General features: G+C 38.9%; 1 protein-coding gene across 1 annotated transcript; it reads right to left on the reverse strand.

Annotated features, from left to right (window-relative positions):
* Positions 1–18,224: 18,224 nt before the first annotated feature.
* Positions 18,225–53,720, reverse strand: RAB11FIP2 (RAB11 family interacting protein 2). The gene is made up of 5 exons (XM_084290660.1): positions 53,287–53,720; positions 41,583–42,025; positions 40,422–40,884; positions 26,697–26,742; positions 18,225–22,938 (listed from the first exon to the last, which is right to left on the reverse strand). The coding sequence occupies exons 1-5, from the start codon at positions 53,637–53,639 to the stop codon at positions 22,711–22,713; spliced, it is 1,533 nt and encodes a 510-aa protein (XP_084146786.1). The 5' UTR covers positions 53,640–53,720; the 3' UTR covers positions 18,225–22,710.
* Between the last annotated feature and the right edge of the window lie 18,369 nt (positions 53,721–72,089).

Consider the following 72,089-nt stretch of genomic DNA (forward strand, 5'->3'; position numbering starts at 1 on the left):
GTGAACACACCACTTATTGACAGCTTTGAAGGCCATTCATCCAATTAAGTATAATGACTAAAAGCTTCATTTGGCCTTCATGCTTATACAGATGGGCTAAGAACAGAGAGCAAGATCCTGATTTCATTTATAACCTTCATAAATATTCAGAGAAAGTCACAAACACCCATGGAGCTACCCCAGTTTCTATTGCTGTGATTAGAGTCAGACTGAGGCAGGTAATGATGAAAAGGGCTGTAAATTGATACCTCTAATACCTTGAAGACTTATTGTTGTGCAATAATACAATCTGTCATCTCTTCTGATTGTTACTAAGCACTTTGCTTCCAAGCACTTTCCTATCAACATTTAGGAGGGGATTTCTTTCCCAAACTATCGTCCAGACCTACAGGCATTTCAGTGACAGATGATTGCAACCACAGCCCTATCTAAGTTACTTCTTGCTTAAAAAAAATTAACACACACACAAAAAAACACAAAACCACCACCAACAAAAACACCACCTACAACAAAAAGAAAGCCGCAAGAAAACAAACAAATAAGCAAAAAGCAGTATTTCAGAGTTTCACATTTTTTCTTTTTCTCTCAGGCAAATCAAACAATCATTCTAAAAAACATTTGTTCAGAGAACTGTCCTGGCTTCAGACATACAGGATCATTTTTCTGAACCCATCTAGGCATCTCTAAAGTCCTCATTAATGTGTCATTTTGTTGATTAATTATTCTAATGGCTGCAAGACATATCTTACTACACGGCACAGCTCAGCTAAGATGCCTGTAAGATAACAGTGTGGCTATTAATGTTGCTTTTGCCCTCACTGACTTTTATCTTTGAACAGCAACAGGTTGCTAATGATATGTGGTTATCGTTTTCGCATTTTGGAACATCAAAAATGCTGACAGACTAAGGTGGCAACAGTTTGTAAGCACTCAGGTAGAACATCAAAGACCTTACTAAAGGTTTAGTACACACCAGCAGTAGCAACAGTTTTAGATCTACCTGTGCCACCATTATAATCGCTTGGAAATCTGATACTGATGCTCACATGACATCCAAGAAATGCTTTTTTGTTAAATGGAAAGCAACATTACAGCCAAATGGCAAAGCAACTGCAAGTGTTTTGTTTCTATGCAGTGCTGAAAAGCCAAGAAGTTCACAACCTTGTAACAGCTGACATTGGAGAATAACTTAATGTTGCCAACAGGTCTTGAGAGAATGCAAAATTATATGTAAATACATCAAGTAAATGTTTTTAAGTGATAGGTCTTCACCCTGTGCAAACAAGTTGCAACAGCAGTATTTATCAAAAGGGTGCCTGATGCAAAGAAGATTAATTGTTTATGCAGAGGCATTCAGTCTGCATTGCAATGAGTGCAAGCATGGACAATAAATGCTTCTAGAAACCACCTCCGTCACGGCAATGACTGTGAATGAACTAAACACAGTGGCAGCAATTTTAAGCATTATTTTAATACCTCCTGCCACTTTGCATTGGTAGTGTTCATAACACTCGAATATATATTTAGAGTTGACACCAAGCAGAGAGAGTAACTGTTACTAAGCAGGCCAGAATTACAACTGCTTTGTAGAGGTGCCTCACACATAAGGATACCCAACAGTGGAAAAACATGCTCTTGTCTGGGGATCCCTAGAAACCTGTCGTCCCAGGAACAAGGCAATTTTTTCAACTTGAAACTAGTAAATATTTATCTTTTCTTGTTATACTACCAGATGTCTACTACTATAACTAAAGTCTGGTAGTGTGGTAGGTGATGCTTCCTGCAAGATGGGCAGGGATCCCAAGGATAGGTCTACTTTGCTTTTCCTGGCTGCTCTTCAGAAGTTACATCTGACCTTCATATTTTCCAAGGTAAAGCAACCATTTCTGCTACTAGGAAAGTGGGACCCAGGGACAATCAACATGCCGATAAAACGCAAATGGATCTGATGGTTTTGAAGTGAGAGTCTGCATTTTGCACAGAATAACTTGGCACATGCTTTGGAGATCTGTAGTGCCACAGAGACAATTCCACAGCAAGGCTTCACCCCCCTGCTCAGCCTGGTCAGCCCCCCAGGCTCAGCTGTGGAGCTGCAACTCTGTTTTGTCATCGTTGCTGCTGTTTGAGACATTTCATTTTGCTTATGAGCTCAGGAGGGAAAGTTCTCCCTGTAACGTTCTCTGCAGCCTTGAAACTAATTAAGCAACAAGACAAGTGGCTTCGCTTTCATCATATCACGTGCCAAACAGCAATGAAGTAAGTACAGTGATTGCAAAACCGCAGTAATACATCCTCCCTGTCTTAGGTGGATCTCCATAAGGGATCCTACATACCGGATAAGGAAGAATAAGAATTATATTTTCTGAGGCTACAGCTTGCAGAGGGCTGAAAAATCTGTCTTCCGATCTTGCACTTGGTTGCAAGTCAGTAAAGCATAATGAGGAAAAAGGTTCAGAAAACTTGTAAAATCATTAGGGGAGTTGTTTTACTGATACATGATTTTGTAATGAAGTTCATGCAGAATTCATACAAAAAAAAAAAAAAAAACACACACACACACACAAAAAAAACAAATCTAAAACAAACAAACAACAACAACAAAAACACATTCCTAGAAAGTAAAAAAAAAAAAAAAAAGCAACATTTTCTAATTAAAACATTTAATTTTGACAACTACACAATGAGGGGAAAAAAAAAAAGAATATTAACAATTAAAGTCTGCTTTCTCTATAGCATTCTAATTCAGGACCTCATTTTCTAAACATTTAATTTGAACAGCAAAAAGAACAGCACTGATTTCATGCATTCTTTTTTTTTTTGATGCTAAAGGTAATCACAAATACAAGCATTTTCAAGAGTGTAATTTAAAGTTAGTGAACACATGATAAAATTTAGAACAATCCCTGCAGTAGAAAAAGAAAAAAAAAAAATAACTTTTTACCTCCTACAGTCCAGAATATTAAGGCAAGATTTATGTAGGCTTTCACATTCTTAAACCAAGTCACACAGCAAAAAAGGACAAATACTAAAGTTAACAGAAAATATTGCAAGTACCAATGCACATGAGATAAAATCATTGATAACAGCAACCCTGTCATAGAAATATAACTCAATGCCTAAGTGCAAAGACTAGTGTCATAAATAAAAATAGAAGCTAAGCTTAGGAGGACCAATCATATTTTATGATATACTAATGCAAAGCACTATATAGCTGTGATGCAAACACCTGCTCCACTTTCAATTGTATGTTCCTTACTGGCCACAATAACACTGCTAACATCCTGTTAAACCTGGGTGACATAAAGTAACTCGAGGCTGACAATATTTAACAAAGACTAATGCAATACCTGAGCTTCCGTAATTTACAGCAGTCACCAGGCTATCTATTTATCCTTCACGATACGTATTAAACTCTGACTGAAGTAATAGTGCATAAGCTATCCCAATAAATTATGTCTGCTACATCAGGGAGACAGAAATGAAAATTAAAAAAAAAAAAAAAAAAGATACAAAATTAAAAAATTTGTCAGAAGCACATTAAAAAAAAAAAAAAAAGTTGTTCTGTTTAATGTTCTTGCCATGAGAAAATCTGCTGGTAGAGTTAATGAGAGATTATCTTGGGCAGAGGGCAGGGGGAGGGGGAAATGTTACGGGAAATGCTTATCTTTTCCAAATCTTTCTTGAGGGCAGTGTTAAAAAAAGGTTGATGTGATTGAAGCTTAATGTCATTACTTGCCAGGGGAAATACAGGATGTTAAGAGGGTGATTAACCTGCCTTCAGAGTGCAAGCATGTTGGCCCTAAACTTCACTCATATTAACTTTTTATCTTCTGAAGTTCTCCTGTACATACGCGCAGGTAAACTCAAAAGGTCAGTTCTGCAGTCAGAGTGCGAGACGGGAGCCAAGAGCTGCAGCTGCAGCCAGAGCTCCTCCGGACACTTTTTGAATCTGAGGAGGGTCAGCTCCAAGTGTTTAGTTTAGATCCGCGCTTAGCTAAAATTAATTGAGGGCAAATTATGACCCCTTCAATCAGAGAAATACAGAGCAATACAGCTTTTCTCAGTGTTTCTTGGGCTTGCACAGAATTTCTTGATGTTAAGAGCAGAATTTGATCTGAACCATTTATTTCTCTGTGCACTTATAAACCAAGCTTTCTGTGTACACGATTTTTATGCTACAGGACAGATCCACTGCCTAGCAGCTATTTTTCAGCAGCCTCCCCCAGCCTGGTAACTAAGACTCATCTGTGATTTACAAAACAAAGTTCTCACCATCAGCTGTTGGAAGTTCCTATTCTGGCTGCCTGGTATGCAGCAGAGCATGACTGGGTGCTGTGCCTTCGCCCCATGAAGGGAAGACATCTCCCAGGAGATTCAGGGAGAGTCCAGCAGCAGGGGCAGGAGCAAGGCTTCCCAGAACATACAAAGCTGAGGAAGAAAGCCCCAGAGGCAAATATAAGCCTGCCAGCTCATGTCTTCTAACACTGTAAGAACAGGCTGTTCCAGAGCGGGCATCGCGACAGCCCAAACCTTGTTGACACCTTGATGTCTGTTGGAACACCAATGAACAGCATCGTTACTCTTAAATTTGTGAATAAGCTTGCTCAGTCTCAGGTGACTCTCCAGAGATGCAAGATTCTTCACCTGCAGGAAAACTGTGTTCGTACCTTCTCCCAGTGCTGGTAGAAAACAGTCTTGTGTTAAAATTATATCAAATTACAACTCTAAAAATGTTAGAAAGATAGGTTTATAAAGTCAAATGCTCCAGAGCTGAGAAATAACAGTGTTAGAGTTTCCTGATTGCTCACATATAATTTTTCCTGCAGGTTTTACTGTGCTCATGTTGAGAGCTGAAATTATACCTCTTGCTTTCTCCCCTTCCTCTCCCAATTACCTAGAGGAGTCAAGCTTTAAAGACTCACATATTTTAGAGACATTTCAAGGCCCTCAACAGTCTTGCAGTTACATATTTTATAGTTATTAACTAATTATCTTAGAGCAGGTGGGTGAGATGAACTTGCCTTGCTGCATCAACAGCTACTGCAGCAGCACAGCAGCCACGCATACTAGGCTTCCCGACCAATGAGTGAAGCAGAGATGTTGCAAGGAAAGGGAAAGGTGCGTGACACATAACCAAAGTCTCTATAGCACTCTTGAGGCAGGTGAGTGAGATCCTGGGGCACTTCACGACCTATTTTGCAGCAAATCCCAATGCCACTGTAAATCTGATGGCAAGAGCCTCAGCTGTGGTTCTGTACGCCTCAGCATGACTTGTCCTTGGTTGCTCTGCCTAGCAGATCAGCATCTTCCCTCCCATCCACAGTACAGAAGATAAAGGTCTATCCTTTCTGACATCTTATTCACTTTGTCATTGTGACTTAACATCTGTTTGTGTCTGTGTAATCATCCCAGGACAGTTACTGGGAGTGTGTGTGCTTGCACCTAAAAATTTGACTGGCCAGGGAAAAAGCATCTTCTTATAAAGCAGATGGTCTGGACCCTGACAGAATCTTGCAGAAGAGGACAGAAAACCTGAATTTCCTACAGCCTGGCCAGCTCTTTAACCACTAATGTGCTCTTTGTCCTGCTCACTTATTTCTCTCCCATCATAAAAATAAATAAATAAATAAAAGGTATCATTTCCATCTTTAAAAAGAACTCCATAAAAATCTTAATTACAGAAGAGAGTCTAGCTCAGTGTAGGCTACGTGTTATTTTGTCCCAGTCAATCAAAATGACAGATTAAATACCTCAACAGTGTTCTTAGACTCACTTGCACCAATGAATAATCTACAGTCTGTTGCAAAAAGCTTTTTCACCTATACCACTAGGAAAATCTATAACCATATGCAAAGAGTGTGGTGCCAATCAAATATTTTTAAAGTGAATCTAGAGAAACAGAAGTGGTGTAATTTACATGCTACAGTGAGCATATATGTTACTTGATTATCAAAACTTTTATTCCATTTGCTGTAACAAAGTTTCCAAAATTGGAGTGCACTCATGGGACCACCTTTTACAAGACTCATTCAGAGACATATCAACAGTTAGAGCCGATTAGGTACAGGAGAACATTGTAGAACATTCACAGTTCATATAACCTAGTATAACAAGTGCCAAACTCTATAATACCTTGCTTTCAGAAGAACAATTCACCCCTTTATACATCAAACAGCAATTTTCTTAACTGCGGCAATTTCGTATGTGATGATAAATTCTCGTGGAAATTAGCCCAATAGTTTCTCAAGAAAAGTAATGCTAAGAAACTCCCTAAGCTTATTGGTGCATCTTATTCAAAATTCATGTATGATTTAAATACTTAAATATACTTATATTTCTTTGAAAAATTGGATGCCTATGCTCCTGATGCTTGCACAGGTCTTCCTCTGCCTGGATTAGTCTCACCGCAGCTCATACGATTTACCATGACTACTTATAATCACTGGTTGAAAAATTGACAGGCAAGGTATTTTTTCCAAGAAAAGTACTTTGTAGGGCTTAAGGAATATATATATTGGTAATCGAATTTAGAAAGTGAATGCACATACATGTAAAGAAAGATCATTGTTAGCTGATGTGTAACAGATCTAGTCCATATTAATATATACGGACTTGATGAAAATCCATGACTTCACTGAATTTTGGATTGACTCCTAACAATTGCAGATCTCAGCCAAATATAACATACTCTTACAATGGTGATTTTCAGATTGGCCCACTTAGGATAATATGCTTCATAAAAACCTAGACTCTAAAACTCATGAGTTCTTTCTAGCTTAAATAGCTCCAAGGAACTAGATTAATTGCAATTTGAACTCTGGTTTACATAAGCCTTTATGATATTTTGAAGTATCATAATAAATCCTCAATTTTTTAATTATTGTACATTAAGCACCCTAAATCTCCCTTAGAAAAAATGTAAGTCCAGCAAAACCAAATAATAAAGTCTATTTCAAAAGGAGATTTGTTCTTTCCTTTTTGTTTTGCTTTCCTTGTGTGAAAATATTGTGCCTTTTTGAACCATGAGTTTTACTTCAGTCCAGTGACTTGGGATTTCAAACATAAGTTACAAGTTATAGCCTAAGCCTGTATCAGTTTACTTTATGGGAGTCCGGAGTGGTTAAACAATGATAAATTCATGATAATATGTAAGGATTAAAAATATTTTCAGTTTAATGACCATCAATACTGTGGCCAAATTCTGCTCTTTTAAACCAAGATAAAATACTTTTAACTTATTTTCATTCAATATTATGAAAACCAAGATTTTGCTTATATGGAAATCAGAGCACAGTTCATGCCCTTCTCAAGCTTTGTTTATATCTTTTCCCCATCCAGATTTTGTTGTGCTCAGTCTTCTGGTTTCAGTTTGAGCAACTGTTGGATTGGATTATTAATGATTTAGAAAGTATGGAACCATTGGATTAGATGTTTTAAATTTAATATTTCTTGCTTTGTTTTCCATTTGTTCACTATGAATTGGTGTGACTAAGAGAAACAACTTTAAAATGTTAAGATTTTCTTTAAATCAAAAATGACTGCATTTCAGTAAATTTGCAATAATCTTTGTTAGTTCTAATTTTGTCATAATCCGTTCAATCATTTAAAATCTAGAAATATCCAAGCCAGTGCAATTTATTTATTTATTTTTAATTTTGAAGAAAGTCAAGTGCTGAGTTAGAAATCCTGGCTAAACATCTGTACTAGCTTGTCTTAAACCAGGTTATGGCAACATGAGCATCTTCTATTATACAAGAATATTTCATCTGCATCAGTTTATTCCACTGGTTCTGATTTGTAATTTGCTCAACCACAACTGAAAAAAAAATAATCAAACAGAAATTAAAAAATGAAAAGGGGATTATTCTCTTTTTCCTATCTGTGTATAACAATACAGTGTAAGAGGAAGAGATCTATCTCTGAAATTATGGAGGATAAGGATGAATGTAAGCAAATTGATTCAATTTTTAAATTAAATACAATATTCCCTTTGTTTAATAATTGAATTTACATGCATTTATATTGTTTTCTTATATATATAGCCTACTTAGGGTAATTTATTTCAGTAGCATCAACAAGATTAATTCCTATATTTTTAATCCATTGGAATTATAGTTTCAACACAAATGGTGATACAATCATTATCTAACATATAAAAAATGCAAAGATAAATATATATATACAAAAAAAATTATACAAGTGCTTCAATAACATACACTAGATATGGTGTACTCTGCTTTCTTCTTGATTGTTATTATTTTGATTTATTTATTTATTTAGTTTACTATTTTGATTTAAATTAATTTGACATAGTTCACAGAAATATTTATTTCCCTGTGGCTTGTAATTTATGGTAGATATTTGTTGACCTTTAGGTAAAAATGATGAATTTCATAGAATTATCCTTTAAAAATAATAATAATAAAAAACAATAAGAGTATTGGCTGTGCTTGGGCAAGCTTTTCCTTATTGCTACCACAATAAAAACATTTGTGTGTAGAAGGTTTACCATTACATGGTAATGTAATGTTCCCTGCTTTATTGCATACCAGAATGTGATTGTCCAAGCTGGTTCCTGAACTTTCTTCTTTACTCAGTGTTCACACTGATCTTATCTTGTTTCTGTTAACCCAACTGCCTTTACCCTCTCTGACTTTTTGATAAATATACATTTAATAGTAACCTTCCACAATTTTAAATTCCTTGAAGAGTATTTTACGTTATTCTAGATTACTGACATTTTTGTCTCTTTAATATCAGTAGATACATTAATAGACTGAATATTCCATTTTTTATTCTCCATTTACATCTGTTTATAGGCCTTCAGTGTTTTTTAATTTTTCTCCTTCATTTTCAATGAGAACTTTATTTGATGATGAGAACTATTATTGATGTACCTAACTGTAGTTAGGTACAGTCCTATCCTTTTTACAAACTGGCACTTGCTAACATGATCCTTGGAGAATATATAATCATACAAAAATATAATATTAAAAAAAAAAAAAGCTTATCGTTGTTCTTATTGCTTCAGTAGTAATTTTGTCACAAACATAGCTTGAATATTTTTGGTTTTATCAGAGTAAAAATGTAAATTTTAATATTGCTTATCATACTGTTCATATTAGTTTGAATAAAGGGTTTCTCCTGGATTCCTAGAAGTCATATTCTCTTTTAATGTACCCATAGAGGTAATACTTATCTGCACACATCTCTGAGTAGTTTTGCAATGTCAGTTTGAATTCCTTATTATCAACTCATTTAGCCAACTAGAAGATGACCTAATCCCTTATCTATCACTCACAAATGTAGTCATGTTAGAATTAGTAAAACAGAATACAAGAATAAAAGATTGAAAACTCTTTTTTTTTTTTTTTTGTTTTGTTTTGTTTTGTTTTTACATCTTAAAAGAAACTACCCAGTTCAATTCTGCATTTTAAGATACAAACAACATGAAGGTTGGTTATATTCTTATGAGGAAGCTATTTAATTGACACACATTTCCTGGTAAGGGGATGTTGCCCAACTATAGGAGTTGACCCAAATTGAGGTCCCTTCCAACCTGAATTATTTCATGATTCTAGGATAAAAATGTCCCTGTAGCACTTGGTGAAAAGTGATGTCCAACATATATTAAAAAATATTTGACTAGGATTTTTTTTTTCCTGTTAACATTTTGGTCATGAAGAAACATTTCGGCCTTCTTGGCTGGACTTGGTAGTGGCCTTATTACACAGACTACTTCTCCTAGTATTGACATGATAAAGATGGATATGACATGATAAAGATGGATATTTAAATTCAAATTTTTCTCCTCTCTCAGGCTGTGCCACTATCTTTTTAGCAATAATTTTCTTTAGGTAAACACAGGAATATCTGAAAAAAAAAAAGTATGCTAAAAGCAACCAGTACAACCTGGAGGCAAACATTACAATGCCTCACCAGATGGTTTCCTGACCCAGTGCGGACACTAACCACTGAGCAAGTAAGAGAGGCAAATGATTTTAATATGAGAGATCCTGGAGGTGAAGGAGAAGCTACTGATGGGAGAAAGAGCTTGAAACAAGATTTCACCTGCCAGCCACAGGAGGGAGAACAGGTGCCTTGGGGGCTAAACAACATCAGAAGATGAAAGCTGGTCCTGGAGAATGACAGAACTTAGGGTTTAGAATTCAGTTCCCATCAGTGATTCAATATTTACAAATACTTTTATTTGCAGAAGATAATACAAGGCTGTTTGGCCCAGTAGAATTATTAAAGAATTAATTTGACAATGATGTCCCACGTAGTCTGCTAATTACACAAAGAGATGGTACAAGAACTTCATACCATGTGCATCAGCCCTGCCCAGTAGCAAGCATCCCTCTTTCAAAAACATTTCAACAATTATGGTAGTAAATTTGTCTGTTCTGAAATTCATTTTCTGGCTGCTTGAAAGAAAAATGCATTGCAAAAGCAACATGTGTTCTTTTCCTCATATAACAAGAATATATTTATGATAACTTAACATTTGTTCAAATGGTGAAAATCCCTTTTAATTGAATAAATTTTCTGAAAAGCTTCCTCGCTACAATAGGTTTATGAGTCATTTATTAGAAAAGGTTGAAGTTTTTAAGAGAATCCAGCTGGAACTTGCCTTGAGCATTGTACAAATGCTTTAGTAAATGCTGATGACTTTTTTCATGTTTGCGTGATTGAAAAAAATACCCAGTAGTTTTGTTTATTAATGCAGAAACTTGCTTAAACATATTCAGAACTGTTTCTGGTTTGATTGAACATAATCTCTCTGTTTCTCTTATTAAGAATGCTTTAATATAAACAATCAAAAATATGAAACCGTCTGCCTCGTTCACATGGAAGTTGAGAACATATAATGGCAGGAACTCTGGCCTTTCTGGGAACCACTGTTTGGCACCACTGCACGCTTTCTAGTACTTTCCAATTACCTGAAGGAACAGATAAAGAACAGAATAAGGACAAGGAAAAGTTAAGTAATTGGAAAAAAACACTTACTTAGCTGTGATGGCATTTGGTTTAAACACTAAGAATATAAAACCAATAAAATCTTCTCTGATTTAGAGAGTCGCTTTCTGTCTCTCAACTGGAATTTATTTCTAGATTCAGAGGTGTTGCCTAAATGTCTTACATGTAAAATCAACACAATACCACAAGGTGCCAAATCCCTCCAAAGTCTCGCGCTGAGTCTGTTGCCTTCACCGAAGTGATGCCCTTACTACACATTCCTGGAAGAAGAGTTTTCCTGTTGAGCTACTGATCTAAAAATGAGCACTTCTGCAAGCACTGCATTTTCCTTTGCCATGATTAAGGGAGAAAAAAAGAAAAAAAAACACTCCTGAATTTCCTCTATTTCTACCTATGCAACCTCACAGATCCTAATGGAGAAAATGAGGCTGTAACTCAACACATGATTTTGCATAATTGGACCCATCTTAAATTACAATCTTCTAGTATTACTAGCCCTGCAGTCTGACCTTGGTTTTAATTTTTAAAAGTTTACTTTGCTAAAATGTCTCTTTCTCAACTTCAGCGATATATTCAAAACAATGACTGAGTAAGCTAATAACTACAAAGTGGGCAAACAACAGAGCACTCATCAAACTTTTTTTGTACTCTGATACCATTTTAAACACAAGGGATATTAGGAACAGAATGTGATTTAAATGTGCTTTGACATGGGAGATGATACGGGGGAAGATAAATGTTTTAAATCAAACTCTATTTAAGATAAGCGTGGCATACAAAGTAGCTACTTGACTCTTGAATTTAAAAGCAGAGTTATTCAGATACATACTTAAATATACACAAGTATATCTGGAAAATATGTTCAATGAGTATTAGTAAAGAAATGCAATATGCTTGGGCAGTATGCTATTTATTATTGTTCTGCAACAAATTTTTACAGCTTTCTGAAGTGCAAAGTCTATACCAATTAGAAGCCAAATTTAAAATACAGGTGAACCAGCTTGTAAGAGTATTTCAACAGCTAATGAAATGGCTTATTCAGAATTGATGTGCAAATCAATGTCTTCAGCTGCTTACCTGTGTGTCAGAGGAAGGATAGGTCTCAGAAAGGAATGGACTGATGCTGCTGCCATCTCTCAAAGATCTTGGGATACAAACACACATTTTTTTTTTTTTATATAAGTTTACCATTAGACAACCCAGAATATTTCCTAGCAACCAGGATTTATATTCATCCCTAAATTTTCCTGTGTTTCAATAAAGCTAATCGCTACTTTGAAAACAGGTGTAGTAAGGGTCTGCTGCCCTGGATCCAAAATAGTCATTAACATAACTGAAAAGTGGGAATAACTGCTAATATTGGAATTTAGTGGCCTTTTGAGCTCATATTGACCTGGCATAATGCCAAAGTCTGACACTAATTTCAAAGTTTGAAGAAAAAAAAAAAAAAAAAGGTTTATTGAGAATTTCACAACTTTCTACTTAGTAAGGGCCTATAGACAAAACAAAAACCCACTTCACAAGTGGATTGATTGTGGTTGTTGGCAGGTTTGCTTCCATCTTTCCTCACAGGTAGCAATAGACAGTGAAAACTCCAGGGCCACAACTAAAATAAACAGATTTTGCACCTGAGGGAAGCAGGGGACGTCAGTTTTCCAATGCCTAAATAATTAATATCCAGCAGTTGAGAGATACAAGTTAATATAATATACTGTGGTTTCAAAGTGTACCATAGAAAAAGAATAACAATAATCCAAATGTCATGCTGAGATCTGCCACTGTACAAACCATAAGGTCTCCAGACAGTTTGCTCAAAGGTTTTCAGATTGACATTGCTGTCCAAGCACCACCCCTAGATCTACCCTGAGAAAAAGGTGATGCTCTTATACCTAAGTCTCTTAATGAGCACAGACTTCTAAAATACATTGAAAGTATCACTTTGCATTTGGGGTTGCAGTGAGTGAGTGTTTCATCTGGCCACTGATGTATGAATAACTCTTCCCAAACCAGACTGATACCTACCCTGTACGGGGATGAAATCGGGGAAGGGTGTTTCCCAGGACATTAAGACCACATATCACAACAAGTGCTGAGTGCTCCTGACCAATGATCACCATTGCACTAAAAAGATTTTACTTGTAGAAAGAGCTCTACCAGCCTAATGTGTCTCCTTCTCAGTCCCTGTTCCTGTGTCAGTCTTTGAACAGAGCAAGGACTCCATTGGCTTTTTGTCATATTAAAATCCACGATTTGTCTTCTGAAGCTGAGTCAAAGAAAGACTCCTATAAAGCAATGAAATACTTAATATTTTATTTAATATTTTATGTATCTGCTAATTGTCCTTTGGGCAAACAGAGAAATATATAAATAAAAACAGGGACTTGCAATTCAAGTAATTTATTTTGGGAGAATATTTGTGTACTTTTCTCCAGGTAATAGAAAAATCTCAGAAATCTGTTCCTATTTGTGTTCACAGCATCTAGCACACTCTTAAGTGTGATGCTTACTGTTGCTAGCCAGTTATTGCCTCCTGTAAGCAGCTGGTTATTGCTTCTCATGCCTGCCACAGGAAAACTCAGCAAGCTCATTCCTCACCTTCTATATTCGGAGTGAGATGCTGTTCCTGTCTACAGCTACCTTATATATTAGCATAAGGTCAATCTTTAATACAGTGCCTATCTAAAAACTGTCTTACTTCCTCTCCTAAAATTAGCGTTTCACTTTTTTACCTAAATGCATAACTCACAGTTGTTTAAAACCATCACAGCCGAATGTTGTTTTTTTTTTGTTTTTTTTTGTTTTCTACTTCTTTGTTCCTGAACACCTTATAATCCCAGGACTTTGAAAAATACCGTGTTTGTGAGAGAGGCTTTGGTTAGGTTTTTCACAGAACTCTTTTCTCCAAAGCTAGCTTTTCTTTATTAACACACATATTCAACTGCAAAGTACAGCCATCTACTCAGTTACATCAGTTGTAGTTTGCAACACTACACAATTCTCAGCTGGATACATGGGAAGGAAAAAAATGGTCTCTTTATTCAGATGAACAGGCTAATACTAATGAATTTAAGCTAAATGTTCACATATTTTACAAATTTTCATCTCCAAACCTAGTAACTTTTCAGACAAGTTAATGTACCATATGATATTATCAAGAAGAGCTACTTTACATGTTAACATGTCTTAGCTAAAGAGCATTGAACTATTTGTGTATACTAAGCCTAAACAGGACCTGCTTATCCCATCCTGATGGATATGCATTTGGAAACCCATCTGCTTATTTGCTTCCCTTCACTTATGACAAGGTAGTTGCAAATCTTCACCTGTACTCAAGAACTTTGTTCCCACCTCGGCTATTCACTATCTTTTGTTCTATTTAGACTGTGGCTTTCAGTCATTCTTCCAAGGCTCAAGATAATTTTCAAATGAGCCCTTTATAAATTTGCTTTGATCCCAGTTTTGGCAGGCAGCTCCTGTCACATATTTTGATTGTTACTTTACATAGAGGTCCCCATCCAACCCAGCCAAAGAGCGAAGAAGAGGAATGGCCTCCAAATATGGTGAGAGCGGAGCCACTTTCTGGAGCGGTTTAGCACATCAGCACGCATAAGAATGAAGAGAACTGGAACAAGCTTTAAATAATGCTCTAAATAGAATGTGGTGAAACGTTCAGAACTTAAAACTACTACAGAAAATTGTGAAACAGATAGGATAACTAAGTCCCCATTAGTAAATACAATCATGTGCAACTCTAGCAAAAAAGGATGCTTCAACTCTCTGAAATAATGCCCAATGTAACAAAGGTTAAGCATAAGTCTTTAACATAATATTTGGTTTATAAAGAGCTAGAAAAATGTATACCATCATACATGAAGGGTGTTTTTTTTTTTTTTTTTAATTATTTTTTTTTTCTCCCAAGCTGTTATACTGGACACTTGTAATTGCTTGCCAGAAAAAACAGTTTTCAGTACCCACCAACTGAATCTTAATTCAGATCACATAATTCTTTTGCTTTTAATTAGGATTATTTTATTTCTCCCCACTGCTGTTGGCTGCTCCTTTCATTTAGTCTCTCAACTTAAAATTCATGCTACTTCTCTGTATTCTGTGTGTGGATTATGATGAGGCCAATTACAAGAAGGTCTCAAACTGCAGTAACATTAATCAAGTGAACTTGATTAATACATGCATTAATACATGTATTGTAGCCAACAATAACTATTTCACATTGTTAAAGGCCACATTATTTATACAAGTCTTTAAATAGGATAATATAAGAAATGTCTGATTCTGGAAATACATAAGCCTGGCACTCACATACTTCATGCGCACACAAAAGTCAAGACCACTTCTCTCATTGTGTCAATATATTTTTTTTCCATAATAGCAGTACCTAGCACCTGTTGTAATGTGACTCCTATTCTCGTGCTCCGTTTTATAAACAAAGGAAAGCAAATTTGATGCTAGCCTCTTTGATAAAGGAGTGCTTTGGGCTATATACCCAAAAGTAGTTGCACTGCAGTTTATCCCAAAGGTTTGTATAATTTAATTTATTTATTTAATTAACTTAGGAAAATCTCAATTCTCCCAGAGCTCATTTTTAACTTCTACAGTACACAAAAGAGTATATCAGATACTTTGGCTATGTAAATTTTGGAAAGTAATAATTTGTGATCTCACAATGTTACTTTACAAGTTAAATATCTAACTGTGGTAGCTTTCGAATCCTAAAATATGGGAGCTGATATCTATAAAGGAATTGAAACTATAAACCACATAAACACTTTGAATTGCTTTTTGTTATACAATTGTGATGATTTGATTTAGAAAAGCATGTAAAAATTCCCTTAAAATAGTGCATTGAAGAATGCTTATTGAAATGAAATTCTATGCACAAGGCAAGTCTTTTTTTTTTAGTGACATTTTGCATTTTGTGATTGTGTTCCTTAAAAATAAGTACTAAGTAATCTAAAATTAGCAAAATATAAGCATGTTTAAGCTATGAATTGTAAGTTAATGAAATAAGCTACTTTAATGACAAAAACTTATTACTAGGAAATAGAAATACTTACGGCTTGAGAGTCAGCAGCTGTTTTTAAAGGATGCCATTAAGCTGCTGTTATTTGGACAAAGCTCTGGCCTCCAAGAGGCAGATTTTAACGCATTGTACAAGTCCTTAGCGAACTGCAAAATAAATTCATTAAATTTAAATGGAGACTCTTGGTGTTTTCTGTAAAGATGTCCCAGGGAGTCAATTTTCAAGGAATTTGTAATGTAAGCAGCAAGTTATCGGAGAAGGAGACATTCATCACCTACGAAGGCCCCAGATTAATCATTTAGAGAAAGAGGTGCTATGACACTTTTTGGCATTGTACTTGTCAGACTCCACGAGAAGCCAGACACCCACTTCAAGTACCAGTAGAGGCAATCTGGCCAGCCATGTGCTGCAGACCCCAAATTTCATCGGACACTTTCTAACTTTCTTATGGAAGTGGCCAGTTTAAAGTTAATACTACAATGGCAGAGGGACTAAGAAAGCAGTGGTGCCAGATCTTGCTCATGAAGGATGCTCTGTTACCTTCTGTTAAAAAAAGAATCTGGCACACGCTGGGCAAACAGATCCCTTAAAATTGCAATCCTGTGCTGCTAACTTCAGCTTTTTGTTGGTGGTGTTTGTTTTGTTTCGCTTTCCCTCTCCAACAGTGAAATCTATCCAATGTGTCTCTGCTCGGTCCCTCTTCATCACACAGCAGATCTTTTTAAGGCTAAAGCAAAGGATGATCCCAGGAAGCTCTTTCCCTTTTGAATACTGGACTTCATTTAAATATTGCAGGTACCTAAAAGCTTATTAAGTTGCTCACTTTTAAACTTGTCAGCATTTAGCCTTGGAGGATACTTGTCTGTCATAAATAACCATTCATTTACTAACAGCTGATCTGCATTGCTATATATTGTAAAAAAAAAAAAAAAAAACACATTGTAGATACACTACAAAAATCTCCATGTAACTGCCATTGTCCTCCAGGATGGGATGTATTGATACTTAAATAAGCATTGCACAATACCTTAAAATGGCATATGGTTTTCAAACTGGAATGTACTGAGCGTGGTAGCCTTCTATCACATTATCCATATGTAGAACAGACAAGAGAGTAACAGCTTCCTTTAACAGCTAGTCTTACCCCTCCCTCATAAAATGGCACTAGTACAAATTAAGTGAACATTTCATTTATTAACGTGGAATGGAGGAATGAGAGATTTGATTTTCATAATTCCTTGTAACTTTACTAACATGTTCAATGTTATACAAAAGGACAACATTTCACAAGTGAGCTGCAGCCAAAGTTTGCACAACAACCCCTTAACAACAGATTAAACAACTTAAATATGAAAATCCTGATTTTTACCCTGTATGGTTCCATAAAGAACTGACTCAAATAACTTTAGGATATATGTAATTGAAGAGAGACAAATTGTCCATAATAGTCCTTCTAGTTTACATCTAAGTATTTCAATAGATTTTTAACTGCTAAGTTAAAAAGTTGTAAAGTATCCTTGAAAATCCTTTATTAAGTCCCCAAAGTGGTTCAGTGTAGGACCTGGTCATGCAGCCAGTTAACTGCAAGGAAAGGAAGCACATCCAAATGAATTTCAAGCCTCCTCATGTGACTGGGTGAACTACCCATAAAATTATTCTTCTCTGAGCTCAGGACTAGCCTCTGTACCTCCTTTGGAGCCAAGGAAACTACAAATGTGCAGGGACAGACTTTGCTGTCTTGCTGCCTCTAGAAAGAAGGAAAGAAGACACGCAGATGCATCTTTTGCTGAGAACAGTGCACTGAAGTGATCATTGAAAAAGTACCTGTGGGGCAAGGAGAAGATACCAGTTTTCTGCCATTCTGGGTGGGTTGTATTTTGTCAAGCAGAATAACAAAATCTGCAGTTTGTCCTCATGCTAAATGCAACTCAGAACTGCAGTGCCAAAGATCTAGCAGTGTTAACACAACCAGACAATCAGAGGAGTGGCGCATTTCAAAGAACTGCCACTGTCGTATAAAAACGACATTATTTTAGCACATTAATAACATGCCCATTTTTCCCCCCTGATTGTAAGGTTTGGACACTACTGAAGAGACCTCCTACACTGCACCTCCTACACTACCCTGCATTTACCACTCATGTAGAACCATCCTTAAGGAACTAGCCCTCTCTACGACTTCTGAGTCTTAAAACCTTGGGCCTTACAAACATGTATTTAAGTGGGGCTTAGAAGTTACATGCTTTGCATAACACAGATTAATACCACAATTCAAGGAATACCATGGTAGTGCATCGTGGTGCTTTATTAGTGTTAGACATGCAATTTTTTTTTTAATGGACAGAAATTAAAATATTAAGATAACATTTTAATCAAATTAAAGGAGCTGAAGTTGCAATAATGAAACAAAAATAAAGCTTTTCATGCATTCTAAGTTTATAGTTCTCACATGTGCATATAGTTGTGATTCTGTACCATTATTAAATTTAGACAAAGTACCATTGATTGCACAAGACAAGAATCAACCTTCAAGTTATAAGTAATGCTCATATCTTTTACAAACTTCCTGTATAACCTGGATCTTCAGCTTTTTATAGCACATTGTAATAATACAAGACATCTGGAAGCTTCTAAGATGAATAGGAATGGCTCTATCGCTTGTAATATACAGTGGCTTCTTCGATGTATAAATTGTGAAAGATAAAGCAAATGTCCACTATGCTTTAAAAGACCATGACTTTTTCCAACAGAAACAAATCTCAAAATCCTTCATAAACAGATTAAAGTGCTACCTATTGCATATCAAATACTTCCAGTGCCTGTATCTAGATTTAGAAGTTATAAATCCCTGAAAATAGGGTTTCATTCTCAAAGTGCTGACAGACCCTTAAATCTAGCATCATGAATACAGCAGCACTATAATCCTTCACCACGGACTTCAAAGAGAGGAAGTTAGTCAACATGCTTTAAATATCGCCATTTGAAAATCATACAGCTAACGCCTCTATCGTATCTACAACAGTAATGGATACGTAAACAGCAAAAAAGCAGGAGCTTACTTTACATACTTGATACAATATTTTTTCTTTAAAGCTGGAAGTGTAAATAAACCTCCAGTGCAGCAGTAAACATATTAAGACAACAGTTCTGTTTGTTTTAAGATGCTTCTAAGAAAGGGCATCCTGTACGGAAAGAACTGCACACTACTACCTAAGGAGTATGAGTTTCATTAGGTCCCCACATCATGAAACCTTTCTAAATGCAAGGCAACATTTTCACAGCTGGAAAATTACAAATAGTTCTTGATACACAGCCAACAGCAATAAATGTAGTTATGTATAATCTAAGGAGAATGCTACATTCATTAGTAGGTGGAAAACCAAGCTAAACATAAAATACAGCAGCAAGAGGTAACGTACATAAATATTAAAGAAAATATTTCTGCTCTTGAAGAGCAGAAAGTTTTGTTACTTGCAAAATTAAAATATGGCCTTTTTATTTGTTCTTTAAAGTAAGTAAAGTACATTGCTATGAGCAGAGCTGTTTTGAAGGAGAATTTCCAAGTCCATTGTGTGCATGGATGAACTTTTATACTAAGTTCTGACAGATCAAAATAATGTAGAGATATCCAAAATTTTCATCCCTCCAAGTGTAAAGGGCAAGAAAAACTAATTGTAAGTGGCAAGTTACTACAATTTTTAAACGATCAGCAAGAAAATTTACAATTTTATCCTACAGGAGAAATATTTTTTTTTTCTTCAACATATACATTACTCAGTATGAAGTATTTTCATTTGAAAGCTGCATTGTTCATCAAACACAGGTGGGGTGAAGATGCTTTTCAAAAATAATCTCAAAACATAGAAAAATATTAAAATTGCTTTCTAAACAGAAAATTATGTGTGTGCAATCCTTCCAGAATTGCTCCAAAGTAGCTTATATCTTTAGTCATAAAGACTCCATAAAATATTTTCAGAGTTGTAAATGTCCCATTCTGTCTCTTTTGGTATCTTTACCTTTTCCTAAATTGCATTTCTCGTTCTCCTCTCTTTCTTGACTAACAAAAGGTGCTTTTATTCACTTATAGATCAGATAAAGACCTGATAGCACATTCAAAGCTTCACTAAATTTCTTCACTAATGCACAAAAATTGATCTTTTCGCTACCTTTAATCTGCTTATCATTCTTGGTATGCAAATATGTCAAATGATGTGCTTTTAGTCAATTATGCAGTTTGATATTCTACATTTACATTCTAAAAGAAGTGATTTCAGAGGTGCTAAATATAGTAGAGTTTCATTTTAATAATTATAAGTTGGCTTGCAAGTGAAAAGTCATTGGAGCATAGTCTCTGGTTAGTTTACTTGTTAAACCCCATCAATGTGTATGGTTTAATCATCACGGATAGTACAGATCGTCTCATAGCGTACCAGTTAGCTTTAATACGTCTGTTGAATTCAAAACAACTGCACAATTCCCCATTTACAATATGAGAAAACCACTTGCCTCAGCCAAATATTCAAAAATGTTCAAGAACTTTTATGGAAATACTGAGTAACTGCAATACATCTTGGTGTAATTAGGAAATTAAAATCTAATTGAGTGCAAAATCTAACTTCCAACAGTAAACGTACCATAACTTAGTACATAACCTTTGGCACTTCAAATATATTACAACAAATCTACAGCCACTTAGACCTTGAGTGGGTCAAAAGAACATTCATATGGTTTACGAGGTACAGAACTTGATAAATCCTTCAGTCGTCAAAAGATGATGAAGTTGGCCTCTTTCTTTGTTCCAACTGTCTAAATGCACTACAACTGGTAGGGCTTGACTGGAATTGCTGAGGCTCCATGCAAGCAAAATTACCTACCCTACTGAATCCCAACACAGGGCTGAGAATACTCAAACTGCATTAATGTTAGTGCTGGGGAATGGGAGGCAGTTCCTAAAAATGGAAGAAAATGAAAAGAACAAAGATGAAAAGAAAAAAAAAAAAAAAAGAAAGAAAATAAAATCTGGGAACAATTGTACCACAGAATTTTTTTGTCTAAGAAGAATAATTCTGTGCTGTCATAGAAAACTAACATTGTCAAAAGCATTAAGAGAGCAGAACTTTTTCAGCTTGTCCAGATGACAGTTAATCAAGATATTACTAATCTTTGCAGATTTAAAAATGAAAATATAGATCTTTTATATCTGAAAAAGAAACAGTTATTACTTGATGATATAAGAAAACAGATCAGGTGTAGAAAAAGGAGGAAAAGACAGTCATTCCTTCCAAATCCAAATCTAAAATGTCCTAAAATTTTTTTAATACCTTCTTACTGTTTCACAGCAACAGACTAAGATGCTTATGAAGGAAATTAAAATTAAAATCTAATATTGTTAATATTGTGAGGATTATTCTCCTACTGTATTTTCCCATTGTAAGTTCATCACGATATTTTGCCAATTTATTGAATAACAGATATCCTTTTCATATGTCATCTTACAAACAATTATTAAATGATCAGGAAGACTTTCATTACATTCTTCTTTCATCTGCCTCAATGAAAACTGACTTTTAAAAGCACTTACAAGGAATACATATCTTTTTTTTTCTTCTTTTTTTCCAAATGATAACCCTTTTTAAGTACTCTAGACGTGTTTCAGCAACACAGCCTAATTCTAAAGGCATATACTTTGTTGTCTTAAGTTTAAAAACCTGAAGAGACATACATGTATATCATGTAAAACTCAACCTTAAATTGAGTCGGTTATATACTTGCAGAATTATCATGTCTATTTAAGTCAGTCTGTTCATTTCTCCTATATTTTTACTGTAGTAGACTAACTGAACAAAGTATTCTTATCTTATTCCATACTTTTCTCCATCCTATTTCTGACTCTATTAACACTGGTCAAAGTACTTTAACATATAAAAAGGCATGCAATAACTTCATACAAAAAGATCCTCAAAATAATCCTGTCATGAGCTCACTACCAAAGTTCAATCATTACACACAAAATTCAGCATTTAAGTGTAAAATAACTGATTCCAGCATGTGCCATTAGTGAAATGGCATGATATTTTTTACATTGTCATACGAAAAGCACATTGTATACAGTACAGCATTTACTCTGCAAAGATTGTGCATCACTGTTTTCTTCTAGCATGTGTAGAACGAACTGCATTCAATTGCAACAAGTCACATTTAGATTTAGTAAAGCATACTACACTGGCTTGAAAACAGTGGTTTTGATGGCATGCTGTAATATCAGAATTGATATATTTGCATAATACCAATAATCGGTCGAGAAAACATTCAAAACAGCACAGGCTATCCCAGCTGAAACTGCCACACAGTGAACACTAAGCCATCATATAAAACTGCATGGACATATTTCATGTGCATTATTTACTCTACTGTATGTATGGTGTACCTAAAGGTATTTTATAGAAAAAAAAAAAAAGTATGTAGCTAATCCAACAAAACATTACTTTTGGCAGTCTCTGCTAGTGTTTGGAGTAAAAAACAAACAAACAAACAAACACCAATAAAATAAAACAAACAAAAACATGCCATAGTTCTGTCTCCCAATTCCTGAAATTTCTTAGGACAAAAGTAATGAAAAGAAATCAAAATGCTGAAGTGTTATTTCCTTCCCCTAACGTATTCAGCAGAAAGTACCATCAAGGGTCACTGTCTTAGCTTTTGGAAAATTTCCCAGCTTTTCGAGAAGGTTCATATGGCACTCTGAGAATGCTAGGTGTTTCTTCCATTACTCGTACAAGAAGATTATCAATGTAATCCTCCAGTTCACGAATATGGGTGTCCTTCTTCTTCAGTTGCTCTTTATGTTTTACCAGCTCCTGCAAAACCTCTTCATAGGTAAGGTTACGGTATCCTGCAGTGGCATCAAAGGGATTTACATCCTACAGAAAAATTAAAAACAAAAACAAGAAAACAAAACAAAACAAAAACAGATTTTATTAAACAGCTCATTGATCTGAACATGCTTTTGAGTTTTCATTTATTTCCCACATATACGTCTTAACAGAAGCCATTTTTCTTCTACAATATAACTCAATTTGCTCTAGAGCTTTTCCCTCCAATAACTGCACTGAAGCAAACAGTTGGAGACATGCTGCCCAGTTTGAACAGTTTCCCTCCACCATCATGTCAGCAAAAAATGTTGTTCTCAGAAAGACATATCCATGGCTTGTCAACATCTGAGCTGTAACCCCAAGAAAGGTTAGCAGGTCCATTCTGGAAACCGACTACATGGTAACATTAATAATAAAAGAAAAAGAGAAAGAGCCCTGAGAATTCAAGCCCAACCATAACGTTCTTGAGTTCTTGCCTTTTGAGAATATTATAGCAAAACATTTACTTAGCTTTAAATTACATCAGCCCTCATCTGTCTTTCATATTCTATTTTTAGTCATCAGTGGCTTGCCAGACCTTGGCCTCTGAATCATACATTACAACTTCCAATTTTAAATTTCAGGTGAAGTTAAAAGGCTTCATCTCATTTGCACCAGAGCACTTAAGGCAGAACTGTGTACTACTAAAAGATCTGGCTTGCTTCCTTCAAAGCAGGAGAGGCACAGAATTAAACAGCAAAGGAAATAGAGGTGTTTCAATAATGATGTCTGCTGACTCAGTAAATACAGGCATTAGCAGAGATGGACAAACTAGTCCCTGTAACAAAGGGCAAGACATGATCCAAAACACTACACACTTGAGTGTCTTATTCTGTGTCACGAAGAAATAGCTGCAACCTTAAGGAACCAGATTAGGAAACATTTGGGAATGTATAAAAGAAAAAGATTCTGAGAGTCAGTTCATAAAGGTATTAGCACCATAAGACGTGAAAAACGGTAAGTTTTCTCTGATTCAGGAACTGAAAAAAATCAAAGATAGGGAACCTCTAAGTACAGTCATCTAACCTCTCAAATCCTGAACTACCAGGGCAGCAGAAGAACACAAGACAGCTTTTGTTTACAGTAGAAACTCCTCATTAAAAATGATAAAGCATGCACAGCTAGGTAGCACAGCACATAATCAAGTGTTCAGACACAAGTGTTCTGCTTCATTCCTTTTCTTCCCATACAGCTCCATATTTACACATTGGCATATGTCAAATCATTAAAACATGCAGGTGGTCAAAGTTTCCAAATAAACCTAATTAGAAGTGATGGTGTACTGCAAATAGGTTGAAGTACGACAGATCAATCAGCCTCTCTCCATCAATTATATTCTAATAGCAGCTCCTGAAATTACGTGCTTTTAAAGATTTCTCACTACATTTGAGATATTTAATGTCACGTTTATGTACTTGTATTTAGTATCTTAAACTTATGTTATCAAGTTGCAGCATTTTACAGGATCAATAATTCCCACGTTATAAAAATGTCTACCTTGATGAAATTTATATATTGGTTAGTAATTGATTTCCAGCAAGTATAGAAGAGAAAATAACTTCACTTTGTGGTTGTTAGATTTTTAACACATTTTCTTCCACAAGAAGAAAGCTAAATCTTATTTTTACAGAATTATTAAAAAAAAAAAATGAAAAATACAGTTAAACTTCGATGTCTAAAATATAGGGTTTGCTTCATTTTCTGTTTTGGCAAAGGAACTGGAATGAAGATGCAATTATGTTTTTAATTATTATATAAAGTTTACTGGAAAACTGTGTGTAATACATATGCTTTAAAGATGTGTTGCCATACACATGCTCTACACAGATCTTTTGATTGAGTAACTTATCACGTTAAATATACAAGAAAATTCTAAAATACTTTTACTACTTAGAAATAAATATTGTTAAAATTAGGAAGATTTTAAATGTCCATTTTGAACAATTATGCAACACATATAAGGAAGAACTATATCCTTACAAAAACAGCTACTAGAAATTTAATTCAAAACATTAGTCTTCTAATAAAGCATTTTTAAAAAATATTTTAAATAACAGGCTATGCAAAGAAGGATTGCCTCAGCTACAAATTCCTACTGGGGAACAAACGGACATCCAGAGGAGCCGGAGGAAGTGGAGTCAGATAAAACGAAGGCCTGGCAATCTCTGATCATCTCTTTATTGTTCTAATGAGGAATTCTGCTCTGGGAATATCATCTAAGCTACTTTCACATCTTTTGTCCTACTTACTTCATCTTCCTTTCAGTTCTTAATTAGGCCTTAAAGAGCTCACACTGCCCTTTCAACTGGCTACTGCTCCCATTCAAGCACTGCTTTCAGAGACAGGTGTTGGCACCAGAGTAGAAGACATACAAACATAATTACTAAATGTGATGCACAAGGAAGAAATATAATAACTTGGTGAGGGCTATTATTGCAGAACCTAATAATAAATTACTTCAAACACCTTAGAAAGCAATCTTGAACATTTAAAAAAAATAATCAAATGGTTTCATTCAAAACTATGGTTGCGATATAGCTTCTTCTCTCCTAATTTGTATTTTGTATTAGATGAGCACCACCTTATAATCCTGCAACTGACATTTAGGATAGCTGCTATTCCACAAGCAAAATTATCAAGGATTTCTTTTATCACCTTTAAATCCTTTAAATAAAACAATTCACATATTATTTCTTAAAAGAATTATAAAGATGCTTTTACCAGCAATAAATTACATGATTTGCAGTAGTACATTTGCAAGCACGCAGAAACTGTAATTATGGTTACGTTACAGACAATAGCTGCAAAGTTAAATCAATTTTTTTGATGTTGTGTTTTGTCAGAGATTAAGTAACCGCCTGGTAGCATTCAGTTTACTATCTGATCAAAGGCAGCATTCATATACTCTGACATCTCCCACCGGTTACTTACATTATAAAAACTTGGGTGTTTATAATAACATCAAATATTATTACAAGTCATTTCCATAAAGCAGCAAAAAACAAACAGTACAAAGTCATACTTCCTTGTGAAATTTGTTTTCTATATATTTTAAAGATTGAAAACAAACCCACGTTTAAAGATTTGATCTATTCACAGAATAAATTCTAGTAAGACCACATTTTCTTGCAGACAAAGACACTGTACAGTAAATCCATGGATTTTGTTTCGTCTTTTCTTTCTTAGTACACATTTTTAGATACCTTTAGAGTCAAAAGAGTATTTTGAATAATAACTTCTAGTACATCTATTTTTAGTGTTTTCTGTGAGGCTGTTCATTTATTACTTGTGCTATTAATCTTGCCACATATCAGTTCATTACTTCCATTTGGATTGGCCACCTACAAATGGTCCTCAGGTCTCAGACTTTAGTGATAGGAAACACCTGCTAGGCCAGCTAATGCCTTGCTGCCTAATACAGGGTTACTCACCTGACTACACTTCTCTAGAGCTCTCTGAAATACCCCAGTGTTTTTTTTTTTTTTTTTTTTTTCTCACTCTGTGTGTAAAAATCTAATTATCCCTTTCTTCTCTACATCATAACACCAGAAGTTATCCAAATATTTTGCACATTTCCAAGTTTATTTTAGGCCTCTAATTTTCCAACTAGATTTTCTGGAAATATCAATCAAAGGCAAGGATAAAACAAACAAACAAAACATAAGCATTTCCTTATAAGAGGTTCAATATAAATAACAGGTCATGTTGTGTTGGGCACCAATTAGTTGGTATTTACTGATGGTTTTCCATGACACTTCATAACTCACCATTGTTTTCCTGAGGTCCTCAATGCCAGAAGGATTCGTATTAAAACTGTGGGGAAAACAAACAAACAACTATTAAAGGTCCATTTATCTGAATAAAACTTCTACTAGACACTACTAGTAAACCAGGTGTATTAGGTGTACAAAGTATTTATGATGATTTAGTTACCTGATTTGTGAAACATATTACAATTAGTACAGTATTCAAAGTTAATGGAAAATTTCGTATATTCTTCATTCACAATTTTTCCTTTCCTTCTGGTCATAAAATTAGAGTAAGCAATGCTAAGATATTACCAATTGGGCTTCACTAGTTTTTTGATTATTTCAAGACTTACCTCAAGCTTCTAAGCAAAAAAAAAAAAAAAAAAAAAAAAAAAAAGATACTTTAAATGAAATATTCTGGAAACAGGTTCCTGGGACAAGGTTGTTTAAAAAACAAAACAAAACAAAACTAATGTGTATTGCCAGTTTTCATTGCAGCTGCCAGAGGAGAAAGGCCCTTCAGAAATTCCACTCAGGTCACCAGGTTAAGTTAGAGCTGAAAAGCTATCTTGTATTAATAATATTTATTTTACATATAAAATTGAGTAAAAAAAGCTATTATTTTGTAAACTTAGAGATTATCTCACACATCCAGAAGGCAAAGCTATTTCACTATATTGTATGGTTGAGATGCTTTTCTTCCTCAACTGCAAAAGGGCAGTAGATATTGATAAAAGCAGCCATTGTCAAAGTGTCAGACCCAAGAATCAGTCCACTGTTCTCATGGGTTGATGTAATTATTTGCAAATGTCTTCAAAACTCAGTGCTTGCTATAGCAAGTTTCAAGAGAAACTAAGTCTTAGAGAAACCGTGAGCAAAATTTGGACACAAGTCAGAATTTGCATATGACTCACTGATAATATTTACTTCGTAGCATCATAGTAGGCATCATTACTTCACATCACAAAGCCTACCATTTAGTCAGGTTGTACATATTGGCTGTCAAATGTAACATCTGTTGACAGCTTCTAGAAAACAGATCTCTGGAGTTGGCTGCATTGAACTGGTAACAAGCTACTACGAATGCTACATAAGCTTTCATAGACTTCAGAAGTAACAAGTTCATTTCTTTCATATTTTTTTACACTAGAGAACCTCAACGGCCTAATACTACTGATTAGTTCTACAGTCAACAAGCTGGTACGTGAATACAAATAAATTAGTAATAAAATACTGCAATCCTAGTCTCTGGTTGAAAGAGTAAGTCCAAAAGTTACACAAGTAATCGTACACCTTTTTTTATAATTTTAAATGTAGCTTAAAGGAAGGAATTTTGTGTCCATCACTCTTTGTTCTCTGCATTTGAAAGCCATGTATTTCATGGTGTAAAAGTGGAAGAGACATAATACATAATAAAACATCATTTTGTGTACTTTTTTGTTTCAGAAGTAGTCTTTTGCTCATAGAGAAGCCCAGTGAACCATCTGCCAGACTGAGGATATTAGATGAAGATTGGATTACATGACCAGTCACAACCAGAAATAAAAAGGTGTCTGAAGAATCAAGTCCTGGCTAATTCCCATTGTACCTGTTTGTAACAGTGATCTGAAGCATTCTGCTGGAGTTTGCTGGAGAACGGTTTTGAATGAGGGGCCGCTTTCATCGGGTATTGTCTAACCAGCGAAAGGCAGGAACCCTCCCTCACGGCCTGCCTTTTAGTTGCACACTGATGTGTCAAACCCATGATGAACTTGCTTCATTCATGGCTGCCTTTTGTGATCCAAGCACAAAAAAAATGAGTTAACTGAACTGGATCGAATTAGCTTGGTGAAAACCAAGAATGTCTCTATTTAACGAAGTGTGGCGTTAATTTGGGCTATCTTTCTTTTGGGACTGTTTCCTCATGTTAGACAAGATATAGAATAATGCGGCCTGACTGCTCAACTGAGCGACTTTCTGAAAGGTTAAAACAGCAAGATCTTTCACTGCACTGAATGACTTTATGGTTTCTGCGAAATAACTTCTGGGACTCTCTTTCATAGCAGCAGCTTAAAAGAAAAGGGGCAGTTCTGACTAGGAAAAGTTACATTAGAAAATTAGAAATATAAATCACTGCCAATATGGGCTATTTTTTTTCCAACTAAAAACGTATCTTGTTTCTCTAACATTGTGGACATTGCAATTACAAAAGAGTACATCCGCCTATTTCACGTGAAGTAATTTGAATACCACTGCAAAAAAAAAAAAAAAAGAAAAACTATTAAATGCAATATTCACCAATAAAACCCAAATCCCATGAATACTCATATTTTAGAGAGATATGTGGAAATATACTGCTTCTCAGTGAAGCAGGAAGAAACAGGTGCCGAGATTGCGTCTAACATTTTCAAGTCAGATTGTCTAACTAACTGACTTGGGAGCTCCATGGCCTCGCCGAGCCTCTCTGGGTTTCCTGGCAGCTCTTCCAGCCCGAGGTGAACGTGAGCAGTTGCAGACTCTCCCAGCTGCACCCATAATTCACTGTCCAAGAACCTTTTAATACCTTGAAAGAGCATACTGTAAAATTATGAATGCATACAGCTGGGGGAGTTGCAGATATTGTGCACTGAAATTAACGAGAGCATTTATTTTTGCATTTAAATTTCATCACAATAATACACACCCCTTCAGTTATCATCTTACTTGATCGCTTGATAGCTCATAACAGATTGCAGAACACACACCTCTAGGACTACAGCCCATGAATTGCACAATGATCATAAGCATCCTTCAAGCAACTCTTTTCTCACGTCCGTAAGAGCATTCCAAAAGTATTGATGTAAGCAATAATATGAAATCGTGTCATTTTTACTGCATTACCATCTCAGCACATAGGCAAGCTGTAGTCCTGACTCTTTTTTTTTTTTTTTTTTCTCCAGGGTTTGATAAATTTGCAGGGAACTTACGCTATGGAAAAGTCTGGGAGCAAAAAGCTTGGGAAAAAAGAATCTTTTTTGTTTTTAGAATGCAGTTCACTGTAAAAAGTGATTGTTAAAAAATGACATTATGACTATAATTACTGTCTCAATTATGTCCAGGCTAAACCTGCTCAGTTTATAAGTAAAAAGATGTTTCTTTTCTAATAAATGGATTTTTCACCAACTCCCCTGAGAACTGAAGTCAGGCTGGGTTTCTCTGGCTCATGCATCACCATTAGGACTGTGTGTACCTCCCAGGTGTTACATCTGATTCTGATGCCTGCTTATTGCATGTACCTTCCAACCTACACAAACTGGCCTGACTGCTCCTTGCTCCTGTTTCCTTCATCATCTCAAGGAATGAAGTCATCTTCTACCTCTTCTGCTCATCCAGACAGGCTGAGAAGCCTCCCTCTCCACCGCTGTAGGTCAGGTCCCACAGTGATTGGTATCAGGAGGTCCATAGATCCTCTCTTACAGCTAATAAACTTGCACTGTCTGATCACCTTTAAGAAATGTGGGAACTAGTAAACGAAGGCAAATCACATTGGCAGGTCTGAGGAAGAAGGCACAGGTTCAAGATCAGCTGCAGTAAGATCAAGAAGGGGACTGACCAAGCACGCCACCCAGCTTCCACATCCCCTCTAGCCACCAGCGGTACAATAGTCTCATTCAATCGAGCACAGAAATTCATTATGCCCCCATTTCACTCATCTGGGAATTCAATTATTTGCCTTAAGAATTACTTTATGTCAGATATTTTCACCGCATTAAATCATACCGATTATTTTACTACAACTTTGTCTTTATATGTTTACTGCACAGTAAAGCTTGCTAGAATTTCTGTTTTATTAGCTTAGATTTCAGTTTAGGTATGTGAGATGAGAATCCTTTCCTATTGCCATGTTGCTGGGGGGAGAAAAACGATGAGAAATAAATATGGTATAAAATGATAATGGTGACAGACATACGTAAGTCTGATTCGAAGTTTTGGATGACTGCATCATAATCATAACAAGCATATTATTTGTACTTTCTTGCTATTTTCCTTAAATGCATTTTGTTAGAATCACGTGAAACTCTCATGCTTCTTTCCTAACACCTCCCCTTTATGAGGCAGTTTCATAGTTGCATTCCTGGCTGATTATTTGCAGTTTAGGTAGGGACTTCAGTGGAAACATTCCAGGAACGGTGTGAAGGAGGCACTCCTCCAGCACGATCAAGGTGAAGCACTGCAAGAAGAGGGGCCGCCCGCTGCTGAGCCTTCCCTGAGCTCTGTGCTGGTATAGCGCTGTCTGGGTTATCTATTGGTAAGATTAAATGTACCTCGAGTTGAAGATTTATCACAAGCTCAAGTTTATAATTGGAGTTTTAAATTTTGTCTTCTGAAGTTTAATGGTAGTTAAAAATTCAAACATTAGGACTAGTGGCTGCTTAAATATTTAGCTTCTAAATATCTAGAAATTAAAACCATGCTTATTTTTTTTTTCCTACAACTGATATAACCATTTTAGTGCCTGAACCATTTACTCCGACAACATAATGAATGGGAATCAAACTCCTAAATTATTCTGTATGGAAATCATATTTTTCCAAGGAGCAAAAGCTTTTTACTTATGTTATCCATATTAGTTATATGGATATGTTATCCATATTAGTTATATGATCACTGCTTTGTATACTATTAGAAATTAAAATGAGGATACTTACATTAATATTTAATACTCAAAGTATTGAAGTATTATATATGAAAGTATTTCATATCTTGTAAAATATCCATTGTATCAATGTGTTCAGTGTGAGCTTTCAGTTTTAATTCAGAACATCTCTGTACAGGTAATTAGCAAAACTCTACCATGGTCATATTCTGTTAAGTCTAAAAATTATTCTTCCTACTTACTTAGTCTTTGGCCTGTTGCTTATTATTCTTTGGATTATCACAACACACATACCAGCAACTTAAAATACTAAGATATAGTTTAAGTTATTACCAGTGTACTAGAAAAACAAAAGAAATGAATAAAATCAGATACAGTTAATGAAATTCAGAAACTGAGTTTTCCATAGAATAGGATTAGCCTGCTGTGTCTGGCAATGCAGACATCACTTTAGACTCTGAAAAGGAATGACTGTCACGTCTGGCAGTTAAGCAAGCATATTGCTATTTCTTTCCCAATCAGATTCTGGGGAACATCACTTAAGACACTTTGCTATATAAATTGTCCTGCTGTTGAGCCATGCTCTGAAGCCTTCTGGAGTTTGTGTAACCCCAGGAGGACACACAAAGAACATCAGTTTTTGTTCCTATCGCTCCATTTTCTTAATATTGCTAAGAAGACTCATGCCAAGAGTTAACTGGACCAAAAATCTCAAACTTTGAATGCAAGATGCATTGCTATTGCAAACCATTTGTTCCCAATCTACATATTCTTTACACAGACTTCTTTGGAAATGACCTGTTCATGAGCAGACTGCTGCACTTTGTGGAGCCCTTCTGATAGCAGAAGGCTCCATGACGATAACAAAGATACACGCTCAGAGTGCAGTCCTTGATAAAGGTCCTAAACAAAATGCACTTCAAGGCAGCAACCTTTTCTCTTGTATCTCTCTTTATATATAATATATATATATATATATAAATAAAATGTAGCACAGTAAAAACACTACAGTGCAACTAAATAGAAGACCAGAAGCTTTCAGTTACAAAACTTGAATAATTTGACAAAAAGTAATTGCTACATAAAGGAGAGTTATACTAAATTAAGGGAGAGCTAAATTAATAAATAGTATGGCTAGCTATGGTAAAGAACCTGTTGGTAGAAGTGAAGCACAGCCTACAGTATTTGACTTTCCTTGCTGACTGCACTAAATAAACTGTTTGTAAGGACTAACAGCAACTCAGGATATGACAATCCTTAAATAACACAGCCTAAGCACTTTGAAAATTACATTGTTTTGCCTGAAATGACGTATTTTTGAAAGTGTTTTGCTGGTGGTGTTTTTGATGATTTAAGTAAGTAAAAGATACAAGAGCACAACTACATGATGTAGTCATTCATGTGTCTCTAAGAAATCTGAGAAGCAGATATAAAATGTTAAGGCGGATCTCTAATTTATGCATATGTATAAACAACTTCATTAAGAAAACAGACATGAATTGGGATCCACAACAGGCTATGGCTGGTTTTGAGGCATCCGATGCTGCTGGAGACAGATGAAGAGATCTGGAAGCATGCAGAGCTGTACTTGTGAGCTCTACCTGATGGGTAGCCTTCTCCTTCCAAACATGTTGGTATCTTTCAATAATGGACCTTGTATTTGCCCAGAGCTGGACACATTACTCATGTAAATTCACTCATTAGTCAGGTCTTACAAGGTATCGAAACCCAAATTGATCTTAAGCAGTGTACTCAACCAAATATTAATGCAAGTTTTGAAAACAAACAGTTGTATATAAAAAAGTTAATATTTCTAAGCGTTTAAATGTTCCTGCTTTTATTAGGCAGCTGTGCTATGGCTAAAAAACTCATGAATTTTTATCCACAAGAGACCATTAAAGATCCTCTGTAATAAAAACCTCTACTAGGAGACCCTACTTACATGGATCTGTAGTCAACCAAAAAAAAACAAACAAACAATAACCCTGAAGTAAAACTTTGCATTGAAAATTTGAGAGTTATTTTTAAATTCTTTTATTAATAAAGAAACTGGATATAAGTGTTCAATATTACTTAAAAGCAAACAGAACAGGCAGCGCATTCCCCCTTGGGACAGGTGATATGCATCAAAGCTTTTCAAAAAAGATTTCACATGGCCTAATGCGCACCAACAGTTAATGAAAGCTTAAAAAATAATAATTGTCATTCTGCAGGAAGAACTCCTAAAACAGTGTTCCTAACCCAGGCAACTAATATGAAGTCATTGCTGGTAAAGAGTCTATAGCAGAGTAATACTAAGTACTAATATTTCTAATTGCAGAAATAGTTGGTAGTGTCTCTCCAGGAATCAATTGCTCCAACCCATCCTAGTAATGTCACAAATAATGTGATCATTGATTTGTGGCAGCTTTAGGAAAGATTTCATTATTCTCTCATCACATGGTGTGATCTTTCTAAATCAGATACTAACCGTCTTAGCAGGACGGACCAAGACTCCCTGCATGACTTCTCCTGGTTTCGTAGATTCTTTTTACCTCCCATTTACCTGTAATGTATTTGTTTTGTTGACTGAAGGATGTGCTACTGACAGCTTTGCCATCCTGAATTAACAAATATTAACAGTCTAGAAAATAATTAATGCACTGCCATAAAAATCAAAATTCTACCTAGCAATGATCACACGACTAGAAATACGCGTAGTCAAACTTCAGTAGAGAACTGAAAAAAAAACACAACACTTTCCTATCAAGAAGAGAAATACAGTTGCATGCTGTTCTTAAAACATGACATGCTAACACCAGCAGATGAAACAAAATTCTGAAAATAGTGTAGTTTACCCGATTTCATTTTTTGACTAAGTGAGAAGTGCATGCTAAAATGCCTGAACAGGCCTTGCTCTAGCAAGCACTGCTATGAACTCATTAGATATCAAATTTTCTAAACAGGGCACAGGGAAAAAAAAAAAAAAAAAAAAAAAAAGTGAGATGTATTGTGCACTGGAAAAGGGTGACCTGCTTTGTAAGGGCCTACACAGACATTACAACCATTTGCTCTGATCGGGCAGTTTCTAGGGTTCCATTTCCATGGAGCTGTGTCCAGTAACCATGCCCATCACATGTAAGTGGGCAAGGCTGAAACCATTTAGCAGTCATATATCTTTGATGTTCAAGTTATTGCACTAATAACTTATCTTCACTGTGGTTGGAGCTAACATATTTTACTTGACAAGTGCAGTTGACTGGTGCCAGGCACCTGCTCTACTAACCCGGCTCAATAAGCTGACCTAGAAAGTAACGCATGATTTTGCAATAGCCTCTCTAATTAGTTAACAACCACACATAATATTTCCTAACAACCACACATACATTTCCTAAAATTTAACATCAGCTGTTCCTTTGGCTCCAACTCACCAATAGTTGATGTTTATATGAGTGTTATTCATACCTTCTACTATGTAAGATGTAAGTTAAGCTTCTTCTCCACCTTTCCATCTTTGCATCTCCCACAGTTTTTAGAATATAGCACATTTACTGCTTGAACTTCAGATAAAGTATAAGTATGCAGCATAAGCTTCATCTTATTTTGTCAAAGTTTAACGACATTTAGGTTATGGAAGTGTTATTTTATAAATTGTTTGCAGTTAATGCACCTCTATATGTGTATACATGTATGTATACATACATACACTTATATTGTGTTCCAGACGTAGAGAACCCTATACATATATCACACACAAACATATATTTTACATATAAATATACATACACACACTACATACAATGTTTCTTAGAAGGCTCACAGCTATCAACCCAGTTTCTGAGATGTGGAATTTGATCAGACTAGTAACAACCTGTCAGCTTTAAATATTGGACTATTTGTTTCCCTGTGTCCATTGCCTAAGATCTTGTTAATTACCTAAACTCTCTTTCTGTAGGTCTTGTTAATTACCCGTCTCCTGTCTCAGAGGACCTTGTTAATAACTTGTACAATCTCTCTAAAAAGGTCCTAATAACACATTAAAATTAAAGATGCTTTTCTCTTAGCACTTGTCAAGTGGTGTAAATTGAGAAATTTTCACATCGTTTTATTAGCCTACTGTAGTGTATTTTCCTAAACACAAACAATTTCAGAGAAATGATGCATAAGGTTTGGTCACCGCACAATAAAAAATCTTTGTTTTCAGGGATTACTGTCAATTTCTTTAACTGTGTTCAATACAAAATCCACGTGGCTACTGACTGCAAATTAACCTCTTGAGAGCCACAACAACAGAAGTAATTGTTAAGAATGAATGCATTGAAAGATTATAATAGGTGAACCCTTCAAAGCAGTGCATGAAGAAATACGAAGACAAATCTATTACTGGTAAATGCTAACAAAAAATACTAGAACATGTTGCATGCTTCATCAGCTATGTAAGTGGTTTGGAACTAATGAATTTTGTAATATTTACAAAAGGCATTTCTGCTTTCACTAGGAGACTGCAGCATTTTGAAATTGTCAGGAAAACAGCTCATAAATATCTACATTCCACTTACACCAGACAACAAAAAATAAATGTGACACTACCAACCCTAACAAATACTAATGGATCCATGCAGCATTTGGAAGAGGTAACAAAGCCCCACTTAATAGAGAATGCAGAAAGAAGACTAAGTCATTTTCTCAAAAACCACAAGAAAAGCCTTTGCCAGAGCTCAGATTAACAGAAAGTAGGGGTCCTTATTTTGTGATTTCCTGACAACTAGTGTTTTACAAAACAAAACAAAAACAAACAAACAAAAAAAGGTTTTATTTTGCTTTTTCAAAATACTTCTTAGTCCTTCTTGAAATAACAATAAATAATAGTAATAACAATAAATCATAACTTTAAATAATCCTGGTACACTTTTTGCTTTTAGGTAAAAAAAATATATATATATATATCCTGCAACTGTTGTTGGACCAGCCACATCTACATTTTCTGTATCAGCAGCTAAGACACACCTGGAAAATGTATTTATCTTCACTCTTTTAATTAGTAAATAACAGGAATTAATGACAGAGTATGAATGCAGCCAGTTAACACTAAATAACTGGTTGGGGAAGGCACTGCTCAGCAACTCCCCCAGCCCCTAGCCAGCACTGCTGTTACGAGCTGCTGTTGCACAGATCATTGTTGTCTAGTCAAGGCTACCAAACCAAATTAATTAGGATGGACTTGAGGCCTGACCCCATTAACTTTAAAGACCTAGGATTAGGCCCATGGAGTATCTGTCACCCTTTTTCAGACCTGAAACAATGAAGGAATAGAGCCAGTGCACCGACTCTCTAAGCCTGTTCACTTCTGCATGAAACCAAAATCATCTCATGCTCCCTTTTACATGGAAAAGAGTTTGAAGATATTCCAAACACCTTAAGAAAAGCAATACGGAGTATATTATCATGAACGGAACCCATTTTTTTAAATCAATTAAAATCACTGGCCAAGGAACATTAACCATATACTTTGTGAAGTGTGGATATGACACTTGATAATATGGTAATGTTTGGGTCATATCTGGGAATTGGTAATATTTGGGTCATAACAATCATAATTTCTGTTACAGACAAAGTGGTCTTTGCCTTGAGATATAAAATTCTGACCTGGAGAAGTTATCAGAGCAGACACACAGCCCGTTCTGTTAGCCATGCACTGAGGACACTATTTCAGCTTTTTGCTCTAGGTACACCATTACCAAACCTGATAATGTCAGAAGTTAAACAATTTTCCCCTACTTGTTCCGAAGTATGTGTTTTACATTTTGTATCTAAGCAGGACATATATTTTTTCTGTTATGTCTGTTGAAGAAGACATTCAAACAACAAACTGGAAGCCAGGTTCTGCACACTTTCACATCATAGGATAATTCACTGACTTTAGGAGTAACGATGTGAGACTAGCAGTCTGCTTTGTTATACACTAATGCAAGCTGGAAGAACTAAAGAGAATGATAGGAGAGAGCAGATAATATCAAAATATCCTTCAAATATTTCATGAGCCACCCACAACTTTAGCAACCACCACATCAGCATGACGTGTGACTGTCGCAGTCAATTTCTAGGTTATGCTTTTCTGCCCAAAGCTGTGATGGCAAATCTAGAACTTCAGCACTGTCAGTAATACAGCAACCTGAACATTTAAACACAGATACATGTCCCCAAGTGCCATGGCAAGTCTCTTGTAGATCTACTGGATTCTAACCTAAAATTTGTCACCTTGCTCATTAGAGGTTAATAGGCAAGGCAAAACCAAATGTCAGTTGCTCTTAAAGCAGGTAAGCAAATTGATAATGCTAAAATTAAAATAGCAAATAAACCTGAAATGAACAAGTGGCAGTAGGAGCCTCTAACGACGATGATTAAGAAGGTAAACATATTATCTTTTATAAAAGTGATGACTGATGAAATGTTTATGATTACAAAGAGACAAGTAATGCTAACATGTAGATTATGTTATAGATCACAGCTATCAAGGGAGGCAAGAATGTGAAAAAAGACTAAAGGATCAGGGAGAGATGAATCACTGAATCTAAATGCAAACAAAAGAGAAGGTAAGAGTATAAAGAGGCACAGATGTATAGAGGTATCCCCAGACTGAGACCCTCTTCAGTGTAAGGTAAACATATAGTGACAGATCCTAAAGACTGGATTACACTCATGAGGTTGTACAACCCCCCTGAGATCTTGTTAACTACATGACAGAGGAGAAAGAAAAAACCTTCTTGTGGCCCCATAGCTGACTTGAGGTATAAATATATTTGCAAAGGTTTTTAATTTATCTATTTATGCAGGTTCCAGGCCGAGGTTGGTTGGTTCACTTGGTGGTTTCTGTTTTTTGGGGTGGGGGAAGGCATTTTGTGTGGCTTGGTTCTATGTTCCTTTGTTTTCTTTTCTTTTCTTCCTGTTTGCACCAGCTCCATCCTGGACTCATGGCTGTAATGCACATCTTCCCGTGAGTTTCATCAGGAAGGAATCCATGAACACTCCATCATTCAAAGCAAGGCACAGCTAGGTGGGGATAAATGGGAGATCCAACTGCAAAGCAAACTCCTCATCCACACCAGAACACTGATTTTGGACATAGCTTACTAAACAGATAATGCCTGTCTTACTTGCAAAGATGCTATCCATCCAAAAGAGATTAATAGCATACTGAGTAAACAAAAAAACAACTCAAAATCTAAGTTGCCTGTGTATGCTTTCTGCATACTGAGTTTGTTACTCAACCTCAATTATTTCGTGGCCACAGATTTATACAGTTCTTTCTTCACAGTATTACTAATTCTAAAAATTAAAAATGGATTCTATTCAGCAAATCCTCCCCAGATAAAAGGTAAACTTAAACTGTAAACTTATTAAATATGCACATTTTATATTAGTTTCTACTTCAAAAGAAAATCATTGTACAAGATGCATATGAAAGAAAGTGAACTTATTGTAAAAGATTCTCATAGACCATAATAGTGGTGCATGCAAACACAGAGAGCTTCTAACAAATTATTGCATGATAGATATTATTCCATAGTAGCTGTCTTATCCATAAGGTCAGAATGTTTACTATTTTTGGCTTTTTGAAAATAACAAAATAAACTTTTGATAAGACAAATAGATATGTTTACATAAAAGTCAAGAACTAGTAAAAGAGTCTCATACAAAAAGGGGGAATAAATGACTAGAGTCCTTCTGAAGGGGCACTGTGATGAGCTTTTTAATTACAAACAAAGAAAAACAGTCCATCATGATTACTGTTTATGATTTATATTTATCAAGATCTGTTGCATTCAAGAACTTCAGAAGATTTCACTATTTATATCTAGCATCTGCCTCAATAGAAATTTTCATTTAAAAAAAAATTAAATGCTATGTAATTTTAATTGTTATTTAAATTACTCCTCCTTAAAGGAGCTTATTTAAATGAAAGTTTAACTTCTGACAAACCAAGCTACATCCTAACCTTACTCTAATCTTTATTAAATAAATAATATTCTAATACTCTGGCTGTAAACTTGTTATTTAATACAGTTGCACTGACTTGTCTTGTGGGAAGCAATAACTCACTGAAGTCCATACGCGCTTCTAGCAACTGAATCTTTTCTACAGTTGTTCCATTTCAGTTTATCTAATTCACATCCAAGATTAGTTTTATTGAGAAAAATGATTATAAGTTTAAAACAGGAGTGCATACATTCAAACCTATGAATAAAATTGAGTTGGGATACAGTAAGACTGATTTGTTCTATAATCTTAAAGAAGAAATTAATGAAGAATGAGTTAATTATTTAACTGTTTAAACGTATATATTGGATTCAGCATACGCAGTGTGTATGTATGTATGCATATACATATATGTATATATAAGACTATCTTTCTCATTGGTAAACAAAAGCCGGAAGGGAAATGAAATTTTGGATACACTTTTTTTTAATTTAAGGAAAACAAGTAAACTGTTGATAAGCAAACAAAGATTAGAACGGATTATTTAAATCAAAGTTTCTTATCACCCCCTGTAACTCAATTCACTTTGCTTAGCATATAAACTGCTGTCTCGTATAAGGCCTTGAATACACATGAACTCAGGAAAGCTACAGTGAGCCAAACGATTTCAAGCATGATAGTGCCCATGCAGATGCTCCCATTTAGAAACAGAATGGTCTTCCGCTCTTGAGGTTTCACACAGAATCTAAACCCACTTCTTTCCCAAGTGGTAAGAAGAAGAGCATTTGTTATCATTACTCAAATTTTCTTCACCATGTGTTTATTCTGTTTCACTTTTCCCTTAGACTTAAACCTTTCCCTAGACTTAAAGCATTGTAATAGTGATGAATGTTCAATGAAAGCAGAAGACTCTCAGGAAGAACCCATTTTGAAGCATGAGCAAGGTTTTCCACAAACACAAGTAACCTAGAACAGTCAGAGTTCATATTAGCAATATAAATATAACTTCTAAATGAAATAAAACGGTATTAGAAGTTGCTAACTTTTACTTAGGAGCAGATAAGCAATGATATAAATGTATATAAAGCACAAAGATTGTGTTTCTCAACACTTCGCATTTTCAATTATATAGCATATTCAACATATCAGATCAAAGTACAGTAGAAACCTACCTTGAAGATGGCAACATGCTTGTAGGCTTGAAGTTTGTCATAAACGGATTAGTCGACTCATAATCAAAACTCTCCTGATGAGTCTCCCCAAATGCACTGGGTGATTTCAAGTCCATAGAACTCTCTGATCCCCCATTGTTAAATTTATCTGACCTCCTGCTGTCTTTTTTTCCAGTCACTCTTTCAAAAAGACTAACTTTCTCTCTTTTCTCTTTTCTCATTTCTTTTTTTATTTCAACAGGTTTCGAAAACAGACTTATGTTTTGATCCCATGCTGCTGGGCTTTCTTCAAATGGATTCTTCTGTCGTGGCAGTGTAGCAAATTTCTGGGGTAGCGAAGCACTCACATTGGTAAATGGGTCGTTTTGTGCTTCAAGTGCAGCTTCATCAACTGTGCTGTCAAGCTGGTTCATTTTAGAAGTATCGACACTTAACGTCCTTCTATGTGGAGACTTTACACTCCCTACAAACAATCTGTTATTAGTACATTATCAATGAGATAGTACAGCACACCTTACAACATGCAGAGAACCCACTCTAACTTAGTTCTAGGTTACCAATTGAGTCTTAGTTCAAAACATGCTTGAATAATTAATGTATTTTTAAAAATGAACAGCTGTGGCCTCGACTTGGTGGTTCAGAAATGTTTAAGGAAGCAATAGATACTACAGAATTTTATTTTCTGTGTGAAAATTAGGTTGTACAAACAATACAGCTGCGGCTAGCGTGGCATTCCAGAAAACAGCAGTAGTCTATTGCATAATAACTTTGCACAATGCAAAATACTTTCAGTTCTTCGTATAAATCAGGTTTAAAACTTTGGTGATAGTTTTTAAACTTTTTAAAGACACTTTTATTTTTCAGAAGACATTACTTTGCCTAGAGTTCTTTCTTGAATGCAATGTTTCATTACAACATACTCTTAAATGAGGACATAAGATGAAAAATGATAAATTATCATACACTGTGGCTTATAAGTTATTCCTTATGCTCAGAAACAGCATTTATAAGTAACCACCAACTAACAAAAGTGAAAAAATATATATATTATTAACTATTTAGCCTTGGAATAGCATCATAAACTAAAGAAATAGACTTCTGAATAGTAGCAGTGACTTGTGATTATAACTGTCAAGATTAAGTAGCATGAGTTTTACTTACCTCCTTCATCAACCGAACCAAAAGATTCTAGCTGGCGCCTGAAGAGATGAGAGTAGCCCACTGTGCTGGATTTTAGTTTTTCTGAGGAGACGTGTGATCCTGTTAAATCTGACATCGAATGAGCTGAAGATAGCCGCTGAGGTCCCAAAAGGAAAGGTTTTTTTGGTTTTGATTTCATTTGTACTTCTCCACTACATATCTCTATGTTTGCATCTGGTATGTGAGTGCTTGGAATGATGGCAGAGGATGTATCCGAAAACGTCCCATCATTTTTTCGACCCTTCATTTTGTCTTTTAGTTTTGCAAAAGGGGATTTGGTTTTGTCCTTCATTGACAAATCAAACATACTTGCTGTCATGTTATTCCTCATGAACTGAATATTGACCTTTATTTCACCTCTGTCTTTAGTTCTTTTTCCTTGTCTGGACTCTAGGTGAAACCACCTTAAAGGAGAAAAAGAACAAGTTAAGCTGTGTTTTCTGGAGGCTAGTCATTCAATTCTAGTTAGTTGGTTAATGTCTGGATAGTACAGTTAAAAATAGGAAAACCAAATTCCATACCAAAAATCAAAATATTGAAAAGCTTTTTAGTCCATATTTGGTTTTGAAAGAGGAAACATTTAATAACTAAAGAGGCATGAAGCTCTTTGCACTATTCATTTGTTGCAAGAACCAAAGTCAGTTCAGTGGAAGCTTACTAAACTTCACCAGACCTAATGGGCTCACATCTACTTACAGATAATTTGTACCTCATTAATTATAGACACAAATAAATATTATCGTGCTATTTAAGGAGCCCTGGTATTCTTCAAGTAGTCTTTATTTACCTCAGATGCATTAGCCAAATGCTTACTACGTGCCAACTATTTCATTCATTAACCTATTCTCATTTGCTTTTGCCTAGGTTATGTGGTAGATTATGTTCTTCCTCTCTCCCTTCCTTCTAACCACTGGTAATGATTCATGTCAATTGCACTACCAAGGAAATATCTGAGACCTTAGAATGATTTTACAGTCAATCATCATTTTGGTTTTGCAGCTGGAACCCCTGGCGACAGCATCTCCACATGCAGCAGTGGCAGAACAGCAGGCATGTAGGGTTATCTAACACCTGCCCCATCTTTTGGGGGTCACCAATAGGATTAGCTTTAGGACTATTTCCACAAGCTTTGGAACCATGTCTCAAACCTCCACTTGAGGCTTTTTCTAAGTATTAAAGTACTCAATGGCTTATTTGCTTGGTACCATGAAGGAAAAGAAGTACACCACTTCTCAACCTCCCTGAAAAGTCTGGGGAGGAGAGGACAAATCCCCTAAAGGACAAGCTCTTCCACCTGTCTAGAGATGAAACTAAACCAAAAGTCCCAAAAAAGTGTGCAAATCCCTCACTATTTATGGAATTACTAATTTCAAAATTCTGTAACAATAAATGTATTTTAGCTCAGTGCTTACACAAGTTAGACCAGGACAAAGCTCAGCTAAACACAGGAGTAGTAGCAACACTACAGTTACTGTAAGACCGTCCCGTGTAGTAATGCATTGCTAGGAGCAATGCACGCATCCCAGCACAACAATACATCGTCATGATCAAGTAACTTTTGAACCGGAGACTAAGAAATGAAATTGCCTATCAACACAGATGCAAAATTGATTATGCAGTTACACATGCATTATTCAACACTGCCAAACACACAAAACAAGGTCAGAAAAGGAGAAAAATAGCCCTCAATTTCCTTTCAGATTTCATAAATATTTTTAAAGGTGACAGCTGAAATAACGTTTTCAGGAAGAGATACTATTTTTTTTGAGATGAGAAAATACTTTCAAAAGTGACCTTCCAAAGAAATAATGAAAGGGTAAAGTGCATTATGGACTTTACTGTTGCCTTGCGACAGCCAAAATGTTTTATATACCACAGTAAAACAGAATAATTAAGAAATATCAGACCACCTCTGTCCTGACACTGGACAACACGAACTCAGACCAGCAGATCCACAAGTTCAAAAATAAGGACAATTAATGCAGGATGATTAAACTTGCTTCCTAAAAGTTTTCCTTCTGCTGTGAGATAACTTCGCTTATGTATTTTAAATGAAATGCAAAAACTGAAATATGTTAAGCGTCTAAAAAAGATGGATTGTTTTTCCTTTTAGTTAATAAAATTTCACTTCTTGGTAACTGATTCCAGAAACTCTTTAATTCATCTACAGTCTCTAAAGAAAACATACACAGCAGAAACAAGAGTAACTCTCTTTTTTATGATGCATAACATCACAAAAACTGGAAGACAAGATAGGCTGCTTTCTTTAAAACTCTTTAAAAGAAATTATGTTCATATGTTCTTTTTTTTATATACGTTCTTTTTTTTTATATAAAAAAGTGCAATTAAAATACATGTAACAAGCAAGCAAAGCCCTTGCTTATAGATCTCTACAGATTTTGTCTGTGTGAAAAGACAAAAAAGAGAAAGCCCTGTCCATGATTGCTTACATATTAAACAAATATAAATATATATAAGGCTTATACTTTTTGACATTCAAATTTATTAGCTCACCTTAGACAGTAAAGAAACATTTTCCCTTTCCCTCCGCTCTTATCTCTCAAACATCGTGTCTCTGATAAGATTTTCATGTTTCTAGTTAGAAATAACCGAAACTTTAAACACATACGGCACACGCTAACTTGCTTTAGAACAATATCAAGATATAAATTCTTCAGCTTTTGGTGTGTTGAAGAAAGACTTTTCATTTAAAACTGAATTTAACCCAATTATTGACATTCTTATCATGAACTAACAACTACTCCATGTTGCTATCAGCACTCCCCACTAATGGCATACCCACACATACTGTTTTGACATTCACCAGGCCTGAAGGAGAGCATTTCGGTACACAGCTCATACACCGACATCTGCGGTTCGTACATTTGTTTTCAAAGCAGACTTTGAAGAACTTTACACCAAAACTAAGTTCAGCTGAAAAAACAAAGAAACTCTCCTTACCCTGGTGAGATAGAGGTGCATGAGGCACTGGACCTTGTACCTGGTGGGACCAGGCTCAACGCTACTTCTGATTCCAATAGAATTTGATCATAAACTTTTTACTCTAGCTAAATTCCTCTGGACTTCAGTGGAATTTCTATTTGAAGAATGATTGCTAGATCAGGTCTGTGTATAAAACACATATATTTAATTTTTATAGGCATTTCAAGGAGGGTTTTTTTGTTACCTTGGAGAGTTTACCTCGATTAACTTACAATGAAGGTTCCATATGCTTCAGCTCGTAACGGGACAATATGAGAAGCAGATTCGATGATTTTCTTCAAATTCAAAGGCAAATAATTATTTTTTTAAACAGATGAGAACAAATGCAAGCAACGCATTTGTGTGGAGCTGCACGTGAATAAGCAACCGAGTCTGTAAATGTTTCTTATTAGAATCTGTTTCTACAACACATGGGCGTGAGCAACAAATAGAAAAACAGTGCTGAACATAATAGAAAAAAGAATTGGAAAATGAAGTCCACTGTTTTCAGATAACATTTTGATCTTAAAATACTAAATTCCACTATACCACTGCCAATTTTAAAAATTGTAATGTATTATAAAAGCCAATAAAACTTGCTATTTTGGTTTTGTTTACAGTACTTTTAGCCACAATAAATGCTCCATTTGTCAGGCTGCCATAAGCTTATTCTATAGAAAGCCTGAACAAAGTAGGAAAATAGCCAATAACATACACGAACAAAACAGGGTGGCTTTTATGAGAGCAGATGCCCTTTTATTTAATAACCAAATATTACATCCAGTCTTGCAGACAGTCTTTATTTAAACAGACCTTGTACAAAGTCTGGCAAATTTTCTCAACTTCAAAGGAAGCCCTATTGCCTCCTGAATCACATTCATACTTCTTGCTCTCACCTTCCAATGTCCTGTAGGACAACATCCTCCATACACCCTCTAATTTCTTCTTCTCCCCTATGGTTTCTATCAGAAGAACCATTGCTTCTTTTTCTCATATGGTTTTGAGTGTGCTAATGGGCTTTCCCTGTCCTGCACAGGTTTCTGATCATTTTTATTCTGTAAGTATTATATAAACTGTCAGTCTACACGCTGGCAATTTTTTGAACACATAAAGAGATCAAGATTCATGACTGAATAGGAAAAATCCTGTTGCGCAGCCCACCCTTAAAAACAAAGCCCTGATCTGCAGAAATGTGGCAATTTTCTAACCATGACAAAATTACTTAATTTTGGCCACACCTACAATTAGGGGCGGAAAAAGAAAGCTGCCTTATTTCTGGGAGAGACACTAACAATCGTCTTCATATTATTAAATTGTATGGGATGAGCAGCACTGAATCCTGTACCTTAGGAAAGACAGACAGGAAGAGTGAAGGAGAAAAGTGAAGTAAGTTACTATTAATAAGTTACAAAAAATCTAGTCTGCTTAATTCCACCCAAATAGCTAGCAATCTATAAATATTTCTATTTTCAACAAAATTTCTTCAACCGCTCTTTTATTCCCCTTTTGCTGATTTCATTTTCTTTCCATGTACTCTGTTTTTCAACTCACTCTTGCTTACCTATACTACTCCCATTACACCCTTCATCCTGCATTCAACAAGTATTTTGAAAAAAGCATTATTTTTTCTCCCCTACTAACAGCAGGAAGCTGATGTCATGGTGCCTTACCCTCAAACACTGCCATGGAATTTGACTGTTCCAAGCCTTGGTCCTCTCTTTTGTTTGAAGAAGCATCACTCAGCCTGTTCTGCTCAATATGTGATTAACAGTATGGGCATGAAAAATCACCATCTATTTTAATCATATACAACTTTATAAGCCTCCAAAACCACTGGGATACCGATCTACCAACTTCAACAGGCACTGGAAGTCTTCTAGCCACCACATTCAACCTGTGCATGAAAGAGGATCTTCTGACTCGGTTTCCTTGCCAGTGCTGAAGATGGGACAAAGAAATTTTCCCCTCATTTCACTGCTTCACAAACCTGGCATTCTGCTTTCACTCCACAAACACCTACTGAGTCGATCTAATATCACTTTGCTGTAATTTTGACTTGCAATCAAAGATTTTTGCAAAACCCGGATTTTAATTCCCAAATTACTGAATGGTTTCTAACCTTGATTTTATGGCCAAAACCAGTAGCCTGATCTGATAAGTGACATTACTCTGCTACCCAGTTAGGAGAAGGTCAGCAGGTACTTATCAAACCGCCCCTAAAAATGCCACCAAACATGCCCACCAGCCGTCATGGGAAGGAACTACTTCGTGTTAGATTACATGTGTGTGAGTTAGGTACAATGAAGAAATTTACTCCACCAAATCTCAATAACAGAAATGTCCCCAGCTAATGGCTAAAAAACAGCATCCAAAGTGCTGACTTGTCTAACAAATTCCTTAGCAGCAAACATACCTTCAAAAAAATACAGGAGGTATTTTTTCCTAGCAAGTCAGTCTCATACCATACCAGGAGTTTCACCAAAAAGGTGGAAAAGTAGGAAAATGAAGGCAAGGGACTGAGCCCAGCCTCCATAGCGCATGAGGGGAAATGCAGAAGAAAATGGATTATTTATTAAGATAAGTGATGACATTCACAAAGATGAATACTATTACTTTCTGGAAGCCAACCGAAATGAGATATACAAAGTAGAGTTTAAAAATAAATATTACAGACTGACATTGTAACACCACAAAACATATGGGAGCTGACACATATTACAATACCCGTACAAAGGGGTTAGCTAACATCAGCTGGAATCAAAGTAATTAAACCGGTCTTCGTTTACACTATTTATTGTTTTGGCTGAAGACCGCGTTTGAAAACTTTTATTTCAGAAACAAAATAAGTGAAGGTATGAGGATTAAGGCGAGTCATTTCAGTTGTGTGTGTGGAAGCATGCGTGTGTGCACAGAAACCGGCGCACAGAAGGATTGCAGTCCAGATGGCACTCAGGCTCTGAGTCAGAATTATGACTTATTCGGGATACATGCTCACAGTTGTTGTCGAAACCTAAATGCTGGGAATATTGCTAGCCCATTTTAAAATATTGCTATGTTCCAGCTACAGCTGGGCTCCACTTCTTCGTTTCCCCCATAAGCAGCTTTTTCTTCTGTTTGTTCCCCACTACCAACTTTCCTCCTTTTTGTTTTGTTTGTTTGTTTCCTGAGTGCTACCATGAAAGCAACAGAACGAATCCATATGGATCCTCCATGCTGCTTATTCCTTTTGTACCTTTGAGAAATTTTTTAATTACTGCTCTTCCCACTTTTGACTAGAGCAGAATGAGTTTTTCTCTCTTGCTATAACCACAACATTTTGATAATTTCTGTTCCAGCCTGCCATTTCCACTATTATTTAATACTGTAAAGTGAGCCAAAATACATTGTTCTGGTTTGAAATAAACATAAGGCTCAGAAACAGTAAATAATATTTATTATGTTTTGTATAATTATTTATAAAAGTGCTTCTTGACGAGCACTGAGCCCCCCACAACCCTGCTTTCTGTTTATTCACAGTTGTTTGCTGACTCGATCCAAGCTGCACTGGAAGCCTGCCTCCTGCTCACGCTGCTGCAGATGAGAGAGGACAGGGCAGAGGCAAGCGAAGGGGGAACCTTTCCGTATGATAGAGGGCGGCTGACGAGAAGGAATTCACATTAATTTGGAGGAAGTCACAACATTTTCCTCTCTTTCAGGAAGCTCAGCAGTCATAAGAAGAAGCACGTACGTTAATGTGAAGTGGTATTGATCGAGGTCAATCTTCAATTTTTGTGCTTTGCTTCATGAGAGGTTGTTTGCGACTCTTTTATATGGCCAGTGTACACAGAGGACAAACATCTTAGATAAGGCCAAGACTCCTTCACTGTACTCTGCTCAGATAAACATTTTTGTCAATACTGCTGCAATTTGACGGTGTGGAGAGGAGGCTGAGGTATTACAGAAACCAGGGAGAAGGGGAAATAAGTCACATACCTAAAATGTCTCCTCCAAAAAAAAATATTTAAGAAATAACAACTCTACTACGTCCTGCCCCCTCTAGATTTAACCTTCCAGAGAAGTGTTGCACCTTGAATCAGCTGAAGGTGTAATAAAATTAGCTCTCCAGGAAAGCTAATAAAGTAATGGACAATAAATAATGTGGAATTAGAGGACAACAAGGACCAAATGAATGCTGATGAAATAAGTAATATCATGGTGAAAGCTAATGAAAATTCTTTTTTCTGCTGTTGTGCTCATTTAGCAGGAGTTAAAAAAAAAAAAAAAAAAAAAACTAAGCACAGTCATTAAGAAAGCTACTGAAAAACACTGCAGTAAATTGTGTCAGTAAATGGGTATTTTTCACTCCATAGTAATTCAAAAATTTGTTTTGATGTTACGCAGTGTCAGATCATCAGCAGTATCAAGGCAACTATGAATTGTAACAATTGAAATAATTACAAAAATATACATACACTTTAAAACAGCACAGTCACCCATCATCATTTAAATTTAACTGCAAGAGCAAAAGAGGTGCATTTGTTCTAGGATAGCAGGCCAAAAAAAATGCAACGTATTTACCAGTATGAATAAAAAGGAAAAATGCCATGGGATTTTACTGGAAAAAAAAAAAAACTATGGCAGAAATCTAAGATCAGAAGAATTATGTTCAATGTACCTCCAATGAAGCTGTATCTCCCAAGTTTCTCAAACAGTTAAATAAACTCACTAAAAACTCCAGACATCTGGAGCCTAGTTTCAAGCCTGGAGAAATGAACAGAAAGAGTAAAAAGCGCCTGCCCATTCCTAATTACAGCAGAGTCGCCAGAGAGTCAAATTTACAAAGCTACCACAATGCGATGGGCATTATTTTTATTTTATTTCCATAAAGGCAGAAAGAAAATGAACTAGGATCCTGCAGATGCTTTGGCTGAGGTCTCTGGAAGAAACCTAGCAAATGACCATCTGAGCAGCATCTGGATCTAACTGTTCCAGGAATTTTCACTTTTAAGAAATTGAAAAATCATCAGTTTAGGAAGAAAAAGGACATTGCATGATGGTGCATACAGAACTTTCACTATTAAATTATACTAAATCGTTGCTTTGTTTCATTAAACCCTGTGTCACAGCAAGTTTCTTGGAACACCAGACATGCAAATCTTACCGTGAGGCCTCTGCCTAAAAACTTAACTGCATAAAGTACTTTTCTTAAGGTGTCAAAAGCAACAAACAAAAAACATTATACATAAAAAAGGATTATTTTTCTCTAGCGTGTTTTTCAAGCTGCAGTGAATATGTAAAAGGTACCTCTTCCAAATTATCAAATATTAAATTAAAAAAAAAATACAAAAAGCTGAACGTCACACACCCTGTACTCTTCCTAGGAATTCAAAATCAGCTGGTAGCCTTCACTTCTCATACCTCCTTACTAAAAAAGCACTAGGGAATTGCTGACAGGGTTCAGCATTGTGTAGAATATTAAATATCTTTTTTGCAATACCCTGGTGACTCTTGAGTCTGTCTCTTACAGCACCATATGTACAGCTGTGTTGGAAAGAGGAAGCTATTAAATATATTAAAAAGTAGAAATATTACCAATAGACACTTCATCAAATAACTGGATCTCATTCATCCCCAAACAAAGCAAGAAATGTTAAGGTTACATCAACATAAGAAAATAACTCTGGATTTAATAACACCACAAGCCTGTTGAACATATTTGAAAGTAAAAACATTGCTTAATAAAACAGATTAGTGTTTCTGAAACAATGAATATAGCTTTCAACCATCAAATGCTTCGGTAATAAAGACATTGGACTCGGTCTTGAAAGGTACTGGATATCTCAGTTCCCACACCACAGTCACGGCTAGATGGTCTTCAGGTCCAAATATATCACCCTCAGTTTACTGCCAACTTCGGACTCGGAATATTTTGTATCAAAAAGGATTTAATAAAAGAAAAAAAGAAAGAGAAAGCATTTTTTTGAGATCACATTTGTGAGTATTTTCTTGAAAGTTTGCCCCCCTCTCACATACACATTCAAATATTTCATCCACATCTCCAGCTAACGCTTATGGGAAACAGCAACAGCAGACATGCATTCACGAAGGCATAAAGGAGACGACCACAATAACATTTCAAAAACATCTAAATGCTTAAGGACCACGTTATTTTTTTTTTCCAAAATGATTTTCCAAGGGACACATTTTTTTTGGTTTCTAAGCATATTAAGACCACAATAAGAAAGTGGATTTTCAATGGCTCCTACCTCGTAAGAGTTTAAATCAGCAGTAACGGAGCACGTGCTGTCAAAACTCCAAGCAACCATCTAGCTGCGCTTTTACACGCAAGACTTTTACAAGTAGGGCTGTTAGGCTCTAGAAGCCTAACACCCATCAGCTTCTAATAAGATTTGCAATCTTAAATGCTCAAGTAACTCCTGAAAACAGGACTTAGGCTGTTTGTAAAAGTTTCCCGACGGGCCCCTGTCTGGTGAAGCATAGCTCGCAGGCAGCACAGAGCGCTCTCAGGAGCCCTCGCGTTTTCAGTGGTGGTCTGGGGAAGCATCGCTGCACGTTTACGTAGCAGGAGTTCTTCTCTCACACTTCAGAGAAAGAAATGAAAGAACAACGAACACATATGAAACCGGGCTAAGCACAACTTCACATAAAAAGTACTGGCAGGATCTGAATATTTATTGAATTGACAAGGACTATGTTAATTTTGCCAGTTATAAATTCTTGAGATAATTTTTTAACACTCCAAAACTATTTTTACTAAAATTGATGCAGAAGTGTTTGGATCCCCAAAGGGAAACAGGTTTTCTTATTCACAGTAATACATGAATAATTTACATATTTTCCTCCAGTTTGTGAATACATACTTTTATCTAGTTTGACAAAGTTTTCACATTTAGTAGCATTTTTATGTCATCCATTCACCTTTTTCTTGCAGAGCAGCTAGGTGTTTAACCTAAAGCAGTTGTCTACTGACTTTCAAGATAATTATGGCTGATGATTAAAAGAATATTTAAGATCCCTGTCTGAAGAACACTGAAACTTTTTGAACCAAGTGTAAACAGAAATTAAGACCCTAAGGCTAGAGGCATTAACATGTATTGCAAAAAGATAACTGTACCGCTACTGGTTTTGCCTTATCTTTTTAAGATAAGCAATTAAAAGGTGTATTACTTTGCACTACAGACCCACAACAGATTCTTTATGGACATGTTGTTCCCTGTTATATGGCTAGTGAACATACTGCTTCGTTAAAAATTCAGTTAAAAAAAACAAACACAAAGCAAAGACAGCTTTGACCTGTCTTTGGTGCTCCTTCAACCTCAACCACCACTCCACATAAGCAGAACCAGGTTTTGAGATGGTTTTCAGGCTGTGATCAACAAGATCTGGCTAGTGTTGCTGCACTGACTGCCGCCTCCAACTGTCTGCTCTGACTCTGCTGGAGGTTGACGCCTCCAGAGCACAGTCAGCAAAAGATAAACGATGCCAGAGTCTTAGTCACTTTGATGCAAAGTCCACCACCTCACCATAAACCACCACCTCTAGCAGGATACCTCTAACAGAAGAACTGCCTAACTTTGGTTTTACCAGCTGAGGTTTGGGCACGGGTTTCTTTCTACTCTACTGAAGAGAGAGGAGGGAAGAAAGACATCTGGGGCAGGAACTTCTTAACTGCTGCAGAACATCTTTGACCACTCACAGCTTGCTTAGAGGTCTCCATGCTGTTCTCGTACTACTCCTGTGCGACAAATCTAGCTAAACCAAACACAAATAATTTAGTCATAGGCATGCTAGCAGTACACTTACACCTCTACAATTATTCCCATACACTTTGAATGATAAATCAATGAATCACACTGGCACCAGACATCTTGGTACAACCATTCCCTCACTAGAGATGCTAACAATTTTACTAGTTTTGTTAAAAAACAGACTCACAAGAACAGTTAGATGCATTTACTGTTAAGTCTAATAAACTGCTATGATGCTTTTTTAAATTATATTTTTATTTTTTGCATTCTAGTGAATTTGCTGGCAAACAACATTTTTACTTGAAAAGTATTCTGTAGGTAATAATGGAGGCTACTACAATGGCAGAAATTTCTCTTCTGTCTTCTCCGTAGAGGCCTGCTTGCAGGATCATGGCCTAAGACTAAACAGGATCAGAAAAGTACCATACTGCTGTGGGAAACCTTCATTAAGTCACAGTTCATTAACCAGTAAAACATAAATATAAAATATTTAAAGACACATGGTTGGAGCGATCGGAGAAAAACATTTTTAGAGGGAATGACACCAGGCTTCAGAGTGTGAGTCTCAAACAGGTACAAGCTGAACGGGGATTCTGCCTTTAGCAGAACAGAAAAAAAGAAATCATTAGAAAAACAGACTGTAATGAGCTCATGTTGCACACAATAATCTGTCAAAAAGTGTTAATGTTATTGACAACCCTGCCCTGCGCTGGGTGACCACTATGATTACAGTAAATTTCTCTTTGGAAGAGGTCAGTCCCCACTGACATAACTGTATATGCCTGGGGCTTTGAACGCACCATAGAAGAAAGAAATGTCCTGATTTCGTTTCAAAATTCCTTAATCACGAGGCTTCTATTTCCCATCCCCCCTCCAAAGCGCGTGCACACAAGTTATAACGAGAAAACAAACAAAACCAAAGAACCGTCACTCACTCTGTTTTCCTCCTTTGCTTGTCCTCAAATATATCGTTCAGGCTGATCGCCACCTGGCCCAAAAACTTGTCCAGCCCCACCAGCGACCTGTGCATGACAATCAGGTACAGGATGTATCTCTCTGGGTTCTCCTGCATGAGTAATCCGGGCAGCTCGAAGGAGGCCTCCTCTTTCCATACCGGATCCAGGGTCTTCTCAGCTACCGAGGTGGAGTACTTCTCCTTGCCCAGCTGGATGATGGTGTACGCGTCGTTGGTGCCACCTTTGCCTTTGGGCTTCAGCCCTTTGGCTTGAAGCACCGTGACTTGCACGTGAGTTGGGAACCACTTCTGGGCTTGCTCTGCCAGCATCATCTTCCAAGCAGCAACACCCGGGGGGCCGCGAGCCTCCGGCAGGGCACTTCCAGCACCGACACCTGTCAGCCTCGGGGCGCTCCCCAGCCACTTCTCCCTACGCCTGGCACCCCCCGGCCCCCGCCAGCCCTACCGGCGGCTCCATCCGTCCTATTCCCGTCCCCTCCACGGCCCCCAGCTTCTCCCGGGGCCGCCCGGCGCTGCCCGGAGCCCGGCTCCCCGCCCGCCCGCCCGCTGCCGGCCGGCCCCGCCGCCCGCAGGGCATCCCCCGGCCCCGGGCCCGCCTCAGCCGCTCCCCCTTCGCCCGGGCCGGGCTCCCCGCAGGCCTCCCCCGGCCCCTTACGGTGTCGGTGCTGCCGGAGGGCGGCGGGCAGAGCCGCGGGGCCGGCCCCGCCGCCGCCTCCTCAGCCTCTCGCCGCGCTCCCCCCGGCCTGACGGGCCTGGCGGGCCGGCTCCGCCGCTTCCGCCTTCCCCATGCTGCCGGCGGCGGCGGCGGTCAGAGGGCAGAGGGCAGGGTTCGCCCCCTCCCCGCCGCCACAGCCACCGCCACAGCCGGGCGGTGCCTCCCCTTCTCCTTCCCCACCGGCCGTGGCTGGGCTCTGAGGAGCTCTTCACCCGCATCCGCCCGGGGAAGGCTCCTGACGGGGGGCTGAGGGGGAGCAGGGCTCGCAGGTCGGCCCCAGCCCGGCTTGTCCTGGTGCAAGCTGCCTGGGGAAACGCTGGAACTTCTGCTGGTTTATTTTTTTTCCTTCCTACCCCACCCTGACAACCGTATTTAACATAAAGGAGGAAGCAAAGATAGCCGGCGGACGTTTTGAGGACACAGTTCTGTTAACACACCTGGAGTCAATGGGTGTTTGTGCAAATGCCCCTGTAAGCAGAGTCACAGGCATTAACTTCACTTCTGAAAAAAACAAAAACAAACAAAAAAAAAAAAAAAAAAAAAAAAAAAAAAAACACCAGAAGCCCACACACGCAATATCAGTTGCCAGGGTCTATATCCCACCCATGTAAACCACAGCAAGCGGAGAAATCAGCAGCCCAGTCAGATAATACTTCATCCACCACCCCTCACTCACGAGTCCCCAGCCCGTGGCCCACGGGTTAGTGAGCAACAAAAGCTTGGGAGACCTTCTCCTGCTGCGCTGAGCTACAGGAAATTAAAAAGTTAAAGTTGAAGGCCATTAGGGAGAATAAAGTATGATGCTGCCCACAACACGTAACGCTGAGCGAGTTATTGTCCAGGGTCAGAAAAGGTTGGGGATCGCTGGTCTGCACACAGTCATTAGTTTCCCTTTACAAGCTGAGCCTAGGCTCACGTTATCTCTAACAGTTTAAATAACTACTTGGATGACCCTTAAGTTTTGACTGTGAACTGGATATTTGTCTGCATGCTCTGATAATTAATGTGGTGCTGGCATGTCGTTCCTCTTCCTCACTGTATCTGCTTTCTGTTCATGTTGGAAGATAGTCCAGTTGGAAATGATAACTCCAGAACATTTCTTGGGATCCTACTTAGACAAAAGCATGTAACTGAGTTGTCTAGGGTAGCAGTTTCTTGAAGAGTATGAACGCCATCACTCCAAATGTCCCCCACTGCCTCCTCCTTTACCCCTGCTGTTATTGCTGAGCGCGATGCTGTAAGGTATGGGACATCCCTTTGGCCAGCCTGGGCCAGCTGTCCTGGCTGTGTCCCCACACAGCTCCTGGTGCACCCCCCAGCCCAAGACTGGCTGAGCAGAAAGTGCTTGCGTCTGTGTAAGCACTGCCTTGCAACAACTAAACATCAGTGTTTTATCACCACTGTTTTCATCAAAAATCCAGAATACAACTTCATTTGAGCCTCTACAAAGAAAATTAACTCTATCCCAGAAAAAAAGAAAACAAAACACACATGACAAAATCCACCCCTTATTCCACACTGCTTAAGCCATGCTCAGGTCCCACACTTTCCTATACATCCTCATTAATCACCACTCTTCAATTAACACACCGATATCATTCCCTTAGTCTGTAGACCACCCCTGGGATGTCCATAAAATGTCCACAGGTTTTTTTTTCAGTCCATGACTTAGCTTCTCTGGTATGGTGGTTGCTCAAGACAGAAGAAGCAGTATGTTGTGTGAAGTTACTGGACACCAAAGCCAGCTCGGGTCAGGTCACTTGCTGCGCTGCTTGTGAGGCTAATCCTCCTACATTTCAAGTGGCTCCTGCTATAGTACTTCCCATAATATGCAACTCAGAGTTACAGTAATTTAAAGATTTATCCATCAAAATCTCCACCCTTGGTCCCTTTGGACCAGACTACAGGGTTTAAGATTGCAAAGAATTCCTCCCCTCGCCCCTGCTCCAGCCTGGACTTATGTTATGCATTGGCCACTGTCCTTCAAGAGGTACCTGCTCCAGCACGGCCTTTTCCATGAACCACAGTCCCTTCAGAGATCTACCAGCTGTGTAAGCACTGCTCAGCAACAACTAAAATATCAGTGTGTTATTAACATTATTTTTCTCCTAAATTAAAACAAAAACAAACATACCAGCCACTATGAAGAAAATCAATTCTATCCAGCTGAAACCATGACAATGAGATACCATTGATCAAATTAAGGCTGCACATCAACTCTTTGGGATGAATCACCTTCACCCCTCATCTGGAAATTGCTTGCCCTCCTCTCCAGCTGCCAGTGTCCCCTAAGATCCTTTGGTTTCTTTCCCAAATGTGTCACAATAAGTTTTTAACAAAGTTCCCAGGCAGAATTGCTGTGCTTGAGGATGGTGTAGCAATATTTAAGACAAATGGCTGGAAGAGAGTGGAAGGATAATGATAAAAGTGTTCTGCAGGAGGCTGAGGCAATGGGGATAAAACACTGGGGAACCAGTAAGACACATTTAAATCACATTATTTCTTAAATGAATTTTACCACATACAACTTCTGTTTTAATGGAGTATTCTTCATTGCATCAAATCTAAACCAAGCATGATGCAATTGTCAAATCAAAACAAGAAATGAATTTTAGGTAGGCAGAATGTATTTATTTAATCAGAAATTTAAGTCAGAAATCATGTTTTGCATGCTGTGTCATAGAAAAAGTTTTATGAGCTCTTACAGCAGGCAGGATTTGTGCTTTTTCCTTGAATTTTATTGATATTCTATTTTTTCATCACATCAGATCTTTCTGAATTGGGACTAGCTTGAATACATATGCTTGCAGCTGAACAGGGGAAGAGGAAGATGAAGGAACTTTTGTAACTCGGCCTAAAATACACCAACACAACACACAGTCTGCTGTTCCTGATGTAAAAGTCAGTGACAGATTATTAGCCCTATTCTCCTTGTCCACAACCTGGCATGTGAGAACGACAGAGGGAAGCCTTTCTCCCCATCATTTCTCTCCCTCTCTCTGTTCATCTGGCGGAGCAGGCAGTGGGGACCTCTCAGCTCCCCCACTCCCATGAATCAGAGTGAATTTTGTTCAAAGGTGCACCAGATATAATTTATTCCCTCTTATAGCCCTCCAGGGTCAAGTTGCAATCCAGCCTTTTGATTCCATCCTCTTTGGAATAGGGACATTGTCTTCTTGAATGTAACGTGCAATATAAATGACAAAACATCTCAGTTAAATAATGATATCTCCAGCAACACAGCATCCCCTGACACTATGTTAGAGCATTAATCCAGAAACGACTCAGATTCCCATTTACTAAACCACCGCCACCACTCAGTGGCTGCATGCACTGTAGGTTTTGCTCATCACTGTCCATGATTCACCGAGTATCACACTAGAAAAATCCATTTTGTTTTCTATGCACGGCTTTGGTGACGAGACTGTACTGTTCCTTCACTTTTGCTTTTCCTCCATGTTGAGACCAAGCATTGTGGGTGCAGGACAGTGTAGGAATATCCATGGTCATTAAGATTAAATATGTTGCCTTAGCAGTACAGTGGGAATGCTAATGAGGATGACTAATCTTTGAGAAACCCTTTTTTCTGCCTGAATTTGAAGCGGCCACTAACCAAACAACAGTTCATGTGGGGAAGGATACTATGACGCTGAGGAGTGATGGATAAATTCTCTTGTCACTGTCTTTTTGCTGATTAGAATAAGCAGACAAAAATAGATACAGGAGAAGGAAAGTCCTGGGACTCTGGAAGAGATAATTAACACTCAAATGCCTCTTGGGTAAAGAGAGGCGTTTTCCTTAGACTGTGTTTTTGGCAAGATCTGCAATTCGTGCTTGCTCGTGAAAAGAGCTCATCTTTTTATGTGTCAAGGTCATCACGTTCCTTCCTCTAGTTAGCTCATGTCACTAAAATGCATCTTAGTCATAAAAAGCTGTTTATTTTGAGTGGTTTATTTAGGAAGGAATTACAAAGTGGACTGAAGATGAGGGAAGGGGCGTTACCTCAAAAAGAGGAGGTGCAGGAGCAGTCAGGACAGGACAAATAGTGCAAATCAGAACCATAGAAGCCTTTCTGAGACCATCAGTTCTAGCTTTGATGGCTTTTTTTCAACAGCAAGAGTTCTGGCCTTGCATTTCTCAGCTGTCTTCCTTCAGCCCTCCACTGGGAAGAGGGAGTTAGGGGAGAAGAACAAGGCAGAGAACGATGCAAGAGCTACCAGGCTTCCTCAAAGCAAAATCATTTTTAACACAATGTAGCTCTCAAGGGAGATATTTTTGAATGCAAGCTCCAAGCATAACGTTTTAAGCTCAAAAATCTTTAAAAAAGAACTGGAAGAAAAGACATGATTGAATATACTCAGAATAAGTGGACTTGGACAGAAAACAAGGTACAATGATGAGAGAGTTTAAAAAGCGATTATCACAGAACAACAGTGGATATCTACAGTGTATTTAACATGGAACCTTAATCCTCATGTGTGCCATCTATCTCTATTACACATTCTTCCAAGCATTTCTGGCCCAAAAGATCAGCTTTTTAATTTTTTGTGTTTTCATTTTAAAAAAAGGGTATTCCAAGAATTACGGTGGATTTTTGTCAGTTTCAGTAATTTGAAATTCCCTCTCCACTCTCATTACTGAGCCAATGGTACATCTGATTAAACATCAGGCTTGATATTCTGGCTGCCTTTGTACAAGAAAAGGCAAGAAAATCTTTTAGCCTACTCTGCTCCGAGGCTGTTCGATCCTCTGCTTTTCATTTCCAGCTGCATACTTGCTAAAGAGGATCAGAGCAGTTTACAGTGGTAAACTGGAGCAGATAATCTGGTGATTTAATTGTGATTTAATTTCTCCCCGACTTCTGTTTATGAAGTAGGAAGCTTTTCGCCTTTTTTTTTTTTTTTTTTTAAATGCTATCTCTTCTTTGAAATTATTTGCTGAATGATTCTTTGTTGGCAGATCTTGGGTGAGGTGTTTGTTTTGAACATTATGCAGTTGTGAGGCACAGGCTAGTTTTGTCTAGACATGCAGCAAGCTCCTGCTTTCAGCCTAGATGACTAACTTTCAGTAGCTGTTGCAACTGTCCAGATTACACATTTACTGGAGAGACTATGCAAATTTTTGAGACTGAACACAGTTGTTTGTTAACTTTATCTTCGCTTTTGTTATTGTTTCAATTACTGACTTCTTCAGGAATTCAGCAGAATTAATTGATTGCAGAAATCAGATTGCTGGGCTCAAACCCACCACAGTGAATTGGAAAGTTTTTCTCATGCTACTGTTCCTGTCTGCTCTCTTGGTTTGAGAAAAACAATAAACCGTTAAGCTGAATGCATTTTGATGGAAATATTGAAAGCTAGGTGAACATATGCATCGTGTTTCTGGTCTGAACACAAACATTGCATCCCCAAATATGGGGATTCCTGGTTTTCTGAGGCTGGATGAGGTAGGCAATGTCCCGCTTGGCACAGTCCCACCTTCATTCTTATGGCCAGTCTCCTCCAGATCTCATCCTTCAGCTCCCTTTGGCCTCAACAGGAGGGATGAATCTTCCTATAGCTCTCAACAGCCATACACATGCTTTCTTGCTGGTTTGAAGCTCTCAGGTACTGCCACTGTCATTGCTTCTGTGCCTTTCTCCTCTGTCACCAGGGTTTTTCCTTCTCTTTGCTTAGGATGTAGCTTCTGTCTTCCCTACCTCATTCTTCACTGGTACACGAAGGATCGCATGACAAATAGCAAAGTAAGAGTGTGCATAAAGAAGGGGGTGAAGGATTGAAATCAGACAAATACACATTGAATTTTCCATTTTTTTAATTAAAATCTGGTAATCTGATATAAAACTATTCAACCAGAAATCTGGAGTCACAGTTACACTAGAATAAGTAGAATATCGGACTTGAAATAAACACTAGGTAATACAACGAATGTTGGAACCATCATCTTTTTCGCTCATTTTTCATTGAACTTCTTTCACAGCCTTTCAGCAGCTTCATTAGTAGCCATCCAATGGTGAGGGTGACAGGGCATTGGAACAGGCTGCCTAGGGAGGTTGAGGAGTCTCCTTCTCTGGACATACTCAAGGCCTGTCTGGACGCCAACCTAGGCAGCCTGCTCTGAGGAGGGGACCAGGACCAGGGACCAGCTGAGAATCCATGTAAGTAACGTCACTGAAAACAGACAAGGTGAAGGAAGTCCTCAAGCTCCCCAACACAAAACAACTGTAGAACCCAGGAACACTTACCTGCCATCTTCTGAACTTGAGTCACTGCCAAACTACTTCATGGGGAAGTAGCACCACCAGGGTTTTCCTGTTCTGAAAAGTCACCACCAATGTAACTAGCTCACAGAGTCTCAAAAACTATTTCACAGAGATGGTAGAGAACCTGAAGAAAAAGCAGCCTACTGGGGAACACTGAGTTGGGAAGGGGGAGAGAAACAGGAAAACGAAGCCTGTAGTTCGAGACTGAGACAGTTTAAAAAGTGATGCACAATGCAATTGCTCACCACCCGCTGACCAATGCCCAGCCTATCCCCAAGCAGACGGCCCCCCCATCCCAGCTAGGCACCCCTATCTATTGTTTAGCATGATGCCAGAGGGTATGGAATATCATATCCCTTTGGCCAGTTTGGGTCAGCTGTCCTGGGTCTGTCCCCTCCCAGCTCCTGCTGCACCCCCAGCCTGCCCATTGGCAGGACAGAGTGAGAAGCTTAAACATCCTTGGCTTGGTGTAAGAACTGCCCTGCAACTATTAAAACATCAGTGTGTTCATCCTAATCCACAACGTAGCACCCTACCAGCTCCTAGGAGGAAAATTAACTCTATCCTAGCTGAAACCAGGACAGCTGTTTTCTGGCAGGTCATGGGAAGAAGATTGGCTGGCTTGGGGGAGCTTCTGTACACGTGGCTTTTAGGCTGCACCCAAACTGTTCCTCTAGATCTCAAAGTCTGAAGATGGCTGAGTGGTTAGAAAGCTGCCTGGCAGAGAAGGGCCTGGGAGTATTGGTGGATAGTCAGCTGAATATGAGCCAGTGGTGTGCTCAGGTGGCCAAGAAGGCCAACAGCATCCTGGCTTGTATCAGAAGCAGTGTGGCCAGCAGGGCTAGGGAAGAGATTGTCCCCCCGTACTCGGCTCTGGTGAGGCCGCACCTCGAGTAGTGTGTTCAGTTTTGGGCCCCTCGCTACAGGAAGGACATCGAGGTGCTTGAGCGGGTCCAGAGAAGGGCGACGAAGCTGGTGAGGAGTCTGGAGAACAAGTCCTACAAGGAGCGGTTGAGGGAGCTGGGCTTGTTCAGCCTGGAGAAAAGGAGGCTCAGGGGCAACCTTATCACTCTCTACAGGTACCTTAAAGGAGGCTGTAGTGAGGTGGGGTTTTGGTCTGTTCTCCCATGTGCCTGGTGACAGGATGAGGAGAAATGGGCTAAAGTTGCCCCAGGGGAGTTTTAGGTTGGATGTCAGGAAGAACTTCTTTACCGAAAGGGTTGTGAGGCACTGGGATGGGCTGCCCAGGGAAGTGGTTGTCACCATCCCTGGAGGTCTTTTAAAGATGTTGAGCTTAGCGATATGGTTTAGTGGAGGACTTGTTAATGTTAGGTCAGAGGTTGGACTCGATGATCTGGAGGTCTCTTCCAACCTAGACAATTCTGTGATTCTGTAAAAATTATTGACATTTTTCCTCACAGGCACGGCAGAAACGAGCTTCCGGCAGCGCTGGGCACCTCCCCTCCCGCACAGCCTCGTCCCCGTCCAGAAATGTCTCCTCCCAAGCACTGCGCCGTCATGGCACATGAGGACCACAGCATCCACAGGCTCCATCACCCAAATTTCTCTCTGCAGATGGCCCTGGGGGCTCCCACAGGCCATGTAAAGGGAGCCCGAGGAGCTTCGGCACTCGGGCAATGCCAGGGGTTGTGTGGGGACTGAGGGCGGGGCTGGGGGGCTGTGGCGCGGGTGACAGCACAGAGGACTTGTCACAATGGGGGGACTGCTTTTAAGGCAGCCACAGGCAGTGCTGCTTCACTTTGTCCTGAGCCATTGGCGAGGTGAGTGAAGCAGCGGGGGGAAGGCTGGGCTGGGCCAGGGCCGGGGCACAAACACCAGCCCCCCGAGGGCTGCTGAGCCTGCAGCGAGGGCCCAGCCATTCAGGGCAGGGCTCATGGCTGTCACCGCCAGCCCCGGGGGTCTGCGGCTCCTGCCCCGGCTCCCTCAGCCGCCAGCCAGCTCCCACCCAGCTGACCCCCTTCTCTCTCAACTCTTGCAGACCATGGTTTCGGAACTCTTGTTCGCGTTGACTTTCCTGGGCTTAATTGAGAGCCCACAGAAAGCTGGTGATGAACTTGATGCGGCTACAACCGCGCGCATGCAGCAGCGTGCAGAGGAGCTGCAGGCTCGCATGACGCAGCTGCTGATGGAAATCGAGCAGAGGGAGCAGGAGCACAGCTGGGCGCGTGTGGGAACCCTGCTCCTGTCGCTGCTGCAGCAGTGGCAGTTCTGGGTTGTGACCGGAGAGATCGTCCTGTTCTTTGTGCTCTGCTGCATGCTCATGAAGTTCTGCCGTGAGCAGCGCAGTGCTACCAGGAAAGACATCTCTGGAAGGAAGGACGATGACTCCTCCGAGGAAGACCCCAATGACATTCTGGATGCCCGGAACGCCTCCAGTGAAAGCCTCTCTATCAAGCTCATGCTTGGGGTCAAGCAGGACGACTCGAACACCTACCTGAGCTTCGAGTAGTCAGAGGCTGGCATTCACAGCAGCACGAGGTGGCCCCAGAGCTGCGCTGTGCCAGAGATGCTGTTCTTCAGGAAACACCTCGGCATGCTTGGCACACCTTACACCTCAGACATCTGCAGCTCTGTGTCTGTATGCTGGTAGGCACCAACTTTGCCACCCGTGCCTCGACAACCACTGTCACCCACCTCCTGACCTGACCACCATCCTCGTGGCAAGCACGCACAGGAGGGATTTCACCAGCGATGATTTCAGTGGCTGTGAAGCTGAAGGAGTGACACCCTGCTTGCCACATGCCCCAGAGCTGAGCACGCTGCCCATGGAGACGATACTGCTCAGCTGGGACTTGCTCCTCCTTGTCCTCTCCGCAGTAAAACCACCCCTGGGGAAGGCACACCCCGTGCAGCTGAAGACACCGCTGCAGGGAAGCTTGAAGCAGAGACTCCTCTTTCCACCTGGACAGTGACCATCTGGGCTCCTGGGGAGTCTCCACTCACTCCAGGAGCTCTGAGCTCTGCAAAAATTGCAATATATGTTGCAATTTGTATTATATTGTTTATATATTGTTTATTATTTATTGTAATATTGTTAATATTGTTATATTGTTGTAAGATTGTTAATATTGTAATATTGTTATTTGAACAAACGCTTTGTCTGTGAGTGTCTGTACCACACCGGGTCAGGAAACGCGGGCGTGAGGTGCTGACAGCTGGGCTGCCACAGCCCCGGGGAGCATTTAGCTGAGGAGCTGATTCCGTGGGCTCCAATTGCACTCCTGGAGCTACAGCTCTGCTGCCTGTCCTGGCTCCTCCAGCAGGGCAAGGAGAACAGCTCAGCACCCTCCTCAGCGTCAGCTCCCATCGCAGTCCAAACGCTTCTTAAACTCCTGTCCCAGTGTGTGACCACCCTCTCGGTGAAGAACCTCTTCCTGATGTACAGCCCGAACCTCCCCTACCTCAGCTTGACCCCATTCCCTTGGGTCCTGTCACTGGTCACTAAAGAGAAGAGATCTCACCAAAGAGAGAGGGTTCAGTACTGGGGCCAGTTCTCTTTAATATCTTTATCGATGATCTGGGTGAGGGGATCGAGTGCACCCTCAGTAAGTTTGCAGATGACACCAAGTTAGGTGCGTGTGTCGATCTGCTTGAGGGTAGGAAGGCTCTGCAGGAGGATCTGGATAGGCTGCACCGATGGGCTGAGGTCAACTGCATGAAGTTCAACAAGGCCAAGTGCCGGGTCCTGCACCTGGGGCGCAATAACCCCAAGCAGAGCTACAGGCTGGGAGATGCGTGGTTGGAAAGCTGCCAGGCGGAGAAGGACCTGGGAGTATTGGTGGATAGTCAGCTGAATATGAGCCAGCGGTGTGCTCAGGTGGCCAAGAAGGCCAACAGCATCCTGGCTTGTATCAGAAGCAGTGTGGCCAGCAGGGCTAGGGAAGAGATTGTCCCCCCGTACTCGGCTCTGGTGAGGCCGCACCTCGAGTAGTGTGTTCAGTTTTGGGCCCCTCGCTACAGGAAGGACATCGAGGTGCTTGAGCGGGTCCAGAGAAGGGCGACGAAGCTGGCGAGGAGTCTGGAGAACAAGTCCTACAAGGAGCGGTTGAGGGAGCTGGGCTTGTTCAGCCTGGAGAAAAGGAGGCTCAGGGGCAACCTTATCGCTCTCTACAGGTACCTTAAAGGAGGCTGTAGCGAGGTGGGGTTTTGGTCTGTTCTCCCATGTGCCTGGTGACAGGATGAGGAGAAATGGGCTAAAGTTGCCCCAGGGGAGTTTTAGGTTGGATGTCAGGAAGAACTTCTTTACCGAAAGGGTTGTGAGGCACTGGGATGGGCTGCCCAGGGAAGTGGTTGTCACCATCCCTGGAGGTCTTTTAAAGATGTTGAGCTTAGCGATATGGTTTAGCGGAGGACTTGTTAATGTTAGGTCAGAGGTTGGACTCGATGATCTGGAGGTCTCTTCCAACCTAGACAATTCTGTGATTCTGTAAAAATTATTGACATTTTTCCTCACAGGCACGGCAGAAACGAGCTTCCGGCAGCGCTGGGCACCTCCCCTCCCGCACAGCCTCGTCCCCGTCCAGAAATGTCTCCTCCCAAGCACTGCGCCGTCATGGCACATGAGGACCACAACATCCACAGGCTCCATCACCCAAATTTCTCTCTGCAGATGGCCCTGGGGGCTCCCACAGGCCATGTAAAGGGAGCCCGAGGAGCTTCGGCACTCGGGCAATGCCAGGGGTTGTGTGGGGACTGAGGGCGGGGCTGGGGGGCTGTGGCGCGGGTGACAGCACAGAGGACTTGTCACAATGGGGGGACTGCTTTTAAGGCAGCCACGGGCAGTGCTGCTTCACTTTGTCCTGAGCCATTGGCGAGGTGAGTGAAGCAGCGGGGGGAAGGCTGGGCTGGGCCAGGGCCGGGGCACAAACACCAGCCCCCCGAGGGCTGCTGAGCCTGCAGCGAGGGCCCAGCCATTCAGGGCAGGGCTCGTGGCTGTCACCGCCAGCCCCGGGGGTCTGCGGCTCCTGCCCCGGCTCCCTCAGCCGCCAGCCAGCTCCCACCCAGCTGACCCCCTTCTCTCTCAACTCTTGCAGACCATGGTTTCGGAACTCTTGTTCGCGTTGACTTTCCTGGGCTTAATTGAGAGCCCACAGAAAGCTGGTGATGAACTTGATGCGGCTACAACCGCGCGCATGCAGCAGCGTGCAGAGGAGCTGCAGGCTCGCATGACGCAGCTGCTGATGGAAATCGAGCAGAGGGAGCAGGAGCACAGCTGGGCGCGTGTGGGAACCCTGCTCCTGTCACTGCTGCAGCAGTGGCAGTTCTGGGTTGTGACCGGAGAGATCGTCCTGTTCTTTGTGCTCTGCTGCATGCTCATGAAGTTCTGCCGTGAGCAGCGCAGTGCTACCAGGAAAGACATCTCTGGAAGGAAGGACGACGACTCCTCCGAGGAAGACCCCAATGACATTCTGGATGCCCGGAACGCCTCCAGTGAAAGCCTCTCTATCAAGCTCATGCTTGGGGTCAAGCAGGACGACTCGAACACCTACCTGAGCTTCGAGTAGTCAGAGGCTGGCATTCACAGCAGCACGAGGTGGCCCCAGAGCTGCGCTGTGCCAGAGATGCTGTTCTTCAGGAAACACCTCAGCATGCTCGGCACACCTTACACCTCAGACATCTGCAGCTCTGTGTCTGTATGCTGGTAGGCACCAACTTTGCCACCCGTGCCTCGACAACCACTGTCACCCACCTCCTGACCTGACCACCATCCTCGTGGCAAGCACGCACAGGAGGGATTTCACCAGCGATGATTTCAGTGGCTGTGAAGCTGAAGGAGTGACACCCTGCTTGCCACATGCCCCAGAGCTGAGCACGCTGCCCATGGAGACGATGCTGCTCAGCTGGGACTTGCTCCTCCTTGTCCTCTCCGCAGTAAAACCACCCCTGGGGAAGGCACACCCCGTGCAGCTGAAGACACCGCTGCAGGGAAGCTTAAAGCAGAGACTCCTCTTTCCACCTGGACAGTGACCATCTGGGCTCCTGGGGAGTCTCCACTCACTCCAGGAGCTCTGAGCTCTGCAAAAATTGCAATATATATTGCAATTTGTATTATATTGTTTATATATTGTTTATTATTTATTGTAATATTGTTAATATTGTTATATTGTTGTAATATTGTTAATATTGTAATATTGTTATTTGAACAAACGCTTTGTCTGTGAGTGTCTGTACCACACCGGGTCAGGAAACACGGGCGTGAGGTGCTGACAGCTGGGCTGCCACAGCCCCGGGGAGCATTTAGCTGAGGAGCTGATTCCGTGGGCTCCAATTGCACTCCTGGAGCTACAGCTCTGCTGCCTGTCCTGGCTCCTCCAGCAGGGCAAGGAGAACAGCTCAGCACCCTCCTCAGCGTCAGCTCCCATCGCAGTCTAAACACTTCTTAAACTCCTGTCCCAGTGTGTGACCACCCTCTTGGTGAAGAACCTCTTCCTGATGTACAGCCCGAACCTCCCCTACCTCAGCTTGACCCCATTCCCTTGGGTCCTGTCACTGGTCACTAAAGAGAAGAGATCTCACCAAAGAGAGAGGGTTCAGTACTGGGGCCAGTTCTCTTTAATATCTTTATCGATGATCTGGGTGAGGGGATCGAGTGCACCCTCAGTAAGTTTGCAGATGACACCAAGTTAGGTGCGCGTGTCGATCTGCTTGAGGGTAGGAAGGCTCTGCAGGAGGATCTGGATAGGCTGCACCGATGGGCTGAGGTCAACTGCATGAAGTTCAACAAGGCCAAGTGCCGGGTCCTGCACCTGGGGCGCAATAACCCCAAGCAGAGCTACAGGCTGGGAGATGCGTGGTTGGAAAGCTGCCAGGCGGAGAAGGACCTGGGAGTATTGGTGGATAGTCAGCTGAATATGAGCCAGTGGTGTGCTCAGGTGGCCAAGAAGGCCAACAGCATCCTGGCTTGTATCAGAAGCAGTGTGGCCAGCAGGGCTAGGGAAGAGATTGTCCCCCCGTACTCGGCTCTGGTGAGGCCGCACCTCGAGTAGTGTGTTCAGTTTTGGGCCCCTTGCCACGAGAAGGACATGGAGATACTCAAGCAAGTCCAGAGACATTGTGGTGTAGAGGTATAATTTCAGTTCACACCAGAAGACATTCTTCTCACTACAGTTAAGACCCACAAAGTGCCAAAAAAAAAAATAAATATATCACACACACATACACGCCAAAAAAAAGTAAATGTATTTTCAAATTAGTATTACGTGTTGGCATTATTTACTTGTCTGATCTTGCATTCAGGGCTTGATCTATGTGGAGGGGAACATGTAATGCCATGCAAGGTTGTTTGGTTGTATGACTGACAACAGAACTTTAATAGTTTGAACTGTTTGTATAGAAGCAAAATACAGAGGAGTACACTATCCCCAAGGGAAACGTAGAAAACTGCCTGTTGCTTCTCAGGTTTAGTTTTCCCTTAAAAGGTGTAAGTATCTGTTAAGGTGTATGAGAAGGTGTAATCAGCTGTTTGAGTACAATTCTTACGTATACATGAACATTTTCTTCTCCAGTTTCCAACTTGGAGTACAACACTTTTCATCATACTCTTAGATCAGGACTCTGATTCTAACCATGGTTCCTAGTGCAGGGAACTTTTCCAGACAAGAGAGAAGCAAACCAGTCCTCCCTGCTTTGAATGAGATGGAGATAGCAAGCAAATGTAAAAGAAGAAAATAAACCTGTGGGAATGTTTTCTAAGAATTGTCATAGTCCAAAAGCTTTAAATTGGTTCAATCCCTGAAAGTTAATTAGTGTAAACTCAGGTTGCATCACTGAACTTGAAGCAGTAGGGTAGACTTGCACCATTGCAGAGCCTCAGTCACAGATTAAATTGCCATTGCCTCTAACTATGCAAGAACGAAAGAGAAAAGCACACCTTTCGACTTTGTCAGCTAATGGCAGACCTAGAGAGAAAAAAAAAAAAAAAGTTATTTAAAAAGTAATGTTGTTTTAAGGCATTTCACCACATCTGTAATATTTGGTACTAAGCAGACAACAAATGAAAGGGAAGAGGAAACAGTAGAAGGTACTTGCATGGCCTTAATTCACGTGGCAATTGACAACAAGAACAACTTGCAATGATTTCAAAGTGCCTTCCACCATTCACCCTTGGGACTCTCGGGACCAGGACGGACTCTGGGGACCAGATATTCTCCCCCTCTCCCTGCCACACATAACTCTCCTACCTCTCAACATATTTGTGCATGACATGCTTTAGGATTTCTTTAACCTTTGACAAAACCTGAAGTGCATTCTGGAGACATACCAAGAAGAACGTGCTCGTCTGAACATCCCAAGGATAGTCGAAGCTTTGGAATGCTACCAATGTTGAGGCTATAATTAGGCTATAATTAAACTTGCCAGTCATCCAGATTTGACCCAAACTGCCTGTGTCTCAAGATGTTAGGTGTCTGGGTTGGACTTCAGTTCAGTTTTATAAAACCATGGAGACACCTAGCTCTCAGCAGCTTTAGCTTAAGCTGTAGGCAGGCAAATCATTCTTTTTTTTTTTCCCCCCTTCTTCTTCTTCCCTGTCAAAGCATCCCTATTGTGCAAACTCCTCATGCACTTCTAACATAAAATACCTACAGGATACCTCAGGCACACCAAAAGGCCATGGTCTTGTCCGAGACCTGCAAGGATTCACATTGCCTTCAGGCAGACCTCCACATGGGATGGCACCAGGCACGTGCAGTCCCTGAGAGTTCGATTCAGATTTGATTTCCCTTTGGTTCTCCTAAAATGTAATAGAAACCTCCACGTGAACTCTTAGGGAAGCACCCATTCAAAAGAGACAGAAACACAAACTGAGGGTCAATCTAAAGAATTGCATTGGAAATAGAAATTGCCTATACGATATCTGTTTTCAGACCTAAATATGCACATCCTTTTCTTGTTTGCAGTACATATCTAATGCTTTTGGGTTGCAAACAACTTCTATGCATTGGAACTAGACATAAAAATAACATAAGGAGAGTCACAGATAATTTTGCCATCTCTACAGAGAATATATATAAATTTTTTGCACTTGACAGAAACTAAGAAGTGTTAGCAATATAAATAAATGACTTAAAAATTATGACCTTTCCTATTGAACTAGAAGAAGGAAAAGAAAAAAGAACATGAATAGATTTTTACCGTTGTCTGAGTATGAGGTTTGTTTATAAGTATTTTTTCTGGGTTTAAATATATTATGCCTTTATTCTCTCTTTATAGGTCTCCAAGGATCTCAGAGACCATTACCTCAGAAATTATCCCAAAGTTATCAACTGTCAAGGAGAACCTCAGCAAATACCATAAAATTATGTCCCCAAAAAAGTTTTTAATAACTGGAATTCTGACCTTATCAACTTCTTTCGCCTTGTTTACAAGACCTAAAGGTTCAACATTAATAGGCTTGAGACTGGGTAAAAGTAACTTATTTGCAGATACATTAAACTCCACTATTGCTTTGTGTACTAAGCTTGTAGTTACAGCAAGATGGTGAAGTATCTACCCACCTTAAAGCAGAAACCATGTGCTGCTTGAAAGAATGAAAAGAACCTTCCTTCTTAAAGGTTGGTCTTCTTAACAAAAACATGTTTAAACTCATTCTCAAGACTCTTTCCCAGACTTAGCTGCCCCCCAAAGCTTCTTCCCAGAAACTTTCTCCTACTAAAGGCCTATCCCATGTCTCTTCTGTTGTTGAAGGGTCTAATGGGATCCACCTGCACCACTGAGTCAACTGTGATTAATCTGCAGTTAACTGCAGGGTCTCAACACCTCCGATCCGTTGGTAACAGGAGAATCCTTATTCCCTGATGATACTAGGGGAGAAAATAGTAATAATAATAATAAAAGAAAAGTAAAATAAAATAACGTAGCATAAAATATTTTAGGAAGGAAATTTTATATATTTGCTAGACTTTGATTTAACATGTATCCTTTTCAAGCCTTGATAAACCAAGACGTGTATTTTCTAACTCTTCATCCCATGTCGCAGAGCTGGTATAAATCTCAGAATGATATTTGTCATTTTGGGAGAGTTTTTTTCGCTTGCTGTGTTGATGAATAGTTCAGATTTTATATCATCATTGCCTTCTAGCAATATAAATTTCAATTTGGCTTCAGCGAGATCTTAATATAAATATGTGATTAGAGAAGGAGTCTGAATTAAATTGCTGTAGTTAAGTTTTATGTGCATTAAATGTATGTACTCCAAGCACTCTTCTCCAGTGTTGCTTACAACCCTCTTTTCTTTGAAGCATGGTTTATTCTTAGAAAACTCAAGCTGCTCCTAAAATTCTGCTCCCAGTAAGAGACAAATTAGATAAAAGCAACTTATTGAGAGAAGAGAGCTTACAGAACTCATGCAAATAGACATAGAGTGCTGCTTGACAGCCTTCTATGCTATTTTTTTTTTGTAAGAATTGTCCAATACCCAGACATATAACAGATAAAATTTCACTTTTCCAAGATATCTGTACTGCATCTTCCCAACACCAAAAGTTGGAAGGATTGTGAGGGCTATGGGAATACTGCAAATTTATTTTGGCACTGCCTAGTGCTTCAAACATCCTGGAAATCAGCACTGGATATGTTCTCATAGTCTAGATGTAAATTAGCCATATGTGCATTAGTGGCGTTATTTACAGATTGAATTGTGCAACTATACTTAGGGCCTTAGATAAATTATTTGTATATTGGGTCCAATTTTTGCTGTCATTTACAGTAATATAAATCTAGGATCACTCCACTGAAGTCAGTGGGGTAATTATTTTGAACTTTCTCCAGTGTGACTGAGAGCAGAATTTAGCTTCTGATTAGCATTTGCAGCTCTGAAGCCTTTTTCCCTACACTAAAAGTCTACTGAGAAGTCTACTCTGTCGGTTGTGTTCACTATTGCTTTAGAAATGTGCTGAGACTTTATCTCAGTCTGAAAGCAGAGCCATGCCATCAGATTTAGTTCTTTTTGGAGTAAATAAAAATGAAAATTGTTACCCTGTTTTACAATCTCTTGTTGGATATATACCTTTGTCTTCTTTGTTTCTAATACAGGAATTTCCATGAAAGTTTGTCATTGGAGCTATAACTGGTTGAGCCTCACTAATGAAGTCATAATTAACAGCGTTAGAATACAGGGGCCACCCTCTGAGCTTCTTCACCCAACACTTCGAATGGACCTCATGTTAGCAAGTGATATACTTCCTTACTTTGACCTTTGCCTTAAGCTTTTCAATGTATCTTCATGGCTTAAGCCAGTGGTGCTCCCTTTTTCCCATTTATATTTGACAGCATCTTCTATCTACCTGTGAAAATGTGGTGAATACAAGTAAAACTCCATCTGCTAGAAAAATAGGAAATCAAAGATGAAGCACATCAGTCTCAATAGAAAAATAGGAACCATGCTAACACATCAGCAACTGTTCCCTAGAAACACTCTCGCTGATGTTGGAGTAAATAGGATTGTCCGTATAAGAACACAGATGTCTCATCATCCAGCAACACATGATGCTAAGACATACCAATGTTGGATGCAACTTTTTAACTGTGGTTCAAAGCTCATGTAAGAGAAACACACTGGGATACTGGTTATATCTTTTTCAACTCAGTATTTCTAATGAGAAGAAGATGTCTGAATGTATTTTATGTAGGTCATAATCATTTGAAAAAATGCATTAGCAGGCACAGGTCTTGTAAGTGATTTTAAATCATCTCCATATTTTGTTTTCCTTCAGCTTCTCCTTTGTTTCTTTGCTTCTGCTCAAACTCATTTTTCTCTAACCCATAT

Source organism: Netta rufina, assembly GCF_964035555.1.
Source record: "Netta rufina genome assembly, chromosome: 7".
In the NCBI taxonomy this organism is placed as follows: Eukaryota; Metazoa; Chordata; class Aves; order Anseriformes; family Anatidae; genus Netta; species Netta rufina.

Bases quoted from the DNA above. Each gene is read 5' to 3' on its own strand.
- RAB11FIP2 (XM_084290660.1), bottom strand. From the start codon at position 53,639: ATGATGCTGGCAGAGCAAGCCCAGAAGTGGTTCCCAACTCACGTGCAA. The intron at 42,026-53,286 runs GTGAGTGACGGT...TTCTCCTTTAAG, and splicing joins AAGCAAAGGAGGAAAACAGA to GTGGTTTCACCTAGAGTCCA. The intron at 26,743-40,421 runs GTAGGTTTCTAC...TTTTCCCCACAG, and splicing joins AGCATGTTGCCATCTTCAAG to TTTTAATACGAATCCTTCTG.